This window comes from Lissotriton vulgaris, chromosome 4_1 (genome assembly GCF_964263255.1).
Source record: "Lissotriton vulgaris chromosome 4_1, aLisVul1.2, whole genome shotgun sequence".
Taxonomy (NCBI): Eukaryota; Metazoa; Chordata; class Amphibia; order Caudata; family Salamandridae; genus Lissotriton; species Lissotriton vulgaris.
The window spans coordinates 1,155,335,388-1,155,407,476 of NC_141691.1; positions in this window are offsets into that span (position 1 = coordinate 1,155,335,388).

Sequence of the window (72,089 nt, forward strand, 5' to 3'; positions counted from 1 at the left end):
CCCCGCCATGGAGGTCGTGTCCTGTGTTCTTGGGCGCCGCAGCTCAAAGCAGATTTTCGGTTGGTTTTTGTCACCTTTCCCCATCTTTCGACGGCTCCGAGCAAGCCCCCAGTGCCTCAGATGAATCTAGCGCAACTTCTCCCTGTTAAGGTCTGGGCGCCCATGAGTATTATCTGGCCTGGGGGGGTTCTAATCGGCGTCTCGCTACCTGGTAAGCGTTCCGGAGGCTGTGGGGCACGTACGTTGGGTCTGGTGTTGGGGCCTTGTGTGCCGCAGGTGGTGTCACTCTCCGCTCTCCTGCAATGGTGGGCGATCCACGCCACGTGGTCAGTGTCCCCAAGCCATCCCCTCCGCCGGCCCAAGGGTATGAAACAAATCTGGGGTGGGCGCTTGTCGCGGTACCTTCTCAGTGGTTGTGGAAGCGTCCACGGGCCCCTGCAGTATCCAAGTCTGCCTTAGCAATGGCACATTTGGTCCTGGCCAGTCAGAATGCACCCGGCCCGTGAATACCAAGATAGTTGCTGGTTATAACACTCACTGTGGCTGGCAGCAGCACAGCTCAGTCCCACTGCATGCAGGGTGTGCTCCTGAGTAGATGTGGAGGCCAAGTGCGAAGTTCGGCACTCACGAAGTTTCGGGGACCTCCACCTGCATCCGTGACACATGCGGGAGGCCGCCCGGTTAGTGCCTCCACTCCACTGCTTCTCTCGTGCTGTGTACAGGTCACTCTATGCCCGTGCCTCCACTCACCGCGGCAGCTCCCCCATCGCAGCTACACTCTATGGGCAATCCAATTAGCCCTCCGCAGCTCTCCGGTTGTGTCTCTGGCCGATCCCCTAGGCTCACCGCTCCAGAGTAATATACACTCCACTGCCGCATGTCGAGTGACGTCCCCCGGGGAGAGGAGCCACTAGAGGCTGGTGCTTTGGGGCCTACTGTCCGGCATCCAAAACCGCGTCTCGGTTCTTGGGGCCCCAGAGTCGTGTTGCGTGCAGGGACGGGTCGCAGCCTTCACCACCGCAATTAAAAGGCGGTGGAGCCCTCCTCAGTCCTCGGGTGGTGGTCTAGTGCAGGATTATTAAGGATCATCTGTTGGCACGTAGCGGAGCAAAGGGCTTAGGCAGCCATCTCAGTAGCCAGCAAGCTCCGCCCCCCTAATTTTATTTATTTATTTATGTAAAAAATGTTGTCCTTACCTTTAACCCTTTAAGTGCTGCGAACGTTCAGCGGACGTCACGTGCACTACCTCGCTAGTGCTGCGCACGTCTGCTGAACGTTCCGATCCCGCCCGCGCAATGGAACGTCCGCACTGGGGCGGAATTTGCGGCGCGCTTAACGGGTTATTGTGAGTTTTCCTGTTTAGTTGTATCTGTAGATTTCTTTTTCTGTTTCTGTTTCTCTGAGTTTTGTCCTTTCTACTGTGTTGTAAATTTTGTGTTTATTAATTGATTGTGTTTATAGTGTTTCTTTAGTTAGTTAGAGTTTTCTATTGGTTTGTGTTGATGCAGTTTAAATTCATTAGGTTTAGATAGCTTTTTATTGTAATTTTCTGGCAGTTATAATTTAGTTTGTTTAATTTTAATTGTGTTTCTTTAATGTTTGTTTTTATATTATTTGGTAATTTAATTTAAATGTATTTGTTAATAAATAATATATATATATATTTAGTATGGTATATATATATATATATATATATGAATATATATATATATATATTACCTACTGGCGGTCACCAGTAGGTAGTTATAGTTAGGACCTAGTTTCCATAGGAAATCCTCAACATTCTATTTGGAATAACTTTGGCCCTGGTTGAAGAATGTTAGCGAATTTCTCAAAGAAGATGGCTCGGTCCGCTGCGCTCCTTCCCTAAAAGTTTGGGGGGGATTGGTCAAGTGGGGGCTGAGATAAAAGGGGGGTCCCAAAACGTGTTTTCTCCATGTTATTTTCCATAGGACCTTTAGACTCGGCTACAGGTCGAACGGGTGAATGGATTTATAAGAAATTTGGCAAAACTGTACAGTCCGGCTCGCAGATTACGCTTTTTTTGGAATGGTGTAAATCCGTTCAGTAGTTGCTGGGGAAATTAAAGTTAAAGTCAATTATATATCTATACGCGTGCACACGTGCGCGCACCCAAACGGCTGCGCGCGCGAGCAGAATTTTGCTGCGTGACGTCTGTTAACGTTCGATTCGAAGGAAATCAGGAAGTGTTGGCCGCCATTTTGTCATTGCGAGTAAATATATTGTTGATTTCAAAGCGTTGGAATATGGAAAGGGGAGAAGGTAGAGATTGTTTTGCTGCGTAGGTTTTCTCAGGGTGTGCAGTAAGGCCCTTAAAGGCGAAAATATATATATATATTTTTTTTTTAAAGTTGCGTGGTGCGCGCACTCGGTCGCGCACACCTTTTTACAAGAGTGTGAAAATGGAGATAAATCAGAAGTTTGAGTGCTTAGATATAAGGTGGCTCTGAAAAGAGCCCTTGTGTTAATTGAGTGTTTTCTGCATTTATAAGTAAGTACCGATGCAGAGCCTGATGTTGCAGAGGAAGATTCTGTTTCCCTCATTCGTGAAATGAACACTGTCTCTCCTATAGACGTCTTGCATTTGGTATCGCAAGTTGTTGTGGTAAATAGAACCCATGCTATAATCTCTGAGGAACGCAGAAACAGATTTATTTACATGTCTCCTTGCTTTCTCAAATTGTGCACAATGTTGATTGGACCAATTCCATTTCTGTCTTTGGCATATATTGGAATATACCAAGGCAGATCGAGGAAAAAGTGTCATCAATTGTCGAAAGGTGTCTTTTAGAAGCATTTCCAGACCTACCCCAGTGATTGTGCCTAGATCGTTCCCACCACAGTGCACAATTATAAGGTCTGGTTCTGGGAGATGCATAAAAGTTTTCCCCAATGGAATCAATTGGTGACATTTCAATCCTCTTTTGGAAATCCATGTTATGTGTACATTTGGTAAGCTGAGGTTGCAAATTCGTCTGCTTACTGCATATTTTTCACTCCAGTGAATATAACTGTGTCCTATTAGCCAGACCTTCATTTTCAAGGGATTTGTAGTCGTCCTCCGATCGGTTCTGGAAGTGGAATGGTAGTTAGAAGTTGAAATTCTAAATAAAGAAAAAGGAAGAGGCTGGGTGTGGTTTAAAAAATAAAAATGATTGGTTGATTGTAAGAAGTGGAGATTGAACAGTACGTTGCATGTTAATGTTTATGTTAAACGAAAAGTACTATTGGGTGTGAAAAAAAAAGACATGTAACAGAGCTGTGGATTGGCAGGTGTTTCTGGAGGGAAAACAGTGTTGTTACTTTGCTGTAGAACGTTGAGATATGAACTTTTGACCTGTGCCTTCAGCCAGGTGCAGAATGAGGTGTTACTATGGAAACAGCCAGAGATGGCAGTGGGTGATGGGTGACTTTTATGTGACATTGAAAATATTGTGAGGGAGAACCAACTGAAATGTAAATGCTTACATTACGCGCTCCGCATTGCTTCCGGGAAGCTGCGCTTCGCGCCTCGCGCACCGGAGCACTTCCGGGTGCGCTAACGCGGCGCGTCATATGACGGATTACGCAACAACGCGATACGTCGTTGGGCCTCAGTGACTCTTGTAGAATCTTCAAGGCTGAGGGGACGCTTTTGGGAATGGGGCCCATGCCGTAGCAGTCAAGCGTCCGAGTTCCAGGGTTGCCCAGAGCCATCCTTGCAGGCCAGGCCCAAGTCTGTGGAGCCGACCGCCATTTCCTGAGCTCCGTGGCAGCCGCCTGTCGCTGTATCGGAAGAGTGGGTGCAATTCAGCCGGATGGTGGGTGAGACGGTGTAATAGCAAGAGCAGGCGTAATTCAGCTGGCCGAGCGAGGCACTGTGCCGCAGGAGCAGGCGGAACTCAGCTGGCCGAGTGAAGCGCTGGGGTGTAGCTAAGAAACCTCCACCTGGTGAGGTGGGAGAGGCTCGTTCGCGCCGCCTCTGCCTTCCAGTGCACCCCACGCCGTCTCCTGGCGTAGGTATATGTGATGGTCGGACCAGGGCACCGCAGGACGTGTCTTCAGGTCAAACGGATTGTGGGACAAGGTCCAGAATGGAAGAGGCATCAAAAGGCAAGAAGTTCCGCCTGACCCCGGGAGCCGGCCGCCTATGTCGGGGGCGATCTCAGGCCATACCAGGGGAACAAGACTTGGGGAGGGGGCAGGAGCCAAGCGCCCCCTCAGAGTCCGCGTTTCTTGGACCCTGAAGTATGGCACTCAACATTCAGAACTTATGACATTTGTGCAAGGCAGGGACATCGAAGCCTCTCAGGGACCAAGTATATCCAGAGTCCTTCCTACAGAAGGTGGTGGGGGTGGCGGCATTAGCAAGGCATCCCCCCACACAACTTGTCGGACCCTGAAGTATGGCTCTCAACATCCAGAACTTATGACATTTGTGCAAGGCAGGGACATCGAAGCCTCTCAGGGACCAAGCATATCCAGAGTCCTTCCTACAGAAGGTGGTGGGGGTGGCGGCATTAGCAAGGCATCCCCCCACACAACTTGTCGGACATGACCTCTGGATGTACTGGGTGTTCAATTTCAGAATTGAAACTACTAAGAAGCAATTAGAAGTGTTGTTTTCATGTTGCAGTAGGCTGCCATGTAAATAGTTATTTAATAAAACGTTTTATCCTGTTACTTTGCTGGTGTGTTGTATATATTTATAATATTTGCATAGTGTTTGTCGTTATTTTGGGCGGGGTGGGCGGCGGAGCCGAGCTGTCTTGCAGCCATCATGGCGTCGAGCTTGGTTCCTCTCTCTAGTTTCATGTTTTTTCTAACGATTTATATGTTATAGTTTGCTAGCACGATACAGCGGATAGTCCGCATTTTATATATATGTCCTTTTTATTAGGGGGGTCCTCCGGTGGAGTCGGACGATCTACCTCTAATAAACGGTCCGGGTTGAACCAACTACCAACAAACGGGGCAGAGATAGGCATGACGGGTTACAAAGGGGACAAAAGTGTGCACTACCTATCCTTCACTATCTGCAAAAACTAAACAGAGTATTGCGACTTTATGCTTATTTGTGAACAGAGAATGACCCAAAGAGAACCAATTTCGAACAATCATAGGCTATTGGTAGTGGGCAGAGAGGCCATGACACAGAAAATGGCTGTTACTTACGTGCATGATGGGGCCTAAAAGGGACTAGATGGCGTGGCCACTGTTTCGCGACTTTCACTTTACTTTTAACAATGGCTGTGGTGAACATAAATGAACGCCGCTTATGTATACCTAATTTTAGTCATTTTCCACAAAAAAGCTTTTGATATTTGCTATTAAAAAACCAAAGAAAATCACTGAAAAAACCATAGTTTATAGACCATATATAGTTAAATATCTGAAGTCCATCTCTGCACTCGATGGAGATACAGGTCGTCGATCAGAAGATGTGCTGGCCACCTCTAATGGTAATAGCGTGGCCAGGGCTCTTGTCGTTGCCTCTGCAAATTGCAGAGGGTGCACTTGTTTGACATGCCGCACCATGGTATGGTATGGAAAAGGAATATTTTTTTGCTGGATTTCTTCTTGAGAGAACCAAGTCACATATCGTGCAGGTTACTTTTGGTGCATTCACTTTCTTTTGATCTTCAGGATAAGTGAAAAATTGCCAGATGAAAGATTTATTTTTTCTTATTAAAGGTAGTCGATCATTTTGGTCAGATTCGGAAGATGAATGAGATACGGTAGCCATTTCACCAAAGTCTTCCGAAAGATGTAGGACGTTGTTCTCTCTTGAGAGTAGAAAAGATAGTGAGGGAAGTGGGTGGAGTGCTGCGTGTAAATTCCAGAATTGAAACTATTAAGAACCAATTGAAAGTGTTGTGTTCATGTTGCAGTAGGCTGCCATGTAAATAGTTATTTAATAAAACGTTTTACCCTGTTACTTTGCTGGTGTGTTGTGTATCTTTATAATATTTGTCGTTATTTTGGGTGGGGTGGGCGGCGGAGCCGAGCTGTCTTGCAGCCATCATGGCGTCGAGCTCGGTTCCTCTCACTAGTTTCATATTTCTCATGAGGGGTTGTTCCTAATTTTTCTATTTTAGCGAGGTCAAAAAAAGATCTCATCAGTGGCCTACTGATTTTGCTTGATTCCTTTTGTTTTTTCTAACGATTTATATGTTATAGTTTGCTAGCACGATACAGCGGCTAGTCCGCATTTTATATATATGTCCTTTTTATTAGGGGTGTCCTCCGGTGGAGTCGGACGATCTACCTCTAATAAACGGTCCGGGTTGAACCAACTACCATCCTGATTTTGTATATCTTCTGAGCTGGATTTAAGCACACAATTGTTAAAGTATGAAACGTTTTATATTTCTAAAAAAATACCAAGGTGTGTACATCCGGTAACGCACGAAAGTTTAAAAAGACATTCGGCTCCATTTACTGAAAAGTTTCATAAGAATAAAAAAGAAGTCTAGGTACAGTCTCTTTGACGTACTATAAGTTCTTTGAGGGGTGTATGAAGAAATTCAATAAGTTTAAATCGCAAGGTTTTTACGAAATATATAGGCGGTGCGCGCACTCGGTCGCGCACGAAAGCCTGGAAATGCGATATCCATTTTATTGACAACTGTTGCCGAGAGTGCGCACACCGGGTCGCGCACGAAAGTTTAGTAAGGCTATTTTTATTTACAGACAAATTTTAATGTGTTTAAAAAAAGGCAAGGTACAGACTTTCGAATTCTGTATTGCTTTACAAGGAGTCTCTATGCAACTTGAACAGTGAAGAAAACGGCTTGTTTTCGAAAAAAATATTGCCAGAACTTTATTGCCAAAAGTATAGGTTGCATACACGACAATTTTCTGAATTAGCATTTTAAAAACCAATGAAATTCACAGAAAAAACCATAGGTTTTACACACGTTATAGTTAGGAAGTAGCATTTAAAAAACCTATGAAATTCACTGAAAAAACCATAGGTTTGACACATGTTATAGTTAGCTGGAAATTTTACTGACATAAAACCAATGAAATTCCACGTTATAGTTAGTTGTACTCACTATAACTTGCGCGTGCAATGCACTGCTGATGACGTCACATATTACATCACTCATGACATGGTCAGTGACATCACTCATGACATCACTGATGACACCATCCAGTGAATATGTGTCTTTCTGAAAAATAAATATTAGTGAGTAATGTTTAAATATTTAAATATATATATTAGTGTTTCACTTTGTGTATAAGTGGCTACATGTGTTGGTAAGTAGCTACATGCGTATGTATATGGGTTATTAGATGTTTCTCTTAGTATCAGTATGAGTGTCTATATGGTTTGGTGGGGGTATTACTTAGCACATAGATGCATGAGTGACTGACTCTCTGTTTGTATGTGTTTTGAAGACAGCATATGTGCAGGAGTGTATGGGTGGATGAGTGTGTATATGTGTTTGTTAGTGAGTGAATGACTGTCTCAGTAGTGTCTTTATCAGTAACGACATATGTTTTAATCTAGTATATGTGAATATTGATGTATATAAGTGAGTATATGTGAGAGTAAGAGATTGAAAGAGTTCCTGTTTAAATAAGTATGTGTTTCTATAAGTGATTGTTTAAGAGAATAAATATGTGTAATTTTCAATAGAAGTAAGGTGGAAGTGTGTGTATAACTCTATATTCAAATAAATGGATGTTCAATAGTTTATTTGCACGTGTGAGTATGTGTGTGAGTAACTTTTCGATGATTGTCGGTGTGTAACAGGATGTATAGGTGTATCACTTCATATGATGAGTGAGTATATGTATGAGTGGATGTGTATATAGATGGTGGAATTACTGAATTACTTGTTGTAACTGATATGGGTATCTGCATTTTTTTTTAAATTTCAGTTTCTATTTTTGAATATGTGTTTCAAGGGTTACATTACAGTGAAAGGAGGTCTGTCACTATGTCACAAGGATGGTTTCATCAGTGATGTCATGAGTGATGTCACTGACCATGTCATGAGTGATGTAATATGTGACGTCATCAGCAGTGCATTGCACGCGCAAGTTATAGTGAGTCCAACTAACTATAACGTGGAATTTCATTGGTTTTATGTCAGTAAAATTTCCAGCTAACTATAACATGTGTCAAACCTATGGTTTTTTTCAGTGTATATATATATATATATATATATATATATATATATATATATATATATATATATATTTATTTTTTGATAGTGATGATTTTTTTATGTTGTATTGTTTGTGTATTTATTTGAATTTGATTTTTAAGTATATATTTGTTTGTGTTTTAGTATTAGTGATATTGTATTTATTTTTGTTAGTGTTTGTTTTAATGTTTTAAATAAGTTATTTGTTCATAGTATTGAAGAATTCTTTATGCTTAAATGTTATTTTTGTGTATGGTTAACATGTATTTTATCGATGTTTGTGTTGGCGATATTATACATATTGATATTTTTGTATTATTATATGTTCTCTTCTTTTTATCAATATTAGTGCGTTCTATAAAAATGTTGTCGACTGTTTTGTAGTCGATATTTTATTTGACGTTATTTTTTATCGACATTTCTGTTATTTTAGTTTTGTGTATTGAGTGTTGATATTTTTGTGCACGATATTAGTGACTCGATAATTTTGTTTGTCGATATTATTGGAGTCAATATTTTGTCAGTAATCCATATGCATCCTGTCCAAGTAGAGACCCTTCCTTTTAGTCAGGATGAGTAAAGTACATAACTAAGTTTGCCTGCGCTCACCCTCTGGCAGTTTGGCACAGAGCAGTCAAGTTAAAATACAGGGGTAATATGTAAAGCATTTGTACACAACCCAGAGTAACACAGTGAAAACTCCACAACTGGACACCACACAAATTTAGAAAAATAGACAATCTGTATCTAAACCACACAAGACCAAAATGACAAAAATCGAACTTGCACAGCTCAAAATATGATTCTTAAAAGGTAGAAAACAGTTCTGTCAATTGAAAACTATGGATGCATGAATTTTGCACAAAGTACCTCAAATGCGTCAACAATATAGGCAGAAAAAAGGTGCCCTGAAGGTCATGCCTTGGTTCATGGCCCCAGGGGAACCTATGCATTGGTTCCTTACTGCCAAGCAGGGGAGATGGCGCATCGGGTCCTCATTGAAGAAGAGGTGATGTATTGGTTTCTTACATCAGCATCATTGTGGATTTGACGCAGAGGTGCGATGCATAAGAAAATTCATCTGCTATGAGTTGATGCAGCGGCGATCCAGTTGCTGCATGGATTTCTAAAGCCGCTGAAATGTGATGAGTAAATTCTTTTAGCTGCATGGTGATCTTTTGATGTCGGAGGTCGTTGCGCAGGGCTCGGTGTGCGGTGGTTTTCGGGGTCATGGGCCGGCATGGTATTGATTTCTGTAGCTGCACAGGCTGTGCATCAGGATTATTTTCCTACTTGACCTTGTAGCATCAAATATTACAGCCACAAAAAGAGTGAAATGCCAATTTTGTAGTTTCTTGAGTTCTTCACAGCCTTCTGTAGCAGGAACAACCTCCAGGGGCCCAAAACTGAAATAGGCATCCCCAGCCAGGTCAGAACTCCCAGAAGTAGAGTTCAAGAAAGCTGTAAGTGAAGTCTTTGTGTCCCTGAGACTTCAGAACAGGAGATAAGCATCCACAAGCCCTTAGAGATTCTTCTCAAACAGGTTTCTACAGAAATGTCCAGCCTTTGCCCTCTCTTTAGCAGAAGCAGAAACAGCAGGCCAACCCAGCAAAGCAACACACAGTAAAGGGGCAGTACTCTTCCTCACAACCCTTTAGCTCTTCTTCCTTGGCAGAGGTTCCCATTGATGGCAGAAGTAATCTCAAGTTCTGTGGTTTTATGTCTAATACTTACACCCCTCTTTCCCTTTGAAGTCTTTGTAACAAAGTCTCTCTTGCTCAGTAAAAACCAGTTCTGTCCTCCCTGATCCAGCCACAATACATGGGGTGGAGACAGCATTGTGCAGGGCAGCCACAGCCTATTCAGGTGTCAGTGACAACTCCTCACATCACTCTAGCCCAGGAAGGCCCATCAGAATATGCAAGGCACACCTCAGCTCCCTTTGTGTGAGTGTCTCAATTGAATGCACAAACAGTCCCTGTCAGTCCCTGTCAGTCTGAAACCAGACAGTGAATCCACAAGCAAGCAGAGGCACACAGGATGGTTAAACAAGAAAATGTCCTCTTTCTAAAAGTGGCAATCGCAAACACGCTCATTAGAGAGAGCCTGAACTCCAAATTTCAAGCTGTTTCCAATTGAAAGTTACACTTGTAGAATATTACAAAAGCAGCTCAGATGATAGTCCATGGGAGAGTTAGTCCTTGTAATAGTGAAATTGAAATACACTGCATTTCACTATCAGGACATGTAAAAGACACCAGTACATGTCGTACCTTTCACATACACTGCACCCGGCCCAAGAGGGTCCCTTGTGCCTACCTTTGGGCTGCCTTCCATTTAAGAATAGGGAAAATTAAGGATTGGCTAGTGTGTGCACTTGCCAGGTCGACTTGGCAGTTACAGACCTGCAGGGGCAGGTCTGTGACACATTTGAAAGGCTACTTGTGTGTGTGTGGCACAATCAGTGTTGCAGGCCCACTAGTACCATTTGATTTATGAGGCCTGACACACACTTTGCCAGGGGCTTACCAGTAAATAAAATATGCCAATCATGTATAACCAATCATAATCACAATTTACACAGAGAATGTACACATTTTAGCAACTATCAGCAGTGGTAAAGTGCCCAGAGTTCGAAAAGCAACAAAAATAGTTCTGAAAGATCACGAGAGGGCACGAGAGGGCAGCAGTGAGCAACGGACAGCAGCAGAGACAGTCTGAGAGCAGTCAGAGAGCTGCAGCAACCGGTGTGCAGCAACGCCGCCGCCGCCATCGAGACAGAGCAAGAACCAGGAGACCGGTGCCGGAGCCGGAGGAGGAGACCGGAGCCGTCGCTGCCGCCGCAGCCCGCAGCCACAACGCGGCAGAGAAAGGAGAACGGAGAAAGCGGAATAAGCAGAGCGTGGGATTGCGGTAAGAACACAGCACCGCCCTTCCCCGCTGCAACCGCCGCAACCACCGCCACCGCTAACTGCCCACCGCGGTCATCATCTGTATGCAGCCAAGCGGCCGACTAGGGTAGCTTGGCGGGCGGCCCTCACCTTTACCCGCAGTAACCAGTGACTGCCGGTCACAGAGAGGCACCTTAGAAAAGCGTAACAGAAGGCGGGGAGTGAGAAGCGAACGGCAGGCAGGCAAAATTCTGCAAAACATTGCTTCACCCCCTGCTCCTCCCAGCCGCGACCACACGCCTGCCACAGCCACTTGCCACAGCCTGCCACAGCCCGCCACAGCCCGCCACAGTGACAGTGCCAGTGCCAGTGCCCAGTGCCAAGCGAGAGATCGATGAGCGGATCCCACCTGCTGCCAGCTGAGGCCGTAGAAGCCGCAGGCAAACAGCAGGCAAGTGGCAAGCAAGTGGCAAGCAAGCAAGCGACAATAGCCAACCGTTCACCAGCCAAAGCAGCCGAGGGCGAATCTGGCGTGAGTCTCTCACTTGAAGCCGGCAAACACCACAGAAAGCGGAAGCAAGCGGCCGGCCGCCAAGAAAAACATCGCAGCCCCCCACTGCCTACACCCCCCGCTGTCATCCCCCAATGTGAGCTGCTGAAGCAGCGGACTTCGCCTGGGACTTTTGCCCGGGTTCTTGCCTGGGACTTTTGCCCGGGACCCGGGTGCAGGGGGGGCAGCTGGAAGCATCAGGGGGAAAGTGCGGCTGTGGGGGTTAGGACTGCCCTCAGAGGCCAGGACTGCCCAGGCACAGCAAGGACCCTGCTGGTGCCATCCCCATTACTTCTCAAAATCCCTCAGAGGGCCAGGAGGCCAGGCGACCAGTGGGTCAGGGGCCTAGCGCTCCCCGCTCTAACGGGGGTTAAGAGCGTGACAGGAGCGCAGCATCCAGCACCCAGCACCACCAAGCGGCAGGCCAGTGCCAGAGCCAGAACCAGTGCCCCAAGCACCAAAACTACAACCTGCAACTTGCAACCTGCATCTCCCCCCCTGCACAAGCCCTGGATTCGCAGCAGCAGCTGCAGGGAGCCCAGAGCACTTCTCAACCCAGCAGGAAATTCTAGGAGTCTCCTACAGACTCCATCCACTACGTGGGCTCAACCGAGTAACAGCAGCCTAGGAGCCGGCAAGTCACACAAACCAACCCTAAAATGAGGACCAGAAACTCTACTCTAATCCAACCCCAGGAGAGGCCCCGGCCACACAGCTCCGCCAAGAGACGGAAGGTGAAGCTATTTTACCCCCCAGTATTAGAACTAGGGGGATCTTATCAAGGCCCAGCGCCCTGGGATGGGGATCACTCAGGTGCAGCAGGAGCGACAGGAGCAACGCCAACTTTTACGGTACCTCACATTGACTTCAACGTGGAGCCGCTGGCCCCTTCCTCCCCAGCCCATCCCTCGACTGACTACACGGGGAAGCCCTATAGCCCCCCGAAGCTGAACGCGCACAAGGCCAGGCTCTCCACCAAAGAACGCTCAAATTGCTACGCTGGAATTAGAGATATAAGAAGTTTTTTGAACCCTAAACCGTCCTCCCCCTCCGCCTGCCCCAGGTCTTTGGTGAGCTCACCTACTACAAAAGTAAAGGAGGAAGGGCCGAGCCCTACACAAATAAGTCCCCCAGCCAACAGGATCCCCCTCTCACCAACAATACTTACCCTCCAGCACGGAATACCCCCCCAAACCTAAGACCCCGGATATGGTGGCACTTGGGCCCACCTACCCAAACTCTTCCCCCACCAGAGGACCGACCGTGGAGCAGCCCTCCTTTAACCAAAACGAATATACACGAAATTTTCCGACAGCACTCACTTCGACAAGAAAGGAGGCATAATCTCCCCCACCACAGTGATGCACACAGATTTGACCTACGGCCCCCCCCCCCGCGACAAAGGAAGGTGCAATCCGACAATCATTCGACAGGACCCTAAACCACCCATTGAACTTACCAGTGCCTGGCTATCCGTAACACAACAAAACGTCCCTGGCATCGCCCTCTGACAGCGGCCCTGCAAACACAAGCCATCTATCACTTATTACTGAAGCCCTCGTCTCAACGACAGGAGCAGCGATAATGCACGCGGACAAGCTTGATGTGCAGATTAACATCCTACAAATAGTGGCAAACTTGATATCTGGGATAGACTCAAAACTGGATAACTTGAATGCCCTGATACGCAGAGCACAGGAGAGCACACAATTCAAGCAAGAGCCATGTGGCTGCAGCCCGATCCTGCACAGCCTTGAAAAACTTCCAAATATCATGACCACCTTGATAGAGGACCTCAAGGCGAGGTGAACAAAAAAAACTGCCAGAAGAGCATGCCTCTAATCACACATGGTCTCGCCCAGGTACACTCCATGGATAATAGCCCAGCATATCCTTGCCCAAGCAGCTCGGAAAAGCCTGCTCTCCCGGCCTCGCCAAAAGCTGGTGGAACAAGAATCACCCTGGCCAAGGTTGAAAGCCACGCCCCGCAACTAACTCTTAAGCCACCCAGTCCTGGGTCACAAAACCTGTCAAGGAAAAACAAGAAAAAACTAAGAAAACTCAACAAGGAGAAGAAAAATAACGCATATGCCACCAGCGTTATTCACAATTGGTTACGACCCAATAAGCAGCCCCCGATAACATCTTCACAGACGAAACACCTAACCCGGCAGATCCAAAATATACCACAGAAGTTATCGGTCCACCTACTGGAAACTTACACACACTCACCTCAGCTAAGGAACCAAGCTTGCTACCTCTCCCTGTGGCCCCTCAACCTGTCACAGCGCCAATAACACAAAAACAAGCGCATGAATCACAGCTAAACAGCCACGATGAAGCCACGCAACACAAGCAGGAGCCCATCCAAATCAGCCCTAAGAACCCAGCGCAAACCAAGTTTCCAACGAGCAGAGCATTTGACTCCGACAACTCAAAAACCACCAACGACGCCATTGGAGACTTCCAGAGCGCTCCCCTAGGGTCAACATCCCTCAAACTGGAGCATGCCATCTACAGACCACGGAACAAGAACCACCCACCCAGCATAACGCCCATGGAGGCACCTCAACTTTCAACAGGGCCAAACCAGCAGACAAACTCTTACCAGCCCGGTCCGACAATGCCACCTCCAATCGAGACCCAGGGAAAAACTTGGCCTAACGAGGCCAGCTCAAGTCAAGCAAATGCTAAGGACCAGAAAATACTGTTATACCCAGAATACACCTCGCAAGGAAAATGGGACATCCTCAACCGAGGTAACCTTTTATTGAAATTACCACATCATGCAAAAATACTTTTGTATGAGACACTTTGGTAACTTGCTGTAACTTTCCTTTAGATTTCATCTGGGTCTATTACAACCATGGCAAAGAAGTAAGCCTTTTCGAATGTTAGCCACAGCCTTGTTTGTAAACTCGCATGAATTTATATTAATTAGGCTCCTCGCCACAGTGTTGACGTTTCAAGCGTCCTCCTCAACTTTCTCCTGATGTAGACCCTCACTGCAAAATGATAACTGGCAGGGTTGAAACATCAACTTGTGTAAGTTGTCGGATACTGTCCAAGAAAACATAGATTCACTATGTCTCTGCTGTCTGCACCAGCTCAAAAAAGCATCTACTTTTTGAGTGACTCTACCTTTTTGATTGTACTCACACCTGTGAATCACAAGAACCCTGTGCCAACACTGCACACACTTTAGCAGCTCCCTCTTTTAGCATCACATTTAAAAGTGATACTTCACCATGGGATTTATCAAACCTCTGCTGTTAATGCGTGGAAACACAGCTTTTATAACTTTGCGATTAGAATTGAATTCAACTCACTAATAAAACAGTAACATTACTTTGATTGGTTTACAACTCACTTGCTGTATTGCTGGATGTAAATTTCCGACCTTACATAATTATTAGAAACCAATCATAAGTAGGGCTGAAAAACTATTGGCGTGTTTTGTTATTGAATTCCATTTTTTTGGAATAAAATAAATCCCTCTTCTTTATATCACGTACAATATGGGCAAGTCACTTTCTTACTGGAATTGTTAAGCACAATGAATAGAAACAGTGTCACCATTGGATACTTACGAACATACAAATCGTTTACAAGGGAGCTGTATCTGTGAAACATGTTGTCACAACATTTTCGATTAAATATTAACATGTACCATGATCCAATGGAACATTTCCCATTCTATGGTGTGCGCAATAAGCTCACATGACTCCTCCTGTATTTAAAAAGAGAGAAATGCAGGATTTTAAGCTTGTCAGGGCCTAATTTATGAGGCCCCTTGCACCATCGGAACGTCACTTTTTGTGACGTTCCGTGGCGCAGAAGCCTGCGTGAGATTTATCAGGCAGCACTAAGCCACTTTTTGGGGCTTAATGCTGGCTGATAAATATCAGTTCTTTTAACGCAGTGTTCTGCGTTAAAGGGGCGTGAAATGGGTGTTGCAGCACACATAGAAAGGGGAAAAGCCTCTTGCGAATATTTTTGTACAGAAAGGTTTCCCCTCCTGTACAAAAATATTCATCCCCGCAACGCAGGCACCCTTTCACCATTGTGCAAAGGTGCCTGCCTTGGCGCAGGCAGCCCATTGTGCGACGTTGCAGGGGAAAAGGACAGGAATGCGCCGTATCTTATAGATACAGCATATTCCTGACCTTTTCTTTTGCCATAGAAAAGTGCAGCCGGAAGGCCTGCTGCGCTGCCCTACGGCAAAACCTCATAAATGAGACCCTCAGTGTTTCACATGATGTCCTTGCTAAATTGTCAGGCACATGTTGCAGGACCTCTTTCACGTATAGTGCTTTCTGTAACATAAGTGTTATAGAAAACGTCAATGTTGTCCAGGTCTCATAAAGCGAGCACCTAAGGGAGATAATGTAAGGCATGTTGTTTGTCATAGTTTTGGGAAACCTAATGTCTGAAGTAGCTTGGGCCCCACCCAGTATGTCACCACCCCAGGCAATTATAAATGTTGTTTTATACCACCCCCTATAGACTATAATCTGAAAGTGATTATAGTCTCTTCAAAATTTATTCCAATCGGGTAAATCCTTATAGTCGGTACATCAGTCTCTGTGTATAGATGGTACATCAGCCAACACGTGTTGGCTGATGTACCATCTATACACAGAGACTGATTGGATTTGACTTTTTTCAGATATATTCTGGCTTGTCACTTGACTTTTCAGCACAATTAGAGGAATAGTGGAGATATTCATACAGTTATTGTACTTGTGTGCTCAGGAGGTGGTATAAAATGTGTTTTCTGTATCAACAGGAGTTTTGGGTGTGGGGTACTCACCCTCCCTCTAGATGCACCGACTTTGACTTGTAGCAGTAGTTTATATTTTCTTGATAATCGGTGTGCGCCGTTAGGCTGTTAGTATCCACTATCAGTTTTAATTATAATTTATGGTTTCCCCCGGAAATATAAAGTAATGTTCTGCTTTTGGAAGGTAGTATAGCAGCCTTTGTTGATGTCCCTATAGTTTCAACAGAGCATTCAAATTCCAACAGTGGATTTAGCAAATCTTCCACAAATCCCATTACTGACACAATTCTGATTTTGACTAGCGTGGGTAAAATGTGTGTTAAACAGTCTTAAACTTGCAGGTTTTCAGTAATGTTATGCTATGCTTGTTACGCCAAAGTCTTGAAATGTAGCTATGTTCGGTAATTCATTCACACAAACATTTTGCTTGAGTACACAGAAACCATGAACATGATCACAATGCAAGGGTCTGTTGCTTTAGGTGTTTGCGTTTTTATATTTTTTTCAGAATCCATTACTTTCTTGCAGGATGCATTTTGTGCTAAAACGTAGCGCCAAATTCTAGTTCTGTACCTCGGAAATTGTGCCTAATTTCCCCCACATTTTGTGTAATTATGCCAAAGCACATTACGTGAATTTCACACATGCCTAATTTAGAAGCTGATGGCTTAAAAAGCAGTATAGCCATTAAAGATATCTTCTGTTAATAACATAAGAGTACCTTTCAGAGTCAGAGGAAGATAACCCGCTGCCTTTACGTCTTTCCTGATGCCTTAAAAGAGTTATTAAATACAACGAGGGAAAGGAATTCATTTTGAAGGAAACACTTCTGTCCCTAATCATCTTTAATGAACTGCAGTCCTTATTAGCACCTTAGTCTTCTGTGTCTCGTATTTCCGATTCAGTCTTCGGGGTTTAGCTGCACATATGCTGTTGAATTTTAAACAGGAAGCAACACTTGTTAATTAATTGCATCGGAACACACAGACTTGTATGCATAACTGGAAAAGCACTAATAAACAGATATGCGTACACCAATTGGCATTTTTATTAACATATTAGTTAGTTCCATCAGAACATGTCCACTGTTCTGTTCGTCATTTATTTGCCCCTGTCTGACAAGAACAAATCAGCTGCTGGACAAAGACATTGCCCACGAAGCAGAAAACGTGAGGGGGCACCAGGGTTCAAAGAATAGGGGTATTCTTGTATATTTTAGGTGAGCGTCATCAGTTTTCATGACATCAATCTTCCTCCCCTCAGAGCATGGCAGCACTGAAGGTCAGAAATGGTATTGTCAACTGTCACAGGAAAGGCTTCGATTTGTCGCGTCCTCCCCAGCCCAAGAGCATACAGAATGAATACACTACACATGGAGCTCGAAACTGACGCCTATATTTATCAGTGTACAACTTTCAACTGAACTTTTCATTATCTAATAACCGATAATAGCCAAACCTTAACACCTACCAAAATGGTTATGTTATTATTAAATTTAGTCTACCCAGAACCACAGAGTCCCAGCGCTTTTAGTCTTAAGACACTTGGGGGCATATTTACAAACCCCTAAAGCCACCACAACATCACTTTTCTCTACATTGTGGTGCGATAGGGGTATTGCCTTATTCACAAGGCAGCGTTAAGCCGCCTAACGTGGCCTAACACCGCCTTGTGACTAAGGCCCCCTTTCACGCTATACTTAGTATGAAAGGGCGGGCAATGAGCGTTGTGGTGGGCGTTCCACTGCTACACTTATTGATGTTTAGGCTGCCACATATTTACAAGGTTGGGATAAATATGGGACTGTGCCAAAATTAAGACAAGGGAAAGTCTAGTCTCACCTTGGCGCAACGAGGAGAAATGTTTAATTTCTCCTCGATTTGCTGATTCCATGTGTGCTATGTTGTGCAGCATACATAGAAACAGCAAAACGCCATTGATTGTTTAAGTGCAGGAAGATGTCCCTTTCTGCACGTAAGCAATCATTTACATAAATGACATTTTGCAACTTCTATGTGTGCTGCATTAAGCAGCACACATAGAAGTGTCTATGTGTGCATTAGGCCGCACACATAGAAATTTCAAAAAGCCATTTCAGATTGTTTATGTGCAGGTAGGGACACCTTGCTGCACATAAACAGTCATTACCCTCATTGCACGCACCCTTACACTGTGGTGTAAGCGTGCGTGCTTTTGCGCTAGGCAGCTGAAATTAGTGGCAGCACAGGGGGAAACGCAAGGCTGCACCGTATTCTTGTAAATAAAGTGCAGCCCTGGTCTTTAGAAGTGGCGGAGCGTGGAGTTAAGCACAGGAGGCTAACATCACTTTCTGACACTTCCTTGTAGATATGCCCATACATGTCCCCCTTGTTAAATAAAAAGGAGTCAACAATAGCCGCCTTAGATTTGTTTCATAATTTACTTAGGTGCTTGCACAGCACTGTTAGGCCATATCACGTTATATGAAAAAGTTGAGCTGCACCCTGAGTGGACACTAAGGGAAAGGGGCTGCTGTTTGATGTAGGCCTTCAGTTGGGCAAACCTCACCTATCATTACAGAGGCTGATGAATGTCAATAGAAATATCTGAAATGTGGTGAGTCCCTGGTGATGGATTTTCTGGAACGTTGTATCGTTATCTTGTGTTGTGTGCGTGGCACAACTCTCAGAGACTCAGATGCAAACAGAGGAATTGTTATCCGCTCCTGTTTTTGTTTGACAAGAACCCAGTCACCTTTGTCTAAGACAATATCCTGAGTTCGCCTGTGTTGATCAGCATTTGTCTTCATTTGATGTTTCGAGCAGTGTCAGTGGCATGCACCTCATCAGCATTTCAATTTTGTTCAGTGGTCCACAGTGGTAGTTTGGTTCTTATAGCTCTCCCAAACAGCAAGGTTGCTGGACTCTCGCTGGTTGTGGAGTGAGGTGCTGAATGATAGCCACAGAAGGCTTAACATAGGGCCTGACTCGGCTCAATTCCCTCCATCGATGCACATTGGATCACTCTCTTCAGGGTGCTCATAAAATGTTCCACAAAACTGTTCGATTGTGGCCACTAGGGTGCATATTTTGATGCTTGACTTTGAGTTTACTTAGAAACTCCTTAATATTGAATGGCGGACCATTGTCAGATTTAGGATTGTCTGGGGTGCCCCATGCTGCAAGGATGTCGTGGAGTCACTCAATGACATTGTCTTGTGTTGTTGATGACCATTCCTCCACCAGAGGAGAATGGGAATACTCGTCTACGACTACCATAAAGTGATGTTCATTCTTTAGGGGCTCAAATAAATCAACGGCCATTATTTCCTATGCACATGCTGGAAGATCAGACATTGTCAGTGGATGCTGTGTTACTTTAGGGGAAAGGCAGTTTCATAAGTGGCACTCCTTTAGTTCCCTTTCAACTCTCGCATCCAGGCTTTGGAACCACACTCGATCCCTCAGGGCTCCTTTAGTGGTGACAATGACATGATGTCCTTCATGAGCGAGTTCAATTACTTGTCAGAGAAACTTGGGTATGATAATCCATGAGCCTCTTCAAACAATTCCTTCCTTAGTGACATACGGTTCATCCTACTCATTTTTAACCTTCTGAAATTTAAAAATTGTCACTTAGAGGTCTAATACTTTGTCTCCATGACTGAGCTAAAATGATGTTCTTAAGGGCAAGCATGTTTTGATCAGCATTTGTAGCAGCAGCAATCTGTTAAATGGATAAGCCCTCCAGTGTTAAGGACCTTAAAATTAAGTTGATGTGCTTTTCAGTTGTTTTCGAAGTTTAGCCATGCTGATGTAATGGTACTCGTAAGAAGTAATCTGCAGGGTTTTGGTTCATGCCTAGCTAATGCAGAATTGTAACCTCCTACTCTTGTAAACTCAACTCGACCCTCTCAATTTGAAGGGGGATCCTGGCTTTTGGTTACCGAAGACGGTTAAACAGATTTGCATATGACGGGCCCAAAATGGGGTGGCGTGATGAGCAAAAGAACGATGAATTACACCCAGATCTTTGTGACTGGAGGTGAATACTTGCATTGTTCAGCTTTCCATCCATTATTTGTTCCTTTTACATTTGTCTCCCCTAAGTGGGAAGGGTCCACCCAGACATGGGTCCTTGCGCACTGCACCTCTGGATTCAAGCTAGCCTGGCTGATGAGGGGTGATGCCCCAAAACCAGTCAGAGGATGCTTGTTTCCAGACCAGAGAGGACCTTGCTTGGCAATTCCAGCTGGACTCTTCACATGAGCAACAGGCTCAAGTCTTATTAGCATATGGCTTTGTCCAAACTGGTGTGGCGGGTTGAGGAAAAGAACGACGGATTAGATCCATATCTTTGTGACTGGAGGTGAATGTTTGCCATGTTCAGCATTCGTCCATCATTTGTTCTTTTTGCTTTTGTTGCCCTAATTGGGAATGGTATGCCTAGGCGTGGGTCCCCTGCTCAATGTGCCTTTGAATTCAGGCTAGCCTGGCTGTTGAGGGGTGATGCCCCAATACTGGTTCCAAGAGGCTTGTTTCTGGTCGAGAGAGAACCTGGCTTGGCAGTTTGCTCCAAATTCCGTCCATCATCTGTGTGTCTTTTGCTTTCTGGATTCAAGCTAGCCTGGTGGGTGAGGACTGATGCCCGGAAACCGGTCCCAGGATGCATGTTTCTGGTCCAGAGAGGACCTGGCTTGGCTGTTTGACCTGGACTGTTCCCATGAGGAACAGGGTCAAGAGTGTTGTGCATACGCCTGGGTCCAAACTGGGGTGGTGTGGTGAGCAAAAGAGCAATGGATTAGACACAGATCTTAGTGACTGGGGGTGAATGTTTGCATTGTTCAGCATTCTATCCATCATTTGTTCCTTTTCCATTTGTCGCCCTAAGTGGGAAGATAAGGCCCTGACGTGAGTACAATGCTCACTGCACCTCTTGTATCAAGATAGTCTGACTGATGAGGGGTGATTCCCTGAAACCGGTCCCAGGAGGCTTGTTTCTGTTCCAGAGAGGACCTGGCTTGGCATTTTGGGCTGGACAGATCCCCAGAAGGCACATGGTCAAGACTAATTTGCATATGGTTGGGTCCAAACTAGGGTGGCGTGGTGAGCAAAAGAACAATTGATTGAAGCCCGATCTTTGTGACTGAAGGTGAATGTTTGCATTGTTCAGTATTCCGTCCATAATTTGTTCCTTTTGCATTTGTACTTTGTGTGGGTCAGGAGTCATTCCCCCATCAGAGAATATGTGCCCAAAGAACTTGAGTTAGGTCTTGTGAAATTCACACTTTTCTCTATTTAGAGTAAAACCTGCATTTATAAGTAACTGGCACACTTGCTGAGAACTTTATTGTGCTCCTTCTGTGTTGTCACCAATACTAGTGTGTCATCCCTGTATTTGAAAGAAGCATCTGTTACATGTTGACTTATTCTACTTATTTATTATTTTAAAATGTTTCTTCTGTAGACGACACTCCAAAACTCAAATTTCTACATCCAAACAAACAACATAAGTCAAAATAGTTGTAATGTACTTAGAATTTCCTTCTAATTTGTGTTGATGGTATCACTTGTAAGAGTCAAGACGGGAGAAGACTTTGGCTCCATTCAGCTGCATGATTAGGTCTGCAATGTGCCAATCAGGATGTCTTTCTCAGTCCATTGCTTTGTTGGCCTGGTGCATATCAACCCAAATGTGCACTGCACCCTCACTGTCCTTTTTCGGCACTGCCACTAAAGAAAACATCAATGATGTCATGCTTCAACAGCATTTCTAGTTATTTTTTGACTGCCTTTCACAAGTGAAATGCTATCCTGTGCAACAGGTCAGATGTTGTCATTGATGTGAAGTTGTACCTTCATTGCCTTAAGTTTGCCGATCTGTTTCCTCAGCTTGTCCAGCCATTAGTCATTTTTCTAAACTGAGCTTTTCTCCCATGCATCTTCTGAATGAGTCCGAAGGACAGCTGTCAGAAGCTAGGTCTCTAGTTGGCATAGGTATGCACTCTGTCTAAGTAGGGACAACAATACTAGCCAGGGTAAGTCAGATACACATCCGAAATTAACCTGTGCTCACCCTTGGGAGCGTGGCACTGAGAGGCCAGGCTCGATGGAGCACGGGCCGGATACAGGGACTCACTTGGACCTGATGATCACAGGACCTTAAATCCTGGTGCACAGTCTTTGCAGTATTGCTTTGAGGGGCTTTGTGGTGGTTCCAATGAGGACCAGAGAGGGCAGAGCACCTGAGGACTACTTCCGAAGGGTCAGGACTAGGGTGGTCAAACCTGGCACGGCAGACTCATAGATGGCAGGGTCCAGGTGCAGGTAGTTGGTTGGAAGTCTTTTGTGTCCCCGAGACTTCAGAAAACAGGAGACCAGTCAACTGGCCTTTGGTGCCACTCTGAGTTCTGGGTTGTAGAGATGCAGGTCCAGTCCTTTACACTTCTGTAAAAGGGCAGCTGACAGCAGGGCAGGCACAGCAGAGCAGGACACCAGCAAATCCAGCAGAGTGTCAATACTTTCAGCAGCACAGCAGTCCTTCTTCCTCGCTGAGTGTACTGAAATAGTAGTGTCTGAGATCCGTATTTATACTTCTGTGTCCTGGCTCCGAAAAGAGGGAGAAGTCTCTAGACAGTTGCTTTGAAGTGCAGGTATTCCACTTCCTCCCCTGCCCTGGCTACACTCTGGTTGTAGTGACTATACAGGATTGTTGGCCTATTGTGTGTAGACAGGGCATAGCCTATTCGGGTGCAAGTGTGGCTCTGCTTTGCTCCGCCCCTCCATGGAGCCAGTTATTGGCCCTTTACGGTCCATCAAGTCACACCTAAGTTCTTATTTTATATGGCTGTCTAGACGGAATGCATGAGGGCCAGCTGTCACCCATCCCAGATGTGTATTTAGAGACAGGCAGAAGGCACAGAATGGTTCAGGTAAGAAAACACCAACTTTCTAAAAGTGTCATTTGCAGACTTGCACCTTAAAATCCAACTTTACCATAAGGTGTGATTCGAAATTGTGAGTCCAGAGACAGCAAACTAAGTACATTTCTATATTTTCCAATTGGAAATTACACTTATAAAATGCAATAAGGTAATCCCAATAGGAGAGGTAGGCCTTACATTAGTGAACAACAAATTTAAGTGGTTTCCAACACTTAAAATGACATGTCCAACTTTTTAAATACACTGCCCCCTGCCCTTGGGGCTGCCTAGAGCCTACCTTAGGAGTGACCTATATGTATTAAAAAGGAAGCATTTGGCCTGGAAAGAGGGTTAACTTGCCAGGTCGACATGGCAGTTTATAACTGCACACACAGGCTCTGCAATGGAAGGCCTAGGATATGTTTAAAGGGCTACTGCAGTAGGTGCACAATCAGTGCTGCAGGCCTACTAGTACCATATCATTTACAGGCCCTGGGCTCATGTATCACACTTTACTAAGGTCTTATTAGTAAATTAAGTATGCCAATTGTGAATTAACCAGTGTTACCATGTTTAAAGCAGAGAGCACTTGCAATTCAGCACTGTTTAGCATTAGTAAAGTGCTCAGAGCCCTAAATCCAACAAAAACAAATTCAGCAAAAAAAGGGAGGAGGAAGGCTACCAGTTTGGGAGTGATGCTGCAGAAAGATAGGATTACATAAAAAATGAGAGTGCAGAGGGGCATTTACTGATTAGGAACACTCCACCCACAACTTTGTAGTAATAAAAGATCCAATCAGGGAACTAAGAAAGTGTTTTATTTAACAATTTTGTTGTGAGAACATCTGTTATTCTTGGATAAGTTGTTGCTAAACACTGTACGAGGAAAGAACACATGTCACAGTCTCTAAAAAATCATCATAAAAAGGTCATACAGATTGTGGACAACACATCTCATGGGAGCTACATAGTGGTACCATGGGATAGCCATTCACCATTACCCAGGCTTCTCATCATCAGCATCTTGCTCCAGTGTATATGGGCAGGAACATAGAAGGGGTTGGAGATTGTGGGTTACTGAACCAAACAGCCTAACGTTCACCAACTGATCCTGATGCAAGTAAGCTCCTGCACATAATTCATTGTTAGACCTGTCATCCTTAGGGTGGTCTTCCCCCAAACCATTTGTTTGCCTACCTCCTATTTTTGTTGCATCATTTTGTTGGCTTTAGAACGCTGAACACTTTACCACTGCTAACTAGTGCTAAAGTGCATGTGCTTCTCCCCTAAACATGGTAACTTTAGCATATTTCATTTACTTATAAGTACCTTGTAAAGTGGCATACAATGTAACCAGGGCATGTAATCTAAATACTACTAATTGGCCTGTAGCACTGGTTGTGTTACTCACACAAGTAGCCTTTCAAATTTGTCTCAGGGTTGCCTTTGTAAGGCATGTGTGTGCAGTTTAAAATCACTTGCCAAACCTTAAACCCCTTTTATTACACACAAGTCACCCCTAAGGAAGGCCCTAGATAGCGCTAAGGGATGGCTGCTGAGGAGTAAAAGGTGGAACAGGTACTATTAAGTTTTACATTTCCGGGCGGTAACAAACAGCTGCATTTATTTTTCACTACTATGAGGCCTACTCCTGCCATAGGCTAGCACTGGGAATTCCTTAATACACTTTTAAGCTGCAAATCATGTTCAGAAAGTTGTAGTTGCATCATGTTTTATATCTTTGGAATGGTAATGATCAATCTTCTTTAATGGTAATGTTGGGTGGTTATGACAGAGAACTCATCTGCATTCTGATAGCTCTTCCTAGGTAGGTATAGAGAGGGGAGAGCTGACACTTACACCTGAGTAGGCAGTTTCCTGTTTCCTACACAATGTGCTCATTACCCCTACTCATGGTCTGGAGCCAGGGCTGGGAGAAAAGGACGACCTGTGTACTTGAAGGGCCTCCTTTGACGTTACCCATAATTGAATGCCAAAACTGGGTATAAGTACTGTGTACCTGACCCTACCAAAACAGTATGCTACTCGACCCTGAAGAAGGCTGTGACACTCTGAATAGGTCCCCGGGCCGAAACATGTTGGTCATGTATTAACACAGGGGCCTCTAATGACGACAACTGTGTTATTAGATATTTGTTTTTAGTCCTGGCAAAGGGTAGCCTATTAAAGTTACTACTTAGCTAAACTTGTTGTCAGTTTTAACTGCAATCACATCAGCACTGGACCTTTAACTTAGCACAACAAGCTCACATAGGGTTTTAGTGCAACCCGACTCCTCCATATGAAAAACATCCCTGAGCTCCTCTCTTGCAGCAAGGGGGTTGTAGCCCGGGTAAAGATTAGGTCTTTCACGTGAAGAGGCACCCCTTTGATGAAGCATGACACCTTCCGGTGTGTGAGTGGAACCATTCTGAAAGGGATTCCTTTCCCCTCTCAGCACAGGGTTGAGTAGACTTTGTTGCATTTTTTACCGTTCTATTTCAGACCTGTGGTATTTTGTCTGTGTTCTGACCTTTTGAGTAGGGAGGTGGTCCACACACGTTCTTAAATCTCCTCTTCCCCCTTAGTGTGTATTCTTCATACTTTGACAACCAGAAACCCCAGTTCTAGCACCTACCTTGAACTGTGTTCTGAGCAGAATAGTGTTGAGAATCTTGTACAAAATAACAGGTGCCATCAATCCTCTATTTATATACCACAGCGTGAGCACAAAAAGCATAACGTAAAATTGTGTCAGCTGAGTGTTTGTAAAGTTTAATATGTATACTCTCTGCAAATACAAAAAAAGCCACTAGCATGTTACAACCTGTCACATAAAGAGTAGGTCAACATGTTTAATTTGCAGTAGTTCTAGGCAATTTCCTCAGGGTACAAGGACATTCAGTACAAAGGCGTGCTCCCAAAAACAGTGCACCTTTGCCAAAAGCTAATTAGATATACCAGATCACCAGGAATAGGCTCCTATATGTTATGTAATCTACATATGTCAAAATTAACCTCATATTTAGATTCTGGGCCCATCTATATATAGACAGGGCATTGATTCTGACCTTTGTACCATTTACTATTCTGAAGTTATTGTTTAAGCAAAATGTAGTATATAAATGATTTATAGAAACAATCATTATTATTTTTTTTGTCCTCATGTCAGCATGGCATCTTACAAGGCAAGGACCATATCCTGGAGCCCTTTTATCATATTGGCCCTTGCCTCTATTCAGCTAAATGCTTGAAGAAGGCTATTTTATCCCGGAGGATAGACACCTTCCAACTATAGTGCTGTAAACATAGGACACCAGAAAAAAAAGGCATCCCATCTAGCTCGACCAGTCGGCAAAGGTCTTCCACACTTCCCTCATTCGCGGTAAGTTGTCATTTGTTGTTGTTTTACATATCCACCTGGCCGCTGCCAACCAACCATTAGGGTGAGGTGGTGTGATATCTTTCCAATTTTTGCATATCTCTCGCTGAGCCAACAATAACAAATAGAAAAGAAAACTCTTGAAGTCTTATCAAGCGTTGTATCCAGATCACAGTGTACCCGAAAAAGCACAAGCGTTGCTAACAATGTTAGTGGTGTCCTCAGGATGTCACAGAGAGTAGATTCTACCACTTTCCAATACTGTTCTATTTCAGGACATGTAAAGAAAATATCTATATTGTTGGCTTTTGGTGATTTACATATATTACAGCTGGGAATTGGTTGAAGTACAAACTTGGCTAATTTATACGGTGTCCAATACAATCTATTTATTGTGAAGAAATGATGTCTTTTAAGATTTGCTGGTGTGACCAGAGAATATAGCATTTTTAAAGAGCTCTTCCACGTTGTCGGGATATCTTCTTCCTGAAGTATGTCTTGACAGATAGTATATGGGGGGTCAAGTTTCCTATCTTCCTCTTCCCCCAATTGCTTATACCACTTGGAGACTTCTTTATTTTTTGCCCTTGTATATTGGATATCATTTTCTAAGTCCCAGAATGATGCTATCTTTTGGGAGTTTGTGGAAAGCCATGAGCTCAGCTGAATACATTTGAATTTCGATTGTTATTTTCGGTTCGGATTTTCAATACTACCCAGGAAACCAGTTTACCTTCAAATACTAGTTTGCCCCACTTCATCAACCCGGCTTACTTCAGTGGTAATGCCAAACCATCGTTTAAACATTCAGGAGTACCGGGCGAGTCCCAGATAGGGGCAAACTCCGAGAAGTATCCTATGTTTAGCATCTTTCTCATTGTGAACCAAAGATTTAGAGATACCATCAAAACTTTTATTCTTACCTTTTTGAAAAACGTCTGGGCCCCAAATTTAAACAAAAAGGCTGCACCATACTCCTTCGTCATTTCCGGCAGTATTAGTCCCCATTTAGTTAAATCGGGCTCCCCTATAAGCATTCGAACGTTTTTATATTGGTATGCCATGCAATAAATCTTAAGATCTGGTAACGCTAGGTCACGCCCATAGAGTCGTCTTCTTAGTTTCTTCCATGTAAGGCGTACTCCTCTGGAGGCCCAGATAAAACAGGTTAACTTCCCCTGAATATTACTTATCATTTTCTTGGGGAATTTTAACAGGATACAGTTGAATATATACGTTAATTTGGGAAGGATAGACATTTTTATTAAATTCACTCTCCCATAAATGGTAAGAGGGAGGTTTTTCCATCTTGCCAAAGTTCTGTCTATCTCTTTTCCCACTCCAATTGGGTTCCTGGCCGGAATAACCTTGATATGTTTCATTATATTGATCCCCAAGTATTTCATCTCCATACAGCTTCTATCTTCCCATCCATCCAAGTTCCACACCATCGCCTCAGTTTTAGTGGTATTTACTAAATACCCTGACATTCCCCCGAATTCTTTAGTTAGCTGTTCCATCCTTGGTATCGTTTTATCTGGGTCAGAGGTATATATTATAAGATCATCTGCAAATAGGGCTATTTTGCTGCAAAAACCTAGGGAATAAATAGGGACCATCTGATCATCCTGCCGCAGAAGCTGAGCTAGCGGTTCAATGTAAAAATCAAAAAGGAGAAAGGGCAATGGGCAGCCCTGCCTCGTGCCTCTAGTAATCCTAACAAGTTCAGTCAACATTCTGTAAACCAGTATCTTGGCTGTCGGCTTTGATATACATTTTTTATGGCCTTAATAAATCCCATACTGATGCCGATTGACTCCAACACCGCCAATAAGAATGTCCAACATACACAATCGAATTCCTTGGCATTATCTACAGTGATTACTGCCAAGGGAAATGATTGTACAGTTGCTAAATCAATGATCCCTATTACGGACAGAGTTGAATCTTGAATCTGGCTCCTAGGAACAAATCCCTTTTGATCTTTATGAATTAGCTGAGGAGCTACCATGGCCAATCTCCCTGCCAAAATGCTGGCATATATTTTATAGCCGACATTTAGCAACGAGATGGGCCGGTACAAATCTGCACTCTTTGGATCTTTAGTGGGTTTAAGAATCAACGTAATTATGGCGTCTTTCCATGAGGCTGGAACTTCTTCCTCCCCCCTATAGATCGAATTGAACAATACTGCCATTTCTGGGGTTATTTCTTCCGCAATTAGTTTATATACTTCTCCTGGCAAGGAGTCCGGGCCTGCTGCTATCCCTCTTTTTAGATGTTTAATTTGTTCAATAATTTCACCTTCACTTATTTCTGCTTCCAATATCTCTCTACCGTCTCTTGAGAGGACCGGTAGATCTAGTTTATCCAACCAGTTTTTTACTATAGCTTCTTCTGGTCTAATTTCCTCAGTATATGATTCAGAAAAGAGGGAGACCAGACAGGCTTTGATCTTGTCCTCATTATTTGAAATGTCCCCCTGGGCATTGATAACTAGTTCTTGGATATAGTTCCGGGACCTATCGGCCCTAGCATTCCAGGCTACCAGTGTACCTGCTTTCTCACCATACTCAAATAGATCCATATTACCGGTCTCCCACTTCTCATAGCACTTAGCCTCTAAGGCCATCCTATAATCTAATCTTGCCTCTTCCAATTGTTTAATTATGGACTCGACATGCCGAGAGGGCTCAAGGGATTGCACCATTATTCATTTCCCCAACTCTTTCTTCCTGATGCTTCAATTTAACTTTGTCACATTTATTTAGGTATGATGCTTGATTTTGTAATAACCCTCGCATATATGCCCTAAAGGCGAACCATATTATCTTTAAAGAGGCGGAGCCGGCATTCTCTCTAAAGAAATCCTTAGTCCTTTCCCTCGCAATACTGGAGACCTCAGCCTTTAGTAGAATTGATCTTTTTAAAGTCCATCTTGTAATTACGGCTGTTCTCACTCCAACTAATGTAGTGTTAACCTGGGCATGGTCAGAGATATGGATTGGTAGAATGCATATGTCTTTTACTTTCCTCACCCATACTTGATCTACTAATAAGTAATCTAATCTAGAAAAGTGGGAATACTTTTTGCAATGGAAGGTATACCCTTGTTTTTTCCCTTTTACCTATCTCCATACATCCACCAACCCCATCTCATAAATGATGTGCTTCAGGGCTTGCGCTGTTTTAGGTGCCTCAGTCTGTCCGCTGGCCCTATAATTGGATCTATCTAATGATGGATCTAGTAGAGTGTTGAAATCTTCCCCAATAATAATAGGAGTAAAAAACACCAGCTAATAGCAAGTGCAAGTTGATTATATACTGGGGGGTGGTCTACATTTGGCCCATAATAGGCCACACAAGTAAATACTGTGCTGGCACATCTTAAAGTTGCTATAACCTACCTTCCTGTGCTGTCCGTTTTATGGGCTATTAGGCTGATTCTAAAACCCCCCTAATCAATACAACCACCTCCTTACAGTACTCAGCTTGATCTGAGACTGCATAGCCCTCGATTCATTTTATCTTAGCATATAGTTCCCTACTTTCCCTTGCCATTATATGGGTTTCTTGCAGCATAATAATTTGTGCTTTAGACTCCTCCAGATAATTCAAGACTAATCTCTGCCTAGACTTAGATCTAATACATTTACATTCCAGGTTAACACCTTTAGGGTGGTCTCATACCCACTCCTCTCTACATGGAATTATGGATATGTCCTTGTTTAAACCTAACAAACAGTCATGAGGATCTACTTTTTTTATTTTTTCCCAAATGCTCCCGACCCTGTGCCCCCCACCACCGCCACCCCTCTCACCCCCCCTACACTTGGGAACCCTCCCTTGCTCTTCAAGCATACAAATGCCATTTGGGCCTCAGGAGTGAGGACTTTCCCCAACGATGTGGAAAAAGAGACTGAGAAAATTAAGAAAGAAACAAAAAAGAAGAAATAGAAATATAGAAAATGGATCTCCCCCTTTCCCCCCTACAACAAGAATGCTTCTCTATCAATACTTTCCTATAATCAATTTATATAGTTCATATAGTTCGTGATATTTAAAACCATTATATGTGCCTTCCTATCAAGGTTTTTTCAGAGATTGCCCCTCCTTTTTATAGTGGCTATTAGATCGTCTGCCTCTTCCACTGACCTAAAATTCCGCATTTGATCTAAGCATTGCCGGGAACTTTAGTTTGGCCTTGGCCCCAAGTTTATTGAGTTCATCCATCCTTTTACCAAGTACTCATTGTTTCAAGTCTGTGGCTCGGCAAACATCCAACCTAATGCTAAAAGAAAAATATTGAAATGAGTACGTGCCACTTCTGAGGGCCACTGATAGTATTAGCTCTTTAACAGAGTATGATTGAAAATTTATAAGAATTTTCCTTGGCTTCTGCCTCTGAGGGTTCCGTCTGAAGGGATTGCGATGGACACTCTGTATTTCACAATCCAAATGAATAGCTGGTCTATCGTTTAGTGCCGTTTCGCAGAGCATTTTAATTAAAAAGGCCTTGATATCTGTCCCTTCTTCTGCTTCGGGAATATTTGAAAGTCTTAGGTTGTTTCTTCGAGTATGGTTCTCTATTCTCTCCAAGTCCACCCTGAGTCCTATATTTTCATTAGTTAACTTTTCCACTCCCTCAGAGTTCTTATAGATATCATGTCTCAATACCTCTACCTCCTCCTCCAACACTTTAGTACGTACTACAACTTCATCCAGTTTTTGTGCCAAAAAGGTACAAGAGGCTTGTATATCAGCTTGATTTGCTTCCGACTTTTTAAATCTGGAACTGATCTCTTCCTTTAATCCTAGTAATATGGAAGCCAGGTCATTTTCATTACAAGGACTTAAGATCCCAGACCTAGGTCTGGGCCTGACTTAGGTCTCAGGACTGGTACTTGGTGTAGCTAATGCGTCTGGTACAACTGGTGTAGTCGATGTGGCTAATGTGACTAATGTGACTGGAGCTGGTGTCAGTGCTACCTGAGGGTAACCCTCTTGTGCAGAGCTCCCGTCTTTATCCGCATCCACTTCTCCGTCTTCGACTTCCCCTCCAACTTCAAGGGCGGCATACATATTCTGTGTCAGCAACTGGAAATTACTTCCAATGGAGTCTTGTACGGAGTTACCTACTTCCCTTTCTCCTCCTCTTGCAGAGATTATAAATATTGAAATGGGCTTCTCGAGGGGATTATCCACACTTCTCTTCCCTTCTGGACTCCCCTGAGTCTCACCCACCAGGGTCTCTTTTCCCACCCCCATTGGGGTAAGAAGCGAGGTTGAGTGGGACATGACCGTATAGAAAATTTTAAGGGAGGGAGTACCTCTGACCTGGGGGGCGATATTGTCTTCCCCCTGCCTCGGGGGCTCTTCCCTGACTGTTTGCAATTAAATATAGGCCTCATGTGTCATAATGCCACCTGTTCACAGATGCCAAGCTTGTCAAAAAACAGACCCCTTTTATCAGCCTACAGTTGTGCACAAACAAGTATGCATGAGTTCACCCTTAAAGATCCCCAATCCCCCTGCATAGGAGCAGACCATAATATAAAAGCTGGGCCACGGAGGATGAAGCTTAAACCTGTTTACCAACAACATTTAAGTGGGAAAGACTCAATATCAATGACGTCTGATACAGAATATTTGGGTGGCAATAAACATGGCAGTCTACAGAATAGGGCTTTCAAATTGTTTTGTACTAAGTGTTAATTACATTGAATTAAAATTATCACAAGCTACTAATAAGTGTTGTAATACTGACCATATTACACAATAATACATTATTGACCGCCATATGCAAGATTACCAGCAATGATCACCTTAGTGTATTAAGCATTGCAAATAGCAGCCATGTAAAAATAAAATAATATTAGTAATAAATCTCCCCAACATTGCATGATTTATCACTTAAAAACATTTGGAATATTCAGCCGTTTTATTCAAAAATTAGCTCATGATTTCTGAAAATACAAATATTTTCACTTTTCATTGTTGATATACATATATTAACTCAACCAAATAAAAACTTCTAATTTAGTAGGCGGGGCTGCATACTGGATACCTTCCTACAAATAGCTACAGTTCTACTGGTGACATGTATCAACCTTGTTTTGCAAGTCGGTAACCTATTACCGACACGCAAAATAGTGTTTGCAAGTCGGTATTAGGAAGGTGCATGTCAAGGATGTCTCTTCCTAGTAGCGAGTCACGGGGGATGTACGATTGTTTTGCGACCCCAATTCGGTCGCAAACCAATCACAGTTTAGCACCTATTTCAGGTAGGTGGTAAGCCAGTCGCAATATTGGAAGATGTTCCCAGGAGACCCCTTATCCTTTGTGAATGGTAGAGAAAACATGTTCTAAGAGCAAACTGCTTACTCCAAAAAATTAAACAGACGTGTTTTATTTTTTAAATGCATCTTGTTTTCCTTCAAGGAAAACGGGCTGTATTTAAAAAAAAAGAAATTGCTTGATTTAAAAGCAAACAGAGACATGGTGGTTACGGCCACAGCAGGGCATCATCTCTGTTTATTGCCCTTTCCAAATTGGTCTCAAATTGTGACCTGCCTCATAAATATTGATGAGGCAGGTTAATTGCAACCCCTGAGACGCATTAGGAGAGTTCATTTTGCAAATCTCTAATTGTGATTCACAAAAAATCGCAATTTGAGACTCAAAAACTGAAATGGTCGGACATCTGGCACTTGGAGTGATATCCATCTACACTTGGCAAAAGGTGTACAACGCATTTTGCTGGTAAAATGCATTTTTAAATGTACAAAACCTATTTTGTGAGTCTGTAACCTATCTCCGACTCGCATAATAGGGTTTGTAAGTCAGTATAAGGAAGGGGCAAGCCTTGGGGGTCGGTTCCTAATAGCGAGTTGAACTGGTATGCAGTAATGTTTTGTGAATGTGGTCACAAAATATTCACAGTTTACCATATATTTCAAAAATGGTGGTAAGCCACGCTCAAACTGTAAGGGGTCTAACATTTAATGAGAGCAAGCAGTGGTCTCACCGACTACTGCGCACTCTGAAAAGATGAAAGGAAAACTTGTATTTTTTATTTTTGAAAAGCATCCCATTTTTCTTTAAGAAATTGGGATACATTTTAAAAAAAAACGTCTCTATTTAAAAAGCAGTCACAGACATGGTGGTCTGCAGGCCAGCATCCCTGTGAATGCCACCCACTCCCAATGTGTCACAAATTGTGACCTGCCTCATTAATATTACTGAAACAGGTCCATTGCAGACCACTAGGGAATCGCAAACAACGTCTCGGACGTTGTATATCAGGTTTTGCCACTTGCAATTTGTGCGTCACAAACCCTGATAGTTGTACGTCTGGCCCTTGGAGGCTAACAGGCTTTCCCTCAATCTTCTTGCTATCTGTAGTTCTGTTTATCTATATACCTGACTGGCTGCAGGTATGTTTGTCTGTCTACCTATCTGCCTGTTGCTTTTCCTGCTAGTCTATCATCCTATCCAGGTATATATGCCTGTCTTAATACAAACAAGTGAAAATAGAATTTCGAACTGCAGTACTGTTTCTCAGATTTCAGACAAACTATGTTAGTAAATTCCCTTGTGCCAATAAATACACGGTTATTGTTATTCAGTCAGGCACGCTCGAGTGCTCTACCTCCTGGCCAAGAGCGATGAAATAACATGGTTTACTTTTGATGGTTTCAGAAGATATACACTCCGGAAAGAAATAGCAGTCGCCATCTCACGACATCTGCTGTTGAAATGCTGTATGCTAAGCAATTTGCAATGAATCACACCTTAAAATAATACTGCTTGAAGGTAGCAGGCAATGTATTCCAACAATGTGGACGAATGAAAGATGCAGGCGCAAGGACGTGTGCCTGATAAATGTGTGCTCTATAATGAAGCCACGCAGTATGGATGGCTCTGTTTTGAAGGGAACACAATAAATCTGGATGGCCAGCAAACGCCTGCGTGCACAAACGAACCGAATCAAAATAACAAATATACACAGCACAGAAGTGTGGCCATGTGACAAGAAACTCAATATATTTTGATTATTTTAGAGTGGGTTTTTCTTTTAGCTGCATTTGTTATTTGTTGCTTAAACCTCTTGTTTTTTCCTTAATGTAAACATTTAAGAGCGAATGACAGACTCCAGCAAGAAAACCGGATTCTTCATTGTTTGAAAGGAGAAGACATTCCTTTAATTTAAGCTCATTTAATGTAATAGCCACAGCTGAAAAGCTGAAATACACGTACTGACATGGCTGACATTATTATGCATGTAAATGGATGAGTGGACTTTCTTCCATAGGAATGCGCAATACAGACGTTTTTCACATTATGGGGTTAATTTAAAGTTCCATGTTGAACTAAAGGTCATCATCAAAAGTCATTGTTCAAATGGATAAAAAATAAAGTGATGGTTATATTGCTTGAATTAATTGGCATGACTCTTAATTACTCTGGTCCGAAATACAGTCCTACAGTTTTGCCCACCAAACCACCTCAGACAGGCACCAACCATATGCAACTCAGCCTTGGTCTTTCTTCCATAGGATAATCCAACCCGAACTTCCAGACCCAGTCTACTCTCCAGGCTGTTTTGGGACTATTTGGGCTCTGTTTGTGGTAAGCAGATTGAATCATATAGCATCATTTAGCAGAGGAACCAGAAGGTAGCACTAATGAATGTAGAAAACTGATGGATGGAGTGCTTAAAATAATCACAGCCACTGTTATTTACTCTGTGCCTCAATCCAGTTTATTGTTTTAAAATGATTTAGACTTTTTTCTGGGGGAATACAACTCCACACAATTTCAAAGATTCATGTTACAAGTGCAAAACAGAGGTCCTGGTTTAAAGTTGTTTATTGAGCGAACGTACATATAAATGCCTGCCCATGGTTACAGTCCATGTTTACAAGTAATTTTTTCTCTTTCTTTTATTAATTAGTATGGGAAAATAACATTCAACTAGAGTTGGCAAAGCCAATAGGTTGTTTTTTAAGGTTTTTTTTTCAAATGTATGGAATGTGTAAAAAAATGTGTAAAAGAAGATGGCAAAAATATGAAAATAAAAGTGCCAGGTAAATCCTTTGCATTGAAGAGCACACATGCAAAATGGCATCACTCACAGTGCAAGACAATCAATATATGAATTGTATTGACACATTGCCCCACACTGTATGTTGTGGAGGGCAGAAGAAATTGTGAATGACTTATTGTTAGAAATGGGGATCTCTAGTTGGCAGAGGTAGGTAACTTTGTCCAAGTAGGGACCCTGGCTCCCAGTCATGGTAAGGGGGATACACACTTTAGATACTCGCTGCTCACCCCCTGGGCAACTTGGCACGAAAAGACAGACTTATTCCAAAGGCAATGTGTAAATTATTTGTACTCAAAACACACAGTAATACAATGATAGCGCCACAAATGGACACTGGATCAGTTTAGAAAAATAAAGTGTCTTTATCTAAACTCAACAAGACCAAAATAACAAAAATCCAACATACATGTAATAAGAATATGACTTTAAAAAGGTTTCAAACAACTTGGTTCATAGAAAACTATGGATGCATGATTTCTCACAAAGTACCTATAGATGCATCAAGATTCACAAGGCCAAACAGCTGCAGAGATTGTAAGCGTCAAAAAGAAAGAGATGCGCCACTTCCTGAGGCGATGTGACAGTTCAGCTGCACACAGGAGAAGTGATTCGTCAAATCCCCCCCTTTTAACATCAAGACTTTAATACATAGATTCTTCCGCAAGGTTAGGTTTATACACTTCTTCCGATACTCCCTGCCCATTGCCTACTCATCATATACAGGATTGAGAACACCATCAACATTCATGCCTCCCACGCACATGATGCCGCAAAAGATCTTGACCTTTGAAAGCATGGTTCTCCGAGATGTCCTGAAAGTGTGAGCTACCAAGACTTATACCAAACACAACATTACCAAGGGAGAACATGAAGACCTCAACACTTTGAAGAATAACAGGACAATAGTGCTCAAACCAGTGAATAAAGGTGGAACTATCGTAGTTCAGAATACCCCAGACTACAAGGCTGAGATCTATTCACAACTTTGTGATGGCAGAGCTACGCCAACGTTAATGCCAACGTTAATGCGGATCTCACAAAGGAAGGTCAGAAAACTAATCAGGACGATCACAGAAAAAGGCAAAGAAGAGGGTTTTGTATCAGAACAAGAATTTGAATACCTAAACACTAAACAACCATGCCTTCCTACAATTTACACACCAGCGAAGGTGCACAAGAATCTGCAGCACCCTCAGGGAAGACCTATTATTTCGGGCTGTGGAGCACTCATGGAACCAATATGCAAGTATATCGACTTCTAGCTAAAACCACTTGCTGAAACTACCCAAACATACTTACGTGACAACATGCAATTTGACTCAGAAACTAAACTATTGGTAACACTTGATATAGTATCCCTGTATACGAATATCCCACAACGACCTGCCCTTACAGTAATGATGAAAGCATTTGATAAGAAACCCCAACCTGTGTTTGTCCCTACAGAGTTCATAGTGGAGCTACTGGAGGTAGCTACGATGAAGAATTTCTCCTTTTTCCAAAATGAATTATTGCTCAAAACTAAGGGAGTGGTGATGGGGGTAGCCTTCACACCAGATCTGGCTATCCTCTTCCTGGATGACTTCGAAGAGAAATGTATCCTCAACCAGACCAACCCGTACAGGAATAACATTATACACTGTCGACACTATATAGACAATGTGTTGCTGACCTGGTTGGGAGATGAGACTGAGCTACAAATCTTTTTTGAATGCTTGAATGCCCAATCAGAGGACATAAAATGTATCATCCACTGTGATAAGAATACCATCGACTTCCTGGATATCTCGATAAAGACATTAGGTGACCGCCTGTACACTACACTGTACAGAAAACCAGCAGAATGCAATATGTTGCTGAGATACTCCAGCCACCGCATGAGAGGCCTCCGCAACAAGTTGCCCTTCGGGCAATTCCTTCGGATCTGAAGAAATTGCTCCTTGAGAGATGACTACTTCCGTGAATCAGAAGACCTGATCAACCGCCTCGTGGAATGGGGATACCCCAAGAGGATGGTCAAGAGAGCAAGAAAATGGGCCTAGTATTACAATAGAGAAGCACTGCTCCCATCGAAACAACACACGCTGGATACCAACAGGATGATATGTGTAACCACATATTGCACTCGCAGAAACAAGATCAAGAGGATAACCAATGGTCATTGGGAACTCATCTCTGAAGACCTGGACATTCCAGACCCACCAATGCACTCTTTCAAAAAGGTCAAAAACATAGGAGAGGATGTGGTTCGTTCTCTGCTAGAAACACCCCCCAAACTGACCATCTAAACTATGTGGAATGTTCCGGAGATTGTGGGACATTTCAAATGTATGCAACGTAAAGCTTGCAGTCTAACCATTGAGAATAAGAAACTTTGCTATAAACAACACACGAATTGTAACTCCACAGTCGTGATCTATGTCATTCAATGTCCCTGTAATGAGTTGTATATAGGCCAAACTAGACAAAAGGTGAAGACCAGGATCCTACAACACTGTAGCAGGATACAATGCAACACTGTAGAGGCACCCCTGTTCAAACACTTCATGGCAAAATCACATGAACCAGAGTCCATCAGATGGATGGTCCTGGAAAAAGTCTCCCTGGGTACAAGAGGTGGCAACATTAATTCCATTTTGAATATAAGAGATGGCAAATGGATGTACATTTTGGACACTGTGAATAATGGCCTTAATGAACTTAATGGCACCAATGCACAACGATCCACCCTCAATACTTTATAGGAAACACAACCATTGTATTCTACTCCAGATCACATACCCAACAATGAGGTTGTATTTGCCTCTTTATGTGTTATGCTACCCTTATGTGATTTTTAAGCACATAACTTATCTTTTGTATAACTATGAGTGTACTCCAGCCGCCATGTAATGGCCCCCTAGATGGGCCTCAGTAACCATTTTGGCACCTGTTAATATAATTTAGCATATGTGATGTTATCAGCATATAACTTGACGTTTGTATAACTATGAAGGTGCATTAGTCTCCATGTAATGGCCCCCCTAGACCAGACTCCGTAACTATTTTGGTACCTGTTAATAACAAGTAACAAGTAACATATGAGCAGTTTGTGGCCACATTGCAATGTGTAATAGTACCTGATTACTAGCATTTACAGGTCCTCCACAATTATGGTTCTTTTAAATGGAGACAGTGGATACTAACCTTCGTGCCTACCTGCTTATGCATATTGTGTTTTCTCCACACACAATGACTCAATTTAAATGTATTTAAGATCCATGTACATTTTTAGATGGAATACAACATTCTAGATCATGCGAACCGTTTAGTTAATATGCTCATGATTGGCGCATCTGTCACTGGCTGATTTGAAACAGACTGATTTGACTGCAATTAAATTTCAATGATCGAGTTACGTGTCCCTCCTGAGACACTTCCCCCACATCACTTTTTGCTATTGGTGAGCCCTCAGTGTACCGGTTACGTGGCGGTATCAAGCGGCTGCACTTAGCGGGCACGTTCTCCACTGACATGATATAACCTGCCCGTAAGCTGAGCCCGGCTCCATTCATATGCCGGAGCTGGACGTGTTAGGTAAGAGAACGTCTGCTGGAGCGAGGCACTTTGTTACACACATCAGATTGGCTTTGTTTGTTGAAGATTGGTGTTTCATTAAGGTGGTTAGACATAGTGTGTTTAATTTTCTTAGGGAATTTCTTCCACTCTCAGTACGGAGATCCTTTCCTATCTAGTCGGAAGATGATCCCCGCTACTGTTGAATAATTAATAGTCTGCAACTCTGTATTGTGAGTCTGTTTTTACCACTTCAGTGGAGTTTATAGCAGTTTGTCACATGGTGACTCAGTATACCCGCGTCCCTTGGCGCATGGCCCGCACGCCGGTTTTCCCTTTGGATGTACATTTGCCACACGTGTGAACTAGAGGCGACCTCACACGGAGACGCCCGTTGTATCCACTTTATACTGTCAGAAGATGCCATCCATGTTAGTTGACTTAATATCTTGGATATACGATGTGACTCTGTCATGCGAGTCTGCTTGGCCATAATCATTGCCTTAACAGCAGCTTTTAGCCATAATCATTGTTTTTACAGCAGTTTTCTAAATTCGGTTGTGCACATCCTCAAACCCGGCACTTTCCCCCTTTTGGGGTACATTTTGATGCATGCCCCCTTGTAATACCTGTTTTTAGATTGCCGCTTTCGAGCCTAATTTTTCAAGACGGATTGTGACACCAACATATTGATTGTAGTATGCTGATTCTTTCGCATAGCCTCACCTACACCTTACCCTTTACAACTCTCTTACTAGACAGATTTATCTTATGACTGCGAGGAATGTGGTTACCCACAGTCTACATATATGGATGGTGATACGAGCAATTTTTGGCCGCATTCATTCCCGGAATTTAGTACGTTTTGGATTTGCACAACCATTAGACACTTTGAGTTGACTGATTGATTTAGTAATTCAAACTGGTAACCTTTGTTATTTCTGACTTTTAGGAGCATAATTGTACAGCCCGAGTCTAGGCGCTGTTACATCAAGTAAGTAATTCTTACCCTTTGACTTAGAACATTCACATCACTTCAGTCTGACTTAGCCTTAATAAGTAATGTTCAATTGTTTTTAGGTGCTCTTTTCTGGTTGTCCTGATGAAGACCCCAACTTGAGGACTGAGCTCTCCCTATATTTCTTCAGTGGTCGAAACGTTGACTAAACACTATCACACAAGCCTTGACCACTGAATCTTTCTTATTGGGCGCCCTCCATTGCTATGTGCTGACCTGTGATAGGCTTGAAAGGTCTCAATATGTGAAATTGATGTTTCTTTGTCACATCACCTCTTCCCTGTCCATCACCTTCACTCACCCACATGAACACAAAACCTACCTACCGTCCTTACACCAAGAGAACTCTTTTTGTAAATATACTTTTGTCTCTAGATCATAGGTCTTCAAACTTTGGGGTGTGCCCCCCTAGGGGGCCGCAGCATCCCCTTAGGGGGGGCGGGCACTCCCCCCACCACTCCTGTTCCATTGTTGCTTTGAGCACAAAATGCCACGTAAGGATCAAAGTGCTTAACCGCCTGCCGTTGTGTGTCTTAGGGCGCGCACTCCCCCCCACCACTCCTGTTCCATTGTTGCTTTGAGCACAAAATGCCACGTAAGGATCAAAGTGCTTAACCGCCTGCCATTGTGTGTCTTAGCTCGAGCTGCTGCCAGCAGCTGGGGGCTCCGCAGGGCAGTGTCTGGAATCTTATCTCCAGCACGCCTAGGCTGTGCCTCCCTGGCTGGATTTCCACAGCACTCCCAAATTTATTGATTTATATGCGCATTGTTATGAAGCGCAGACATTACCCGGGTGTGTCAGAGCGCTGTTCAATAGAGCCTGTTACATTACAAAGAACCGTGGAACACAAAAAAACATTGCAAAGATAAACAGAAGACTAAAAATGAAGGTTGCATAGACACAAATTCCGATAAAGCACACAGGAAAGAGGAATGTACAGGATAAAGTAAAACATTTTACAATGAGGAGCGAACTTCCAAGAGGGGGCATGAGAATGAAAGTATTAGAGAGTGTGGAAATACATGTTTTCCAGGGAGGAAACATTCCTAGCAGGAAAAAATACCAGGAAGGCGATCAAAGGCAGGATTCAGACCAGTGGGGCTGGAATCTTGCAAACTATTCAAGAAACGTTAGTCTTTCCTTTTTGGCGTTTTATCATCTGCACCATTTGATTCTCTTAAAGGGAGAATCTTACAAGGAGACATCAAAAATGTAACTGGGTTCCCCTCAATCTGGGAACTTTTTATCTCTGGATTCTGAGCAGACCTGTCTAGCAGAGCTTTTTTTACCACTGTTATAAAACATGTAATTACCGTTCCCCAGCAAACATGTCACTCCTCATTCTAGTGACAGTTTAGTGTATCGTTTAGCCTACTAGACAGCACATCCAAAGTAGTGCATTAGATGCATTGTTTTCAGCACATTGTAAGGACTCTGGTTTAGCTAGGTGCCATCTTGGAAATAAGGATTTCCTCTCTAAGAGCAACATGTTTTGCAATATGAGCAAATGGTAAATATGTAAATGCTCGATATTATTGGTCACATGTTTTTTCAAAGACAATGGGTCTAATTTATGAGGTTTTGCCTTAGGGAATCGCAGCAGGCCTTCCTGCTGCCCTTCCCTACAGCAAAAGAAAAGGGCAAGAATGCACTGTATCTATAAGATACAGTGCATTGCGGTCCTTTTCCTCTGTGCTGGCACACAATGGGCTGCCTGTGCCAATGCAGGCACCTTTGTACTATTGGTGCAAGGGTGCCTGTCTTGTGGGATGATTATTTTTGTACAGGAAGGGAAAACTCTCTGTACAAAAATAATCACAAGAAGCTTTTCCTCTTTCTATGTGTGCTGCAGAATGCAGCACACATAGAAAAAGGAAAAACAAGGAGAAATAAAGATATTTCTCCCCGTTGCGCCTCTCTTACGCCTGCCCTGGGGAAGCGTAAGGTTTTGGCACTGCCTCAGATTTACGAATTCTCGTAAATCTGGGTAAGTGTCAAAAGGCCATGGATGTTGCTGGGAACGCCCCCAGCAACACCCATTGCACGCCCCTTTAACGCAGAACACTACAAAAACTTTAGTTTAATAAACACTCTTACTTTATTTAATATTATTTGCTCTATATGACTTGGGCTCTGTAGGAGGGAATGGCCTTCAATGATGCAGAGTACCGGCTTCCAGGACAATTTTTTCAGAAGGTAGTGGTGGGGGGGGGGGGGCTCGATGTGTAAAAATGGTTAGATGGGGGGGGCTCAGCCAACAAAAGTTTGAAGACCTCTGCTTCAGATATATGAGCAACTGCCTAACCTACAGTGATCAACGCTTTGAAAATTAATTGCATTAATTGACGATTATTTTGACAATAAATTGCATTCATTGCAGTTTATGAAAAAATTGGTCTTGTGAATGCGGTCATTTGTTTATGTTCCGTAAGATTGTTACTATTGCGACCATTCGTTTATTGCACAGACCCTGCAGTGGTAGGCCTGAGATACCTTTTCCAGGCTACAGGCCCTGACACACAGAGTGCTCTTTACTAGGGGCTTACCAGTAAATCAAATTTTTCCAATCAGGGAGATCGCATTGTAAACACAATTTACAGAGAGAGCACTTGCACTTTGACACTGATCAGCAGTGGCAAAGTGCCCAAAGCATCTAAGCCATCAAAAACAAAATCAAGCACAGCATCAAAAATACAAGAGGTAGTGGCAAAACGTCAGGGGAAAACAAGACAAAGATGCCAAGTCTAACACATCATTTGATGAACCTACAACCTGCTGAAGAGGCATACATAGGTTAAAACCTGTTTGGGATTGCTTTTGTTCCAGTTCAAAGGGGGACTAGTCTGACAGTTGGGGCTGGACTATTCCTATTAGATCAGGACAGTGAATGATTTGCACATACCTGGCTCATGTATGAGGGGGAATGTGAGAGTGGAAAACTGTGACTTATGATTAAGCCCTCCATGCATTTTACCCATTATTTTTTGGTTTTCTACAATGGATTATGAAGGCAGGTCGAAAGGTTTTTCAATGATGTATAGGATATCTATTTTATTAGGATTTTGTGAAAAACATGAGCCTGTCTATGCAGTTAAGCTTCATCTTTGCCAGACCTAAAAAAATAAGTAGTGTGATACACTGAACCATAAGGCTGCACACTGGAACAAATGTTAATAGCCTTGCTATTAATTCCCCAAGTAATGCCACTTCATCATTTTTAGCAAATAAATCTTTCAAAAAGGCTACCTTATTAAAAGCAAATTAAAAAACCGAATGTCATCTGCACAAGGAGACGTTCTTCCAAATGCAATCAGTTAGGCAGGTCTCAAATATACCACTGAAGAACGCGATTCTGGGGCTGAACATTTTTTGACAGATTTTCAACAGCTGTGCTCGTAAAACTGATTGCAGGAAGCGGCGTCGCTGAGGCTGTCATGGTACTACAGCGTTTCGTCTCAAAAGAAGGGTTCCGCAACCTTATTAATAGAAGCGCCGTGTAATCCTTTTCCTGTTCATTTTTGTCTGCAAATACAGAGCTGAATTGTACTAAGAAATTCGTGTTCTTTTTTCATACGGATAGAACATCTCTTCGTCACATAAATCCTCTTCTTAATTATGTGTTGGCACTGTTTACACGCAGATCAAAATGTGCGCTGTGTTATTTATCTGAGCTGACATTGCTGTCATCCGACAGACGACGACCATGCCTCCATGTGTCCATGGGAGATGAACTCTAACGTTTTTACCTAGCAGCTAAGAAAAAAAAATACTCTACACTCGGCAGATGTATGAAATGTAGATCTCTTTTTACTATAGCACAATTGTGGAAATTGCTCCTGTCAAAAACCGTTATTAGCTGCCAAATAAGTATGCGTTAAGATTTTTTTTAAAGGGTACATCAGAAGAGTGGGCATCTATTATCTTAACTTCCTGAGAGCAGAGGCTGGCAAATGGCACTACTTCAAGATTTATCTACTGATGTGTGAACTGTGATGTTGTTTTGCTCTACTAATTGTAAAATCATTCTAATGTGAAAACACAAATTCTCTTGGGACCACGTATATCATGCATTTTACCGGCACATCAGTAAAATGTTTTTTGATATTAATGAATTCCCCATTTGCAATGTGGTAACATGTTAATAAGTCGCAATATGTAATTGTGAATACATACTGATTCAGTATTCGAAAGGGGTGTGTTTAGGATGTCCCTTACTAATACCGAATCTCAGCGGTATGTAGAATGTTTGGCGGCAAAATGGGGCAGCTAAACATTCGAATTTAACCACCTACTTCAAGATAGTGGTAATACGTTTGCAAATGGTATGGGGTCCCCATGGGACAGCTTCCCCTTTGTGAATGTTCATGAAAATGAAATGCTTTCTAAGAGCAGGCAGTGTGCCCAGAGACCCCTGCCTTCTCTTAAAAAAATGAAAAGAAAACTTGTAATTTTTCGTTTTTAAAAACAAGCTGTTTCCCTTTAAGGAAATTGGGCTGCATTTAAAAAAAAAAATTGCTTTATTTAAAAGCAGTCACAGACATGGCAGTCTGCTAAACCCAGCAACCCACCATTCCAGTGAATTTGACATTCCTAATGGGTCGCAAATTGTGACCTACCGTATTATTACTGATGAGGTAGGTCGATTTGCGACCCAATAGGAAACCCTAAATGAAACTCATGAAGTTTCATAAATTCAAAAAGTGGAGGGCGTGGTTTTGACGCCGTTCTTAGATGGCGTGACCGCCCAAGGCTCAGCCAGACCCGGGAATAAATTGCTTGAATTGAGACCATTCCAGCGATCGCTGAGGGACGAGATTCATAGCGTCTCTCCCTCAAATAATGGTGAATTGCTGGAACCCTTCAAAAACAATGTTGCAGCAATTTTAGGGATTCAACAGCCCCAGGGGATTTCTCCTCACAGTGAAGTTGTGCCCGCCATTTTGGAAGGCGAGCGTGTCTCCTCTATTATTGAAGCAGCCTTTTATTACAATACTGAGCTGCTGCTTCCTTAAACTTCCTTAATTGGAATTTGTTTACACCTCTATGCAGCGTACTTGCTTTTTCTCCATTTTCATGCTGCTAACATGTTACTCAGAAGGAAAATATGGATTTATTTTTCTGGATCCTTTTTACTCATGGTTTATCATTGCTGTGGATAAGTCCCATCAAGATGTGATGGCTAATTTGAGTTTACATTAATTGATATTGGATAAAGAACCCAACCCTGCAGTTTTCTGATATATTCCTTTTGTGCTCGATACTTCTAGAGCTGTAGTTTTTCTCCCCTCATTTTGTGACTGTTTTATTTTACATTTTTCAAAGGTTTTACCTTACGCTTGCACGTTACGCAGTGTTTCATAAAACCTTCTTCTCTTTTATATGGGGAGATTAAGAAACCTTAAACTGTCAGGTTCCACCAAACATACTGCGCTCTCTTACTCTTACTCTACCCACAATGACATGGAGGACAATCCTTCTCATAAACCTGACCCCACACCAGGCGCCATTCCAAAATCGCAGCCTTCAAACAAATTATCTTTGGTATCCACCAAATGTCAGAAAAAAGACCCTGTGTCTACAGTACACTCGTCCTCAGCATCCCTGGGCGTAATTCTTGCAGAAAGTTGTCCCTTGAAACCCCTTATAGAGGAATCTAATAAGACTATGCAATATTTAGACAACAAATGGTCTTCATTGGATTCACGAGTACTAGCTGTGGAACAGAAAACAGAACCACTACAATCTACATGCTCACGTATCTCTTTTCTAGAATCAGAAATAACCCTCCTTAAAAAGCGCACTGAAGATGTGGAAAATCTTTATGGTCTCGCATAAAATATCGAAGGTTCCTATCCAACTGTTTTTTTTCATACTTTTTTGCCCAAGGTCCCGGAAATGCCTGCTTCTACTTCACTTAACATCACTTAACTTAACATCCAACGGGCTCGAATACTTGGTCCCCAGATCTCAGCAAAATCATGTTGAGTCATCATGTTCCTGCAATACAATAACCTCCTTCAAGTCTTATAAGTAACTGGAGCGTGCATGGAGGGTGGCTTACTGCCCACAAGCAAAGGCAGCTTACCGCTCTGCTCAGCGAGAATATTATGCTAACATCAAACTGGCTAAAACTGAATATTTTGCTAGAAGAATTGAGAGGGCGAATAACAACAGCCGCAACATTTTTTCCATAGTTAAAAGTTTCCTTTCTCCCAGTGCCGAACAAATTTCAATGAAACCCTCTACTGAATGGTGCGAAAGTCTCTCCTCCTTTTTCCTGACTAAAATAGCGAAAATCCAGCAAAGTCTTAGAGCAATTGGTGGAGGGTGTTTGATGGCTACCAATGTTGGATCGAAGGTTGAACCTACTTACACCATGGAGAGCTTTGCTCCACCTTCTGTGGATGACACTTTAGTGGCAATTAAATCGTTAAAATCTGGTGCCCCTGGTGATATTTGCCCGGCCAGGGTGTTGGCCGAAGTGGCAGAAGTGGTGGCACCTGAGATTTCTCAAATAATGGGCCTATCTTTTACAACAGCTAGCGTTCCTACGAATGGAAACAGGCTAAGCTGCTTCCTTTGTTAAAGAAGACAGGTGCAGATCCAACTGTGCCTTGTAACTACAGACCCATATCTCTACTCCCAGCTATGGCTAAAATTGGGGAGAAACTTGCATTTGCTCAGCTGAATGCCTTTGTAGAGTCCTCAGAGGTTTTGCATCCTGCTTCCTGGGCAGCTTATAGCACGGAGTCGGCTCTGGTGGAGATTACTGAGGCAATCAGGGAGTGTTTGGACAGCGGCGGCAGAGCGGCTCTGATTTTATTAGACCTCTCTGCCGCGTTTGATACTGTCCCACACTCACTCCTCCTGACTCGCTTGGCTGAGATTGGTGTACTGGGTTCAGCATTGGAGTGGGTGAAGTCTTTTTTATCGGACAGATCTCAGCAGGTCTGGATCCCTCCTTTTTCATCCTCAATTAGGCCACTCACTACTGGAACTCCTCAGGGTTCTACATTGAGCCCCCTCTTTTTTTTTAGACCTATTGCGCGCGGAGAAAAGAGCTTGCAGAAAGCTGGAGAAATCTTGGAGACTCTCGCGCAGCACTGTCGATAGAGATAGGTATAGCTCAGCAATGAGACTCTATCATAAAAACATCAGAGCTGCCCGCAAGTCCCATATTATCTCCCAACTCTCTGGGGCCGGTCACGACCCCAAAATGTTGTACCAGGTGCTCTGCACATTTACCAAGCCTGCCGCTTGCGACAGTGCAGAAGTGCTAACACAAAAACTGTGCGATGACACGGCCGGTTTTTTCTCGGATAAAATTGATGCCATTTACCAAAAAATCTCTCAATCTAGCACATCCGTGGATGATAATGTCCCCTCCTTCAGTTTTCAGCCTGGAACAGTCGGTGCTGCCCCAGCCTCACTATCATTTATCCCTGAGATCACCTTAGACCAGGTCAACTCTCTGATTGGGACCATTAAGTCAGGCAGCCCAGTAGACCTCGTACCTGCCCGGGTCATGCACCTCATTGGGAGTGTCCTCAGTCCCTGCATTCAGACGGTGATCAACCGCTCCCTATCTGAGGGGCTGGTCCCCCGGGTGTGGAAGGAGGCCATAGTTAAGCCTATCAGGAAGAACACCGCCATCCCTTGGTCAGACATGACCAACCTGAGGCCTATCTCCCTTCTGCCATTCATCGGCAAATTGACGGAGAAGCATGTCAATCACCATCTCTCCTCCTTCATTGAACAGACTGGCAGCTTAGACCATTCTCAGTCCGGGTTCAGGCCTAGGCACGGTACTGAGACTGCCCTCCTCTCCGTTACGGATGCCATACGCATGTCTCTGGATAGAGGGCTGTCTGTGGTGTTGGTGCTGCTGGACTTGTCCGCAGCATTCGACACCATATCCCACGCCATTCTCCTTACCAGATTAAAGGAGACAGGCATTGACAAAGCTGCCCTGGCATGGTTTACCAGCTTTCTTTCAGAGCGGACTCAGACGGTGAACATGGGCTCCTTTAGTTCCACCTCGGCTAACATCATCAGAGGAGTCCCGCAGGGCTCATGTCTTAGCCCTACGTTGTTTAACGTATATGTCTCCTCTCTGGCCAACATGACAAGGTCCTTTGGGTTCATGCCTATCTCCTACGCTGACGACACGCAGCTGCTGTTTACTTTTAAGACCTTTACTCCTGAGATTAGACAAGCTTTCTCTAACGGCATGACTGCAATCGCCAGCTGGATGGCCAAAAACTTCCTACAGTGCAAGGTAGGAAAGTCTGAGGTCATGTTATTCGGAGAGGCGAGAATCCTCTGGACCCCAGACTGGTGGCCTCCAAGCTTGGGACAGGCCCCGCTCCCCAAACAGGTAGTCAAGAACCTGGGAGTGCGTCTAGACCAGGACCTCACCCTTTCTCACCATGCCAGCACCACTGCAGGGTCCTGCTTTCACATTATCGGCCTCCTTCGGAAGGTGTTCCCCCTTCTACCTGACGATACCCGGAAGACCCTGGTCCAGGCCCTCGTTTTGAGCCGCCTGGACTATTGTAATGGCTTACTCCTAGCTGCCAATGAGGGAGTGCTTAATAAACTACAGGTGGTGCAGAACACCGCAGCACGGCTGGTGACCAACACCCCCCCCAGAACACCGTCCCTTCCCCTCCTTAAGGCCCTTCATTGGCTTCCTATCCGGAAACGGATAGAATTCAAGATCAGCTGTGTGATACACAAATGTTTACACAATCTGGGACCACATTACTTGACAGACAAATTTGTTTTTCACCGTCCATCCCGTATCCTCAGGTCCTCCAATCAACAGCTGCTTCAGGTTCCTAGACATTATAAGACCAGACAGGGAGGCCGTGCCCTATCTATCATGGGTCCTCGTCTATGGAACAATCTCCCCCTTTCCCTCAGAGAATGCCAGAGTCACACAGCTTTCAGGAAACGACTAAAGACTGTACTATTCTAGGAGGAGCTCTTCGACCTGTTCACCTCACAGCACCGCGCGGAGATACACCTTCGGGTGTGATGCCGGCGCGTAACAAGCCCATAAATAAAATAAATAAATAAATACCTTACCCCTCTTATTGTGTTGGCCGAACAAATGGGAGCAAAAATCATAGCGTATGCAGATGATACGCAGCTTCTATTTACCTGGCAGGATTCAGCAACTAATACAGAGATTGTCCGTTCGTGCCTTTCTGCTGTGTTTAACTGGTTAGCAATGGCACAGCTGAAGTGCAACGAAGACAAAACTGAAATTTTGCTGTATGGCCAATTCCCGCCCAATTTTAGAGAACTCCTGTGGCCGCCTGATTTTCCCCAGCCAGGCTCAGTTACTATCTCGGCAAAGAATTTGGGAGTCTGGTTTGGAGAGGATCTGAGATTCGAGGCACACATAAAAAAACTCACTGGGGTGTGCTTCGGATCCCTTAAAGCCATGAGAAAGCTTTTTCCTTATTTGCCATCTTCTGCAAGAGAGTCGGTTGCGAGGGCTTTAATTTTATCACGGCTCGACTACGCCAACTCTCTTTTTAGCGGTACTCCAGCTTTCCTAGTGGCCCGACTGCAGATTATCCAAAATGCGACGGCACGTTTGCTGTGCAAAACTCCTAGTAGAGAAAACGTGCGAGCACATTTGAAGGAACTTCATTGGTTGCCGATTGTGCAACGGATAACTTTTAAAATCCTTACCTTAGCCTTCAAAGCAGTCAATGACATGGGGCCTTCTTATCTGAGAAAAAGATTTAGCCACTATGTACCCACTCGGACGTTGCGCTCATCGGATTGCAATTTCCTGCTGGTGCCCGGTTTTCAGTGAGTACGCCTGGTAGGCCACTCGCTTACGGTTGTCGCAGCTCGGACATGGAACACTTTACCCCTTCCTTTGAGATCAATTGAAAATTTTGTCTCTTTCAAGAAAGCATTAAAAACGTATCTTTTTAGAATTGCCTATTAGTTTCTCTCTTTTGTTTCTGACGGCCACTTGCTTGTTTTTCCTTTTCGCACCAGGATACTCTGGTAGTAACAGAGTGCGTTATAAAACAGCTAAAATAAATAAATAAATAAGTTGTCAAATCCCAAAAACAATATACACAGGGAGCACTTGCACTTTAGCACTGAACAGCAGTGGCAAAGTGACCAGTGTTCTAAATTTGCAAAAACAAAATGCAGGACACAGTAAAAAACAGGAGCTCAGAAGCAAAAATACAGATGAAAAACATGTCAAAGATGCCAGGTCTAACAAAAAGCATTCAATATGATGGTAAATGTACATTGTTTAATATGTAGGTTGTCATTAAAGCATTTGAATGCAACACCATGTGTGTCTCTGTCTTTTGATACTTGTTACAGAACATATAACTTAACCATATGACCAACCACAAGGGATCCTGAAATTCAAAAGCCCAAGAGCAAAACTGAAGTTCTGGGCGTGCTTAAGTCAATGGTGAACCTCTATTGGGGACAAAGAAGTAAAACCTGAGAGGTAGGGTTATTTTTTTACAAATCATTTCTTGGGGAAGTGCTGTACCTCTTGCAACACCCAATCTTACTTGAACTGCATGTTGGTGATGCTGCTGCCTATATTGGGGCACCAAAGATGCAAAATCAATATTCTAACTAGCCCACATGGGGCATTAAGAGGCAATCCTCACCCAAGCCTACGGATCAATGATGAGCGGCTTGTCCATTCTCCCTCTGCGGGCTTGTACTGCATGTCATTTTGTTTTTTGGTGCCCTAGTTCCATCCGTGGCTCCATAGCCTTTGTCTCCATTAGTTTTCCAGTTTTTTAGAGGCAGAGTGGTGAGGCCTCTCCCAAGCTGCACAGACTCGTGTTTACTCCTGCTTTGGGAGGAGCAGGTGCCTCCTTTGCTCCTGTCCATGCACAGGAGCTGTTTGCTGTCCTCCCCTTCTTTAAGTGCTGCTGGGTGGGGCCTCCCCCCTTACTCAGAAAAGGTCACGGGGACAGAGGAGGACCTTTCATCACTTCTAGGATCCCTCCTTGGGAGCAAAATGAAGGCCAATGGGGAGCTCAGCCTATTTTCTTTCTTTGTCCTCAAGAAAAGGCATCCCCGGGACAGGTTGCCTCAGACTGGCCCGATGGATGTGGTCTCCAGGCAAAAAGAGTATTTGGTGAAGGGTTCTACTATACTAATCAGCCTTAGAGTGGTATTCCCCCAATCTTTTTGCATTCCTGAAGCAAGGAAGGATGTGGAAGGTAAGTCCAACATCTTTTTTTCATATTGTTGAGTAAGTACATATTACAATTGCCAGTGCAGACATCGATATAACTGAGAGGCTCCCAACATTCTAAGCTGCCTACAACTCAAAGTTCTAAGGAGGAGGCCAAGTGTTGCAAAGGGGGAGAGGGAGAGGCATTCACAGAGATTATAACAGATCTCCCTCCAAAAAGGAGAAAGAGAGAGAGAGAAGCGAGTGGAGAATAAGGGAAGGAAAAGGAAATCATGGGAGGAAAGAATAGAGTAACTGAGACATTATAAAGGTATTATGAAAAGTACAAAGTCTAAGACAGTTTGAAATCTTTGTGCTAGCTAATAGGATGCGATAATCTACCCATCCTTCTACAGTGATCCAAATCAACAGGAGTATTGCTGATAACTTTCTCTCCTGCTTCAACTGGAATCATGTTAAAGGGACACATGGTAAGTCTATCCATGCTCCACATTTGACCATTTTCAAGAATAACAATATTGTTTTTGACATCTTTGATTTTTTCAGGGTCATAGAATTTATCCGCTTCACTGCCTGCAACGTAAGGCTGTCTAACAAGAACCCACTGATCTTTTTGCTAATCCTTGTTTTTACTGCACCATTTCTTGTAGTTATTGTCTTTGTAGACTTTTTGTTGTCTCCTCACTCTTTCAAGAACGTCTACAGGGTCAATAGTGACAAGCTTGTTTTAAAAAATCCAGCTGGAAGACAATTAGGGCTCTGCTTTTATTCCCCTCAGATTTTATAATGGGGATAGTCTGGTAGCAACTTTGGATGTGGTATGCTATGACCATAACATGTCTCTTACAGTACATTCTATGGTTTTCCCAGAGGCTACTGCCAATTGAATAGATTATTTTATCATCCTATTGGCTCTCTCCACCTTGCCATTGGCCTTGGGACAATACAAAGTCATATGAATATGAGAAATGGAAAGGTCTTTGAGAAAGTTCTTCATTTCTTCCAACACAAACTGGACACCTTTATCTGAAATTACTCTAGCTGGGATTCCCTCCTCTGAAAATACATCTGTCAAGAAACTAGTGAGGGTCTTAGTGTTGACCATGTTGACAAATTTGCTTGTGATCCAGTGTGAGTAATAGTCAAGGAGCACTAATAAGTATTTTCCTTGTGTGCCCATATTATGGATGGGTCCCGCAATATCTAATCAATCATAACTTATAATTGGGTACTTTAACTGGAATTAAAAGGAAAGCCTTACATTTTTGGTTTTGTCCGTCACTAAGGTTACAAGCATGACAATCCTGGACCTTCTCCTTCATTAAGTGATCCATGTATGGAAACCAGTAATCAGACCCTAACTTGGCTTTACTAAGACTTCTCCCCAAGTGTCCTTCATGTGCTAATCTAATATGTGTTCTCGTAGTCCCTCTGGTGGTACAATCTTTCCCGATTTTAAAACCATATCCCCTAAATGTTCTCTTACATTCCAGAAAGATTGTAGTTCTTCTGGTACTTTACTGCATCTTTCAGGCCAACCCTTCACTATCAAGTTTATTTTACCATTTTAAGATTTTGATCTTGGTCCATTATGGATTCTCACTGGGTTTTTAATACTGCATGAATAGTAATTTCCAAAATTACATCATTTTTGCACTCTTTTTCTTCCACCGTTTCCACTGATGCCCGGAATGAAAAATCTGCCCCACAGTTCTTTGTACCAGGGACATAAACTATCCTATAGTTAAAACCTTGGAGTCCTAGTACCCATTTGGCTATGCGAGGAATAGTGTTCTCCATTTCTTTTTTTACAAATAGTGACAGTTGTGGTTTATGATCTGTGAGGAGTTTGAAAGGTAAGCTCCACAAGAAAAGCAAGGGCCTCCTCCTCTACTGTGAAATAATTAGCCCCAGCCTCAGAAAGAGTCCTAGAGGCAAATGCCACAATTTTCTCCTGGTTATCAGTCCTCTGTGATAGGGTAGCTCCAATGCAATTGTTGCTTAAGTCAGTGGTTATAATGGTTTCTCTTTCTACATGAAGATTACTGATGTGTGATGCATTAGCAATCGCATTTTTTACTTGTTCAAATGCTGAATCATGCTTCCCTCCCACAAAAATGTGGTGACTTTTTTAAGTAAGTTCCTAAGGGGTTGTGTCAAGTCTGAAAAGTTCCTTACATATTTGCCCATGTATTCTGCCAAACCCAAAAATGACTTAATCTCCTCTTTTGAGGTGGGAGTAGGACCTTTGTGTACCGATTCTACCAAATCAATGTTGGGTTTGATGCCCTCCTCTGAAATAGTGTGCCCAAATAGTCTACAAAAGTGACACTTAGTTTACATTTGCATGCTTTAGTGGTAAAACCAGCATTTTTCAACTTGCATAGTACATATCTAACATTGTAATTTCACTTGCCACATATATTAATATATCGCCTTGGAAACACAATGTCTTTACACTATCTCTGAGTATGTGTTGCATTATTCTTGGTAATCCCTCAGCGGCTGAAGCTAGACCAAAAGGCATTTGAAATCTCCAAATGATGTGGTGAACGCAGGCAACATTTGAGATTCTGGATGTAGGGTGACCTGGTGTTATGCCGAGGATAAATTAAGAATGCTGTTATACCAGGCATTTTGAATAGTGCTCAATATCTTGTGCATTCTCGGGAGAGTATGTCTATCCACCCAGATGTTTGCATTAAGGTCCCTTAAGTCTACACATATACGGATGTTCTTGTCATTGTCCGTGGTAGTGTGGACAATGGGTGCCAACCATTCTGAACTCTCTGTTTCTTTTATAAAACCTTGACTTACAAGCTTCTGCAGCTCCAATTTCAAAGGTTCCCTCATTAAAAGAGGTACAGATCTAGTTTTGTGACCAACAGGGAGAGCACCTTTTTGAGGATAATTCTGTGCATGTAATTTTTTAACTTGCCTATTTGCTCTGAAAATATCTCAAGGAATTCCTTAGTAAGATTGCTTCCTGTCTTGGGGTATCCACTTGCAAAACATGCTCTACATTTTTAGGATCTAGAGTGATACTAAATTCTTTTTGGTGTTTCCAACCTAATACGTTTGACCCCTTCTTAGCTAATGTATACTTTCCCCACTGTGCGTCTATCCTTAAATGTTATGCACATTCTCACCATACCCTGCCAACAGGATTGGTTCTTTGTTGTATCCTCCAGGTTGAATGTCTGGTGTTGCTAAAACTAAATCATGCTTAGAAAATATTTCATCAAACAGTTTCTTTTCAATGTATAAGGTGAACATGAATCAGCATAGACTTGAATATTCACACCATCAAGGCTAATTTACCATGTGGGATATTGTACTGCCTCTTCAAACTCCGCTTGAAATATGTAATCTTTGCTTTTCTCTCCTTTAGCATCAGTCCCTGTTATCATGTGTACCTTGTCACTAGCTGCTTTGCACACTTTCGCAAAATGACCTCTTTTGTTGCATTTCCTACATACAACATTTATAGCAGGGCATTTCAAATTATTAGCTAAATGGTTATGATTACCACATCTGTAACAACGAACGTCTGTTTTGGTGCTACCAACCTCCTTATTGTTTTCATTTATTTTACACACCACATCCTCATTCACTAGGGCTTTTACTTCTTCTTTCTCTTTAATAAAACTTGTAAGTGATTTCATCTCCTTATTGCAATAGGCAGTATGCTCTATCCATTTAGCAATGTTGATGGATTCAGATAGATCAGGATTTCTTGTGAGAAGCTCTTCCTGTATTTTTTGATCATTCGTGCATCTAACTAATTGGTCCTTAATGAGGGAGTCTGTTAGTGCGCCAAATTCACATGTGGCTGACATGCCTCTTAAAACTGCAACGTAGGCAGAAACTCTTTCATCCTTTTTTGTACTGTTTTGAAAGATTTGTGCCTTTCTAAAAACTCATTGTTTTTTACCAAGAAATGTGTCTCTAATTTTATCAACGTACATTCATATACTTATGCTCCTGCTTCCTCTTTATCTATCTCCTCATCAACCTCTCTACCAGTAATAACTTTTAAAACTATCCTTCCATGAATACCCAAATTATGTAGCAGGATGCGCTTTTTCCTGACAGAGGAAAAATGACCACCACCAATAGCTATGAGGTATAATTTAAAAATCCCTAGCCATCTGCGCCAAGGAATCTCAGGCTCACCTAGTTCATTTAGAAAGGGTGGTGGTAGACTCATACTAGCTGCAGCCATCATGTAAATAACTAGTACAGAAAAGGAAAGAGTGATGCTGATGCAAATCAGTAAATATTTTAGTGAGTAATATGTAGAATCACTGTTACCAAAAGCATAAGGAGTAGCAAGTAAACATGTGAAGATGTTATGACACAAGAAAATGATGATGGTTCCTGTAGGGAACAAAATGGTTAATGAAGAGGGAAAAGAGATGAAAAATAAAAAATGAGCAAGAGTCACCAATGTTGATGGCATAGAAAAGAAGCTGTAGTTCAAGTGAAGCAGCTGTGTCAATGAGTGGTCCTCTTTTAATGTTTTTGATTTGAGGCTGCCTGGAACACCCCTTGAAAACCATCTGGGCAGGGAGTTCCTTGACTTAAGTTGACGAGCATAGTGAAGGAGAGGGTGGGGCACCTCTGAGGAGAATCCGGATCCTGGCGAGCCGTACAAGGAATTTAGGCGAACAGATGGTTTCCCACCACGGCGAATGAAGTGCAAGTACCTCAATGATCCAGGGCAGTGAAAACTTTAAATCTAACAAGCCACAGGTAATTCAAAGGTGGAAAAGGAAAATCATAGCTCGCTGGAATAACAGGAAGCGCCACCAAAGCAATAACGCCCAGGACCAAGCAAACAAAGTTGTGGCACATGTTAAGAAGATTGTTCACACACACAGAGCAAACAGGTTGTAAAAATAAAAAAGAAATAGAAATAGCACTCAACACTTGAAACCTGCTGCTGGTAGCCTCACAAGCAGGGAGGTAATCCTTCATATTGTGTCGGATAAGATATGGGTTTGCTACTGGAAACGGGAGTCTCCTGTACACAATCCTTCCTGTGTGTCAAAGTAAGCAGTGCCAAGAGTGAAACACTAAGTCACTTTGCCCTACAAAGCCAGCACCATGGAGTAGTTCCTCTTCAAATGCAGCACAAGTGCCTACGAAACTCCCATCATGACGCTTGCACTACTTTGAACACCACAGCAGCAACACTGACTGAGCAACTATGAGCACTCCTATAAGCACTGGAGCTCCATGATTAATGCAAGGACCGATGGCCACCAAAAAGTAGGAGAAAGGTCCTGATCAGCAGAACATAAAGAGCAAGGTGCATCCAAACCAACCAGGCATGGCCAGTATATAAATGGCTGTAAATAGTCTTGATGGAAACAGTCAAGCGCGCATCCCAAACTAGATGAGGAGAGGATAACCAGAACAACAGTCCTTGAACAAGTCTCACCTTGTGCCCTTTGACACTGGCAAGATGCAGATCAACAGGGTGAAGATGTCACGCTGTCCCATAAACAGCATCCCTTGATCGTAACCAAAATGAAGAAAGGAAAGACGCGGAAGGTAAGTCTAAAATCTTTACTTCATAAGGTGAGTAAGTACATCTTCCAATTGCCAGTGCAAAAGTCAATATAACTGAGAGGCTCCCACCATTCTAAATTACCTCCCACTCAAATGTCTAAGGAGGAGGCCAAGTGATTCCAGGGGAGAGGGGTGAGAGGGAGAGGCCAAGACAGAGATTATAACACTCCCTACTCTATTCTTAACTGTTTAAGTTTTTGCTGGCCTTAGGAGTCTAACCCGTGCTGAAGTGCATGTGCATATTCCTTAAAACATGGTAACTTTAGTTTATCCCTAGGGACCATATTTAATTTACCTATAAGTCCCTGGTAATGTGGTACTACCTGTACCCAGAAACTGTAAATTAAATAGGAGCTGTCCTGCAGTGCTGATTGTGCCAGCCACTTAAGTAGCCCTTTAAACATGTCTCTCGCCTGCCATTGCAGCCTGTGTGGGCAGTTTAAACTGCAATTTGAAGCCAGCAAAGTAAATGTTTTGCCAGTCATAAACCTTCCTTTTTAAAACTCATCTATGGTAGGCTCTGGAGTAAATTTAAAATCCTAACTGCTGGTGAAAAGAAACAAAGAAAAGAAACACAGATTCCAAAATGTGGTCAAATATTGGCACGTAAAGGTGCAATATTTGAATTGTACATCGTGACGTGCTTGTGGAATGCAAAAAACTTCAAACAGTACTGAAATCATAGTTCCAGATACAGGAAACATGCACAATTCTGTTCCATGCAAATACCTCAATACTGTGGATTCAGGTGCATTATGTTTTATCATTAACGTCAGTGTATGCTGGATAAAAATACCTGCCTCTGCATCAGAGAATATGAGAAAGCACAGAAAGACTGTCTTAAAGTCACTTATGGTGTTGTTCTGTCTAAAACAAAATACAGTTTCAGATGGATTACCATCTAATGGGATTGTTGTGAGTTCATATTTTATAAGGAACGTTTCCTTTTGCATTACAGTACATGTTCTTGGTTGTCTTCCATCGAAACTTAGTCCAGTTGAATAATGTTAAGTCAAGGACAAAAAAGGTTTTCATTCCAAAAACAAAGCTTCCTTTAAAATAGGCTGAGAAAAGCAGTAGAGATTCGAATAGATGACAATCCTACAGTATTATTGTGAAGAGTACATGTGTTTGTGGAAGTGATGCCCTTTTCAATGCAGTATATGTTATAGTACATAGTGAGCTAAGTCCAATTAGATTGTGGTGTGCATATGCAAAACGATCTTTAAAATATTGATTCTATGATGGTAGAAAAACTTTAAATAAACAAACATTGGTTTTTAAAAAAGGATAAATTCTAGAGCTGAGAAGCTTTAGTTAGCTATCAATGTTATAACAAAAGATACTGATAAGGTATCCAATTCCATGAATGATTATTGATGCATAAAACAAATGTATGCATTCCAACACGAGGTAATGAAACAAAAGAATCAATATATGCTATTGCAAGATGCAATGTTGCTCAATAAGATCTGAAACTAACTCAAACCAGAATGTAAGATGTAATATGATGTCTAACATAACCTAATGTGGGATGGTGAAAAAAGATGTAAACATGAGTAATGTGATGTAAGGCCTTTGGACTACTGCACATGATTAAATGGCAAGCAGACAGAATGTAAAGGTCTAGGAGGTGCAGGGAAGACTGATGTGATCAGTTGATTTCTAAAATTTTGGGAAAACATGATAATTCCAATTTGTCATTCAAACATTTATGGTTCAGTGTATCCAGAAATCTGATCCAATAGGGTTCACGCTGTGCTAAAAACCTCGCATGGTTTTTATCAGTCTGATGGATGATCACTTCAAGGATCGTAAAGGTTAATTGAGCTTTTGTATGTCTGCTCTCATTCCAATGGACTGACAAGGGTGACTTGGGTGTCTTGGTTCTTATACTACTCTTGTGTTCAGTGAGCCTTGTTCCAATTTTTCTTTCCGTCTTGCTTACGAAGAGAAGCTCACACGGTCACTTAATGACATAAATTAAAAATTGTGTGTTGCAATCTGCTGAATGGTTGAGCTTGGTCTGTTTTCCCGTCCATGGGTGGGAAAATGCTCTTCCCTAGGAGCATGTTGTCGCAGTGGGTGCAGTTTTTACATCTTCTCATCCCTCTAAGGGACTCGTCCCATTTGTTTTTACATAGACAATAGTTCCCTTAGATTGTTAGTTTTTTTGTAGGCGAATAATGAAGGGTTAGCAAATAATCCTTTAAAGTCTGATTGCATTTGTAACTCCCATTGTGTTAAAATTATATTTTTAATGTCTGGTGACTTAGTAGAGAATGTGAAAATGAAGACTTCTCTGTGAACCTTTTCTTTTGCCAGTTTTTCCAGAAGTTTCACCATGTCAATTTGCCGTACACATTGTATGGCTCAATCTAATACCTCCTCCGGGTATCTGCGTTGTAAGAATTGTGTCTTAAATGAATATATGGTTTAAATGCATTCCTCAATGTTTGATGTTATGTATTTTATTCTATGAATTGTGAGAATGGAAAATGCTGTTTGAGAGATGGCTGGTGAAACTGCTGTAGAGTAGTGCATTATTCATGTCAGTAGCTTTCTTGAAAACATTGGTTTGAAAACCTTTATCAGTGGTCGTGATTTCTACATCCAAATAGGTAATACTGAATTTTTCAATTTTACATTTAAATTTTATTCTGGGATTCTTTTGGTTAAGGTCCTTCAACAATTCCTCTTGATACCGTTTGTGACCTCTCCAAATAAGGAGGATGCCATTAATGTACTGTCAAAACATTTTGAGCTTCTAAGTCCAAATCTTCTTACTGAGGTGTGTTCAGTTTCAAATTTGAGCAAGAAACGTTTTGCATAACTGGGAGCTCCTGAGAAACCCATTGATGTTCCTCTGGTCTGGAGATGATAGGTTTGGTCCCATGTGAAGTAACTGTGGAAGAGACAAAAATGAAACAATTCTAGTAAAAGTATTTTGTTTGCTTTCATTTTTGGTGCTCTAAGCAGTGACCACTTGATAGCCTCCAGGCCTTCTTCATGAGGAATTAAGGGATACAGGGCTACAACATCACTGTATACATCCAGATCTCTTCATAATGAAAAGTAGGGACATCAGCAAACAATTTCAGTAGATGTGTGGTGCCCTGTAAATAAGGGCCTACTTGTACCCGTGTTTGTGAAAAATTATCCAGATAGTGGCCCAAAGGTTCATGGATCAACCCACACCCTGAGACAATGTGTCTGAAGGGTAGGTCTAAAAGATCTTTGTGTATCTTAGAGAGCATGTTTAATGTGGGTCCCATTGGGTACTCTGTGAATAAAAAGCATTTTGTTTTTTTACTGATTTATTTCATCTCCAGAGCTCTTGATAAAATGGAAGACAAAACTTCCATGAATGCCTACGTGGGGTTTTGTGGTAGTGGTAAATATGTCAAGTCATCCTTCACATGTTCTTCTACCTTACATTCATAGAAGGAGCAGTCCATGACAACAACTGCTCCGCCCTTGTCTGCCGATAAAAATTACAAGCACTGGTTATTTCTAAGTGCCTATAAAGCTGATTTTTCATTTCTTGCCATGTTAGGGATTTTTGATGAGAAATTCGTCCATGTTTTAAAGTATTTTCTGACCAATGTTTTAAAAGGGTCAATCTTCTTTTGAGAAATTGGAGGAATCAACTGGCTCTTGGGGTTGAATTCTTGATATCTTGATTCCTCTTGGTCAATTTGACTCTTATCCAGGTTCTCGATAAAATAGTGGAGGCGTAATTTTCTGGTGAGTTTATATAATGCTATATCATTGGCCAGAGCATTGGTATGAAAAGTAGTGATGAACGACATCCCTTTATTCAAAACTGAGATCTGAGATATTAATCGCTAGTGTTTTTTCTGTTGTCTTCTTGAAGACTCTGCTCTTTTTGTTGAATCCATGACCTCTCTGTGTCTTGCTGCGTCTGCTGTTTGAGATATTGTTAACGTCGGTGGGTTGTTTGCTGCGGAGCTTGTCTCTAAAAATTCACCTGTGAATCAATGGACTGCTTGCATCATGGGGGTTGGGTCCCTAGATTGAGAATCGACCAGTGGTGGACGATTAGGTTGAGTTTCACTGACAGAGGATATGCTTTCTTCAGATAAGGCAGTGTTCTGCTTTCTAAAACCTCTCCTGCATGCATAGACCTCTGCCCATGTATATACTTCATCTAACTTATAGTCCACAGTGCCTCTCTTGAATTTTGGAATCTTCCATTCATGAATCTCTTTAGCATATGCATCTAATTGTTGTTGATGTCTGACAAAGTGGTGTCCCAGACACTTGATTCCATGTGATGGATGTGAGATTTCTTCCTTCAGGTCCCTTGGTATCTGGGATAGTTCTTCCACTATGAGTAATATAATGTCAATGGATCATTTATTGAGAATGGCATACCATTTGTTCATAAACATTTTGCTAGGTATAAACATCATGGGTTTAATTGCCAGACATAGACCTCTAGGTATTTTGCTTGTTTTGTGATATTGGACCAAAGTGGTTGGGTGTACACTCTTATTGATCTCCCTCCCCATCAATTACTCTAATTGGTGATGTTTCTGTGTTACTGGGCCTGTGGTTACGTAAAATGTCCTAACTTCACGTATAAGGTTATAGATGTAATTGGCTTCTGTGGTTGTGTATGCTCTTGTCTCTGGCTTGTTCACAGTGAAATGTGCTATGCCATCAAACAAAATGTTTCATTTGGTGCAACTACAACCGAGTGGGTAAAAAGCAATGAGTTAAAAAGTAAATGTTGGTTGTGATACACTCAGATAATTATTGTGGGATTTAAAATGATCTTTATGTACTGGTGAAACTTAGTGTGCACTACAATGTCCCCAAATGGAGTTTCTTCCTGATGCTACTCTAGCAAACGTCATCAAACTTGGTTGAAAAAATACACTGAAAAAATACTTAGAAAATTAGGACAATCCCGATAATTGTACAAATTGAATGTCTGTAGTACATAGAAGTATGATGCACAGGTGAAATGCTTGTTTATGATTCATCTAAGGGAATGGTGATCTTTTATTTTCTCGAGAGTCAACAAATCAATTCACCCAATGCATTTTGGGCTAATATAAACCCTGTTTTTCAGGAGTATCTGCAAACAAAAATATATAATTTGTGGCTTTATAACTAATAGAAATTAACTTCTTCTTGACTATAGCCTCATATTGTGGAGTGGTGTGGCTCACTGGTTAGAGGCGGCAGACCCAGGAGCAGAGGACGGCCCGGGACCAGGGTTCAATTCCCGGCAGGGTTGTGGACCTGGGTCAGCGGACTCGATAATTCTCACCTCGGTGCCTACTCTAACCAGGGATCACACTCGGCAACTCTGGGCATTAGCTTGCCTTATCTCCACAACGGCCCCCCACATATGCCGGGGATGCCTGGTTTCACCTTGGAGATACCCAGTAGGGACCATCTCACAGGGAAAGCCAGGACGGATTCCCTAGTGGTCTATTCGCACCAGGATACTCCGGTAGTAATTGAGCGCGGTATGAAACAGGATATAACATAACATGTAACATATCGTAAGGTACATCTGATAATCAATTCAAAGTGAGATTAGCTCCAAATCAAATAGGTGATGCAGAAAAATGAAAAACAAACAAATCTAGAAGAATTATTAAGGTACTTGACCCATGGTAACTTTCTGTGAAAATCTAAGACCACTTGATCAGGTGCTACCAAGGCAGAAGGAAATAGAAAGACTAGATCAGAGGGTGAAGCAAGAAGTGCAGAAAATAGTGTATACCATGCTTGGCATTTAGAGAATAGTACACATGCTTAAGCGTGAAACAATGTGAATAAGTGTGAATCAGCTGCTGATAGGTAGGCATGCCTCTATCTGTTATGGTTGTAGATTTTTTAAGTGCTGAAACTAAAACCAAGCTCAAATCTTTCGACAGTCGGCAACCGACCAGTGCGATGAGCTTAAATCGTAGTTCATTCTGTGGTGTAAATGGACACCAGGTTCCTAACAGGAGAATAGAAACAAAGAAATGAAAACACAGAGTCAAAAACGCTGTCGAATAGTGTCACAATGAGGTGCAATATTTGAATTGTACATTGTGACGTGCTGTCAGTACATAGGGAACAGTCAACTCCTCCAATATGCTTCATTATGGATCCATTATGTTGTGTTAGAAAAAACATACTAAAGCTGATAAGGGAATACATGTTTCCTAATAATGCACATACATACATAACAACACAAATTGACTAGTGGTGGAACTTTCCAGCTTCAAATCAAATTCACTGAGATCGTATTTGTGCAATTTGAGTGACTTATTGCTGCATTTGAACTCTTAGCTCCTCATTACAAGAAACGTGAAGTGGTATTCCAGGGGTTAACATTCTAGGTGTTTCTGAGTGGCCTGGATACCCACACACTGAATTATTGGTTGAAGAAATGATAGACAGTTTTATTGGGTGCAGTAACTCTAGCAGTAAAAAATTGAGATTTCCTTTAACATTTTCCACTTGTTCAGAGCAGAATTGAAAAGGTCCTTGAATCAGGAAAACTTGCAGTGTTTGACCCTGTAATTTTGCAACGTGTATATTATTCTCCATTCCAGGAACAGATGAAAATATTGCTCCTTACTGCAGGGAGCAGCATTTTTCGCTGCTCTCTGGGGGTGGAAGCAACGCCAGTTCCCACTGGAGGCAGGGATCCAGCTGGGGCCATAGAAGCCTTGCGTTTGACTATGACATGAGTGATGTAATATGTGAGGTCATAAGCAGTGCATTGTTGGGGCATAAGTTATAGTTAGCTTAGATACCTTTAACTGATTAATGTTACCGGCTTTGTACAAGTGAAGTCTGAGCTTAACTATAACGTCCCTGTAATAGTTGTTTTTTCAGCGAATTTTTAAGGATATCTTCATTTTATTTCCTAACTATAATGTCCTTCCAACCTTTGTTTTTTAGTGAATTTCAAAGTTTTATTTTATTTTAGTTTCTAACTGTAACCTCTAACCTTTCAGAGTGGCTGTGTGAGTGGCTGAATAGGTCAGTGAGTGGATGTGATTGTGGCTGTATGGGTTTGTTACTGGGTGTGTGACTGGTTATGTGGGTGTCTGAGTGGGTATGTCAGTAGCTATGTGGGTGTGTGAGTAGGCTTTTGAGTGGATGAAGTGTTTGTGAGTGGCAGTCTGAGTGGCTGTTTGGGTCTGTGAGTGGGTGTGTAAGTAGCTCTGTGGGTGTGTGAGCTGACTTTTGAGTGTCTGTATGGGTTTGTGAGTGGATATTTGAGTAGCTTTGTGGGTGTGTGAGTGGGATTGTTAATGGCTTCATCAGTTTGTCGGTGGGTCTTTGAGTTGCTGTATGAGTCTGTACAGTGGGTGGAAAAAGAGGGTGGGGCCTCTGACCCGATCTCAGCAGCTCCACTGTGTGGGACTTATTGGTGGTAACAGAAGGGGTTCTTGGCCCCCAATGATCCTCGGCATCCAAGGGGACTTCATCCCCTAACCAGTAGCGCACCAGGAGGCATCATTGGAGAGTGATGGACAAAAGGACTGGGTAAACAATTGTATCTCAGTAATCCTAATGTTTGAGACATACTGGTGGTAACAGCAGTGGCTCTTGGCTCCAAGGACCCTCAACAGCCAAGGGGAGTTCATCCCTTACTATGATACGCCAGGGGGCGCATTTGCAGAGTGGTAGAGAAAGGAGAATGGCCTCCGACAACTTCTGAGCAATTCTGCGGGACATACTGGAGGTAACAGGAAGGGTAGTTGTACCTCAAGGAGGTCTTTCTCTATCACTCTGCAAACACCCCTCTTGGTGCATTACTGGTTGGGGGATAAAGTCCACGTTTAAGTCCTGAGGGACCCTGTGGGACAAAAAGCCCTCCTGGTACCTCCTTCACGTCTTACAAAGTGAGATTCCTAAGAGCTGGTCAAAGGCCCAGTCCCATTTCTTTATTACTCTGCTTGAGTTAGAGTTATTGGGTTTGTAAATGACAATGTCTTTTACCCAAGTGTCATGGAGTGTATGTATGTGGTGTGTAGTGGAATTGTGTGAGTTGAGTTGGAATTGTTACTTTTGGAAATGTGCAGCATGGAATTCTGCATGCGGAGAGGATTTATGCAGTGGAATTTTGTGACATGGTGTGCAGTAAAAATATGTGGCTAATAATTATTTGGTATTGATTTTACTGGAATTATGTGGAATGGGATTGTGTTGTATGAAATATCATAATGTAGACTGGTATTTTGTGTTGTGAAGTGCTATGTAGTGGATTTAATTATGTGGTGTCCTGTCAAGTTTTGTGGCATGATGTGGAATTTTGAGGTGTGTATTGATTGCATTTGCTGTGTTGTGTAATTGTGTTATTGAGTTGAAATATGTGGTTTTGGTGTCAAATTATTTGGTATGGATGGAAATGTGTGAGGTTGAAGTGTATGGCGTGGAAGTGTGTGGATAGCTTCGCCTTTTTGGGTGATTAAAAAAACAAATAAGTAGGAGCTAAGCTCCAGATCTGTGTCTTTGGGTGAAAAAAAGACAAGTTTATGCTATATAATCACATTTTATGTTATGTTATGCTTTTTTATGCTACTATACCTTATCTGCCCTATTTTATGTTATGTTGTAGTATGCCATTTTGGTTTATACAATGCTACCTTATGTTATCAGATTCTACCATGCATTGTGTTAATGTTGAAGTCATTAAGTATGGTCCATACTGCACCAGTATTGTGTATAATGTGTGTGTTTAGTGTGTATATGTGTATGCCAACTTGTACTTATTTATTCATTCAAATATGTTTGTTATATGTGATCTTACTGTCAGGAATGGTCTGTCTCTGGCTGTGCTCTGGTGGAGGTGGAGCAACGCTAACATAATGGAGATCAGAGAAATCGGAAGTGTGCTTTGTGCTCTCGTGTCTTGGGTAGGACTTCCTTGTTCGGATCTCCAGCCTTGCTACTTTCTGGTCCCACGTCAGCTGCGTTCAGCTGCTTCTTCCTTGTTCCTGGTGGCCTTCTTGTCCCAAATTGGCTCCATAGAGCAGCTCCTTCTAGGGTGGCTGGTGGCATCCTTGTCTCTTCTCGGCCCCAGAGAGTAGCTTCCTCCATGGCGACTGGTGGCATCTTTGTTCCTCATCAACTCCAGAGAGCGTCTCCCTCCATGATGGCTGTTGGCGGCTTTGTTCTTCGTTGGGCTTCAGGCGGCATCCCTCTCATAGGGTCCTGAAGGAATATTCCTTTGTCAGTGCGTTGGTACCACTTCTAAAACAAATAAAGTATGAGAAAGCATTGAGAACACTGAGGAAAAGCGCTCTGCGCTTACATATATATATATATATATATATATATATATATATATATATATATATATATATATATATATATATATATATATATCCTACTTATCTGATTACTGTTCCCACAACTCGAAGATCCCTTTGTCTATATGTGAGTTCTGTGGCAACTGCAAGGGAAAAAAAGTGCAGTTGAATCTCCTGAAGTTAAGGACAAGTAAAACAAATAGCCTGCATACTTTTTTTATATGTTTTTTTGTTTTTCCTTAAAGAGAATCCTCTCTGACGTTTCTGTTTAAGTTGTGATTCTCTTAGGATGCATGACATTTGTTGGCTACATCTGTACTACGTTTCAACCCAACATAGGTGATTGATATATTTGTTTATTGATTGCTCGATGCTCTTGTTATTTTACTAAGCGGTGCTTACAAGACATGATTCCAATTATATATTATAGGTTGTTCACAGTTCCAGTATGTGAGCCCATTGAGTTATAGTGAATGAGGGGAGTCAGTTCACATCTAAATGGACTGTAATACCATTATAGCAGTTGAAAAGCAGTCTTTAGATGTAATTTTACAGAATGTGAAAACTCATAATTGTTAAGTTTTTTTTTGTTTTTTATTACTTCAAGCACATTTTTTTTAGTCAGTGCTTACAACTATGTTATTTTTATTAGAATGAGCACATGAGTGATGCACGGATTATTGAATGAGCCAATAAGTGGTGTGTGTATGTTAGAATGATTGCAAGAGTGGTCACTGGGTGATTCTATAAGTGCATGGGTAGTGCCTGGGTAATTGTATGATTGCATGGGTTGTACCTGGATGATTGGATGAGTGTATAGGAACTGCCTGGCTAATTAGATGAGGGGATGGGTAGTGTTTTGGTTATGGCTGAGTACATAGGTAGTGCCTGGATGATTGGATGAGTGCATGGGTAGTGTCTTAGGGATTGTATGAGTGCATGGCTATTGCCTAGGTGATTGGATGAGAACATGGGTAGTGTTGTTTCAGTGATTGAATGACTGCATCTGTATTGCCTGGGTGATTGCATGAGTGTATGGGGAGTACCTGGGTGATTGACTCACTGCATGAATAGTGCCTGGGTGATTGGATGTGTGCCTGGGTAGTGATTGGCTGATTTGGATGAGTGTATGGGTAGTGCCGGGGTAATTGGATGAGTGTCTGGGTAGTTCTGCCTGGGTGATTGGATGAGAGCAAGGGTAGTGTCAGCGTGATTGTAGAAGTGCGTTTGTAGTGCTTGGGTAATTGCATGACTGTGTGAGTACTGCTTGGATGATTGGATGACTGGATGAGTACGGCCTTGGTGATTGATGAGTGTATGGGAAGTGCCTGGGTGATTGAATAAGTGTGTATGTATGTATGTATGTATTGGCATTTATATAGCGCACTACTTACCCGTAGGGTCCCAAGGCGCTTCGACCACTGCGAAACCCTTCCTGGCTTCCCTGAGAGATGGTCCCTTAATGGGTATCTCCAGGGTGAGACCAGGCATCCCCGGCGGTCTGGTGGGGCCGTTAGTGAAGATGAGGCAAGCTAATGCCCAGAGTTGCCGAGTGTGATCGCTGATCAGAGTGGGCACCGAGGCGAGAGAATTATCGAGTCCGCTGACCCTGGTCCAGAAACCTGCCGCGCCGGGAATCGAACCCTGGTCCCGGGCCGTCCTCTGCTCTCGGGTCTGCCGCCTCTAACCAGTGAGCCACACTACTTCACTAGTGTCAGCATGATTGGATGTGTGCATGGGTAGAGCCTTTGTAATTGTATGACTGCATGGGTATTGCCTGGTAATTGGATGAGTGCATGGGTAGTATCTGGGTAACTGGATGGGTAGTGCCAGGGTGATTGGCTGAGGGCATTGGTAGTGCCTGGGTAATTGGATGAGAGCAGGGTAGTGCCTGGTTGATTGTATAAATGCATGGGTAGTGCCTGTGTAATTGTATTACTGCATGGGTATTGCTTGGTGGATTGGATGAGTGCCTGGGTAGTTTCTGGGTGATTGGGTGAGTGTATAGGTTGCGCCTGGGTGATTGGATGAGAGCAAGGGTAGTGCATGGGTGATTGTACAAATGCCTGGGTAGTGCATGGATGATTGCATAACTGCATAGGTAGTGCCTGGGTGATTGTATGAGTGCATGGATATTGCCTGGGTGAATGGATGAGTGTATGGGTAATGTTAGGATTATTGAATGAGTGCCTGCATAGTACCTGGGTGACTGGATATGTGCCTGGGTAGGGCCTGGATAATTGTAGGACTGCATGGGTAGTGCCTAAGTGATTTTGTGAGTGCATGAGTAGTGCCTGGGTGATTGCAGGAGTGAATGATTACTGCCTGTGTGAGGTTGAATGGATGAGTGACTGAGTAGTAGCTTCGGGATTGGATGTCTGCATATGTAATGCCTGGATAATGACATATGTGTATTATTAGTGACTTGTGTGATTTTATGAGTGAATAGGTAGTGCCTAGGGGATTGTATGAGTGCATGGGTATTGCCTAGGTGATTGGATGAGTACATGGGTAGTGTTGTTTCAGTGATTGAATGACTGCATCTGTATTGCCTGGGTGATTGCATGAGTGTATGGGGAGTACCTGGGTGATTGACTCACTGCATGAATAGTGCCTGGGTGATTGGATGTGTGCCTGGGTAGTGATTGGCTGATTTGGATGAGTGTATGGGTAGTGCCGGGGGAATTGGATGAGTGTCTGGGTAGTTCTGCCTGGGTGATTGGATGAGAGCAAGGGTAGTGTCAGCGTGATTGTAGAAGTGCGTTTATAGTGCTTGGGTAATTGCATGACTGTGTGAGTACTGCTTGGATGATTGGATGACTGGATGAGTACGACCTTGGTGATTGATGAGTGTATGGGAAGTGCCTGGGTGATTGAATAAGTGTCAGCATGATTGGATGTGTGCATGGGTAGAGCCTTTGTAATTGTATGACTGCATGGGTATTGCCTGGTAATTGGATGAGTGCCTGGGTAGTATCTGGGTAACTGGATGGGTAGAGCCAGGGTGATTGGCTGAGGGCATTGGTAGTGCCTGGGTAATTGGATGAGAGCAGGATAGTGCCTGGTTGATTGTTCAAATGCATGGGTAGTGCCTGGGTAATTGTACGGCTACATTGGGTATTTCTTGGTTGATTTCCTGCATGCCTGGGCAGTGTCTAGGTGATTGGGTGAGTGTATAGATTGTGCCAGGGTGATTGAATAAGTACATGAGTGCATGGGTAGTGCCTGGGTAATTGGATGAGAGAAAGAGTAGTGCCTCAGTGATTTCACAAATGCATGGGTAGTGCAAGGTGATTGGCTGACTGCATGGGTACTGCCTGGGTGATTGTATGAGTATTCGGGTAGTGCCTGGGTGATTGGATGAGTGTATGGGTAGTGTCAGGATGATTAGATGAGTGCCTGAGTAGTACCTGGGTGATTGGATATGTGCCTGGATACATGTATGACTGCATGGGTACTGCCTGGATGATTGGATGAGTGCATGGGTAGTTTTTGGGTGTTTCAATGAGTGCATGGATAGTGCCTAAGTAATTGTGGGAGTGCACGAGTAGTGCCTGGGTGATTGCATGAGTGAATGAGTACTGCTGGATGATTGCATCAGTGTATGGGTAGTGTGAGGGTGATTGGATGAGTGACAGAGTATTAGCTGGGTGATTCTCAGTCTCCCCAGCGATTGCGAGCAGCCCGGTGGCAGTGGGCTTGCTGGCAGGAGCTGAGGGCTGCGATTGAGTTTCCTACTTTTAGCGCGCTGTCACGCTGAGCAAAAGCGGCGACACGCACCATTTTTAAAATTGCTTATTTTTCACCTAACTTGCACCTGAAAATCAACAGGTACTTTTAACATCCTACCTTGTCTTCTAGGGGCCCAGCGGGGCTGGCAGGCAGCTGATAACACTCCAGGCGCCTAGCGGTAGTGGCCGCCATCTTGGATTGGGCTGGTTCGCCCAACCCCACCCACACCACTCCCCCCACGCTGCTCCTCTATTTAAACGTCCCCTATGTGTCAGCGCAGCGGACAAGCGCAGCGGGCGCGCCGTAGGCTCGCCGGAGTCAAGCCAGAGTCCTGCCCGTCTGCGCCCGTCCGCGGCTGGCTGGGGCATGGGGCACCTCCTAATGCCCATTCGCTGACATACTCTTCCCTCGACCTCCTGTCCCATTGGACCCCAGGTACCATCAGCCCACATTTATCCCGTCTGCTACGAAACTTAAACCTTCTCTCTTCCCCCTCATCCACCGCCCCCACTGCCATATCAAGTATCGCTTTTTCGCGCCGTATCACTCCCCCTGCCCTCTCCCCACCTTCTGCCCCTCACAAGCCGATCTTTAACACTACTGCAGCGCTTCTTAATACCAGGTCAGCTGTTAGTCATCAGTATGAGCTATACGACTACCTTGATACCCATAATCCAGATCTTCTGTTTTTAACTGAGACCTGGTTTAAGGCCGACTCCTTACCCAACGTCTTAGCTGCACTCCCTCCTTCATATTCCATCGTCCGAGCAGATCGACCGGAGGGCAGAAGAGGCGGTGGAGTGGCCTTAATAGCTCATACTGACTTCCACTTTCAGACTCTCCCCTGTCCCCCCATCCCCGAAGTCGACTGTCTGATTGTCCGCGCCACTTCCCACGCGACTCCCTTAACTGCAGTTCTTATGTATCGCCCTCCTCACCCTACCCCCACTTTTATCTCTGGCCTCCAAGACATCCTCGCAACCCTGGTTGTCAATAACGCATCAGTACTGGTCTTGGGCGACCTCAACTTTTGGCCTAACGACCCCGCCGAAAGTCCCCAATCTAAAGATTTCACCGATCTTATGACCAGCCTTAACTTCACCCCCCATGTTCACAGCCCTACCCACGTGCACGGTCACTCACTTGACCAAGTCTGGACCCTGAACATCCCCACCTCCTCTCCTATTATCTCTCCCTGCCTTTGGTCAGATCACTTTTTAGTTTTGTTTTCCCTTGCCTTAGCCCCAGCGGTCAAACCCCCCCTTCCCAAGAACTCCTGGGTTAGGAAATGGGGTAAGGCAGACATGTCATCTTTCCACTCATCCCTAGTCAACTCCTGCCCTGATCTCTCTGGCCTTGCCGCCTTGGATCAGCTGGCCACTATCGATGGGTGGTTGACCCGGGCTGGCGAAGATTTCGCCCCCTTGAGGCGGATCACGGTCAAGCGAGCTCATGCTGCTAATCGTTGGTTCACTCCTGACCTCAAGCTAAAGAAACTGGCCGCTCGTAGAGCAGAGCGTGCATGGAGAAGAGAATATTGCCCTTCAAAAAAAACCACCTATCTCTCCGCGCTCAAGGCATACAAGCAAGGTATCCTTGATGCTAAGACCCTGTTTTATTCCAACAGGATACTGGCAGCGGAATCTCAAACTAAGGAGATTTTCGCTACAGTACATGAACTTGCTTCGTCTAACAGGGCTGCGGCTTCAATTCCTCCTTCACAACCGCTTTGCGACTCACTCAATGATTTTTTCATTGACAAGGTCGCCAAGATCAAAGCCAATATTTCCCTCCCTTCCCCCACATTTACCAACCCCTCCCCGCCCGCTGTCACGTCCAAACTCACCTCTATCCCTCCCTTAACCAAGGCCACACTCTTCCCCCTGCTTCAAAAGGTAAAGTCAGGCTCCCCCCTTGACTTCGCCC